General features: G+C 29.4%; 2 protein-coding genes across 2 annotated transcripts; both read left to right on the top strand.

Moving 5' to 3' along the window:
• Window positions 1–29,786: 29,786 nt before the first annotated feature.
• Window positions 29,787–56,269, top strand: LOC113557903 (metalloendopeptidase OMA1, mitochondrial-like). Its single transcript, XM_026963445.1, has 2 exons — window positions 29,787–30,702; window positions 56,196–56,269. Exons 1-2 carry the CDS (start codon window positions 29,787–29,789, stop codon window positions 56,267–56,269), a joined length of 990 nt encoding a protein of 329 aa, XP_026819246.1.
• Window positions 56,270–57,061: 792 nt separating this feature from the next.
• Window positions 57,062–66,544, top strand: LOC113557902 (dynein intermediate chain 3, ciliary-like). The gene is made up of 10 exons (XM_026963444.1): window positions 57,062–57,235; window positions 57,294–57,455; window positions 57,781–58,045; window positions 61,763–62,016; window positions 63,859–64,020; window positions 64,810–65,018; window positions 65,114–65,249; window positions 65,333–65,479; window positions 66,105–66,275; window positions 66,464–66,544. Exons 1-10 carry the CDS (start codon window positions 57,062–57,064, stop codon window positions 66,542–66,544), a joined length of 1,761 nt encoding a protein of 586 aa, XP_026819245.1.
• Window positions 66,545–72,089: the final 5,545 nt, after the last annotated feature.

The raw sequence follows: 72,089 nt of genomic DNA, 5'->3' as shown, positions 1-72,089 counted from the left end.
TTATTCTGCTGTAAGTTTAAACAATAGAAATATAAAGAATACAATTTTTAATTTTTATTTGTTTTATCTGAAAATTAAATACAACATTAACTATACTTTATTCAGCATTTTATGACTAAAACTATTCAAAAATAATAAATCAAATGACTTTTACAAATATATTTGTAAAATACTTTGTTATAATAACAATGCTATGTTAAATACCTTCTTTCATTAGTAACGAAAATACGACTTTTAATGCTTACCTGCGGAACCTCAAGATAATTTTTGTGGTCTTTATACTTTCATGTGATATAAAGTCAAGTTTTATGTTAACCATAATAATTATTAAATACTTTGATACATGTCTAACTATAAAATCGTTTTCCTAAAAAAAATATCAATTATTAATAAATGCAATGCTTTCCACATAAATCAATTCAAATTATTAAAAAAATATATATATTATTGTTTTAATAGCAATATAAATGTATGATACAATATACTTGGTAACAATATTTGACGGTCTGTCGTTTCTGCCCACAATCGTTTTAATTTAAACTGATCATTTTTTATTAATTAAAACTTAAAAGTATTTCTATTTATTACTTCATGACATCAATGAATACATGTAATATATACTTTTATGTTTTTTGTATTGACAATTTAACATATTTATATTGTTTATTATCAATTTTTTGTTTGCTATAAAGTCCGCTATAGACCTTGTGTAGTAGTGCTTCAATTTAAGCAATCCAATTTATTTTCATCAAAAGGCCGCTTTTTTACCATAGGTAGTAAATACATGTTATATGTCTGTATGGAGTTGAAGGCTTACATAATTATGTACTCAATTTTTAATAAATTAAATAACCTAGAAAGTTGGAAGTTAAAAATATATGCAAAAGCGTCGTACCAATAATATAAATAATTTCTATAATTAAAAAAAAAAAATATACATTTCCCCCATATAATATATTAAATTATACAAATTATGGTTGACAAAACATATTTTAATCTTTATGCAACCGCCATCGATGCATTTAATCGATGCATGGCCAAAAATACATGGAAACAAATAGGAATACTGAAGTACATCCTCCTATGTTCCGAAAAAGTACCTCTCTGATCTTGAGTGACAAAATAAACGTGTACGCAAATAATAATGCACATTTATAGATTTTGCGTCACTATAAGAGCACAGCGTTATTCGAAAACACGGCCGTATATTAAGTACCTACCAACTCTTAAACAAACATTTATACTCGTGTTAATGTTATGGTCATCGAATTAGACGATGTCGGTTGCACCCTCCTCCAATCGATTAATTTAAATTGAGACGAGCACGCACCACGGCTGTTGCTGAAGCGTTGACGTGCGAGATACGATATGTCACATTTCGAAAATTTGCAGATAATATATTATTATGACTATAATAAACGAGAGTTGTAGTTCAATAACAATATAATTGATTATAATTGTTAGACGCGACGCGAAACACCTCGAAAAGTATCAGTCTGTCATTTAAATTATACTAGTGAGCGCAATTGCGTCCTCGTGATCCCCCAAATCCTGCCTAAATGTGTCCATGTGTCCATTATATATACATAGGCTGTGTGTAAATATTTTTGGAACATATTAACGATAAAGAAAGTATTTGTTTAATAGTATTGTATATATATATATATATAAATATTAAACATCGAGAAAAAAGAATTTGCGTAATTAAAAAAAAAAAAACTACAGTGAGGATGACGTTCACCCGCAATAAAATAATGATGTTGAAGAAAGCAAAGCATCCTGAAAACTTTATATATTGAGTATAATTACAAATAGCGTGACTGTCGTTAACGCAAAATATTTTTAATTTTCTAAATGTGTATGACAATTTTTACTTAAATAGACTGAAATCCCGTTTGTGGAGAGAATAGGATAAGATTCGATCAATTTCCCTGGCATAGTAAGTTGTTGTTTTGACAAAAAACTAAAGACTTGAATTTTTTTTTTTTGAATGGGGGTAGGGGTTCATTTTTAAATAAACAATTTGGATGAAAAAAAATATACATCTCATAAGAAATCAATTCTGCCTGAAAATTTTGGGGATGAGGGTTTGGGGATAACCCCTCCCTGTTAAGTGTAAATTTGGTTCCGTTATTAGACAATTTATGGATAATTTGCCCACAGTACTGCTCGCGAATTCACCGAAGACGATATTTTCGTGAATATTTTTGATTTTTTGTTCCCCGTGAAAATATATTTAGGTAATAGTTAATTATCCTGATGATCTAATATATATATAATATATCGTATGATTTCATATGTTAAGTAAAAAACAAACCGTTAGTCGTGCAAAGCTAATAAGAGGCATCCGTCAAGCATTTGTACATTTTCATTAATTTATTAATATACCCGACTATCGAGTATATAATTATATTATACTAATATGGCCATAAACTATAATCCATCGGTTTTAATATAGTGCTATTGGCTGTTTAAATATTTACGTTTTGTAATATTACCATTATTACCATTATGTAGAGTGTCTGTAGGTAGGTAGATAATATACAATATCACGTGAATTATATGATTTTATTGATATAGTATAATTTATCTACTTATACGCACAAGTCATAATACATAATAAAAATGTCGATTTTCTTATTATTTTCAAACATAGTATACGTTCTTTCACTGCGTATCATGGTGGTATGGAGAAAAATGTATACTTTGATCTTTTTACATCGGCTAGCCATAAATACGGAACGCGAAGGTTGTTGTAAAACCCACTAACAAAAATATTGTATTAAAAGTTAAACGGTCTGTATGAATGGAACCAAGATTAAAAAAAAAGCCTATGGATTAACATCGATGATCGAATCGATTTAAATAATAGATATACCTGCGTAATCGCATCAAATACCACCTACTGGCGATCAAATAATGAAAGTGTACGCGCATCAGATAATAAATGAGTTGTATGCATAATTTATTTACATTATTGTACCATATGGACGTAATGTCCGGCTCCACGAAATTAACTTGAAATAAATTATTATTATTTTTTTTTCATTCCCCATAAAATAATAATAATAATAATAATAATAATAAAAAAAAATAATACATTTTATGAATAATGCGTTATAAAATCTACGAATTAATATCGATCTGGCTATTTGCTACCAGATTTTTCTGGTAATAAAGTTTTATAGAATATGTTTTCAAATCATTTTACAAGTAGGTATATTTTAAACAAAGGAGTTTCCATCATTATGGTCGTAAAATTATGTCGAAGAAAGTCTTAAACACTCAAGTTTATATTCTATTCACTTAATACTATCTAATATACATATATTATAAGATACCTTCAGAGACTGAAATATTAATTTGAATTTTTTTTCACTATTATTATTCATATTTAGAATTTATACTATTGTTTAAAATTTTTTATTTGTAATACAGCAACGATGTAATAATTTACATTAATGATAATTTAATTTTAATTTACCAATTGCTCCATGTTTATTCCATAACTAAACACAAGGATTTAAAATAATTGGAATATGATTAAATTTCGTTTGATAATCAAGCTATTTCTATTGTTATTGATTAAATACATTTATATTGATTAAATGTACACATTTGATTAAACTAATTTTCCCGAAATCCAAAATCATTTTTTTTCTGAATCCTATTGCATATATTTAATGTTTTGACGTTTTCTTTGCAAAAAACAATAATATTTTCATTGCAGTATATTAAAGATTATTTTTGATATATTTAACGCTATACAAATTGGTTTTTTAGTTTGTTGTGGTGTTTAAAAACGTGTGATGAGCAATTTATTTCTAATTTTAAAATATTGATATAACTATATATTTTGAAATTTGGAGTTAAAATTATTGGTAAGTATCTATTGTAAATGTTTTTTGGCAGATAACAGCGTGTAGGGCTGCTGAATAAATAAATATAAATGTATACCTAAGAAAAAAGCGTCTTATGTCTTATTACCCAATAGGTATATTTCGTTACTTCGTTAGGCACTCAGCAAAAAATGGTTTACTTTTTAATTATTTTTTATTAAATAAGTATATTTTAAGTTGCTTAAATATTACTCATGTGTAATAGTCTAATGTATGTTTGAAATTTCATATCACAATTAAGGTTTTCTGTCATGATTTTTTTTTAATAAATTATAGTTAAAACATTATTTCAAGTTGATGACTCACTATCGAGGATACATTTTTCTGATTTCTATTATTATTACAGTTATTATTTAACAAATCTAAATATTTTCACAGAAGTCAATAATGCAGACATTATTACATTATTCTTATTATAAATATTAAAAAAAAATTGGATGGCTGAGCAAAAACGACACTTTTTTCACGTATGAAATAACTTCCATAGTTCTCAATTAATATTCACATATCAAGTTAGAATTGTAAATTCCATGGTATTTGGTGGTGTTAGCGTGACTTCCTTATATTTAATTTTAATTTTTATCTTTTTAAAATAGTCGGAAATAAATCTTTTACTCGTTAGTGTTTTGCTTCCCATCGACATCGTAAACACATAAATTATAATAATATAAGATATCTTATGTATAGTATACATAATATTAAGATTGTAGCATGTTTAAAGAAATAATAAGACATGCTTAAACATCGTCATCGGTGTTCAGGGTCAGTGCTACAGGCCACGGGCGCCTTACCTAAGATTTATGGTCGGTCGGTGTTGTAGGTTAGCCACTAGTGTGCGGTATATACGTCTATATATACCTGACGCCTTTAGCCTTTGACTAGCTGGAGAGAAAATTAAGCGGGATTCGCCGGACTGGAAAATCGTTTTTGAGAATGTATAGGGCAAAATTGTGGCATTATACGTGTACGGCGAAACCAAAAAGCATGTACTTTTTATCCGCGTGCGGGACGGTGGAATATCAGTTGCGCGATGAGGCGAGCGCAAAATAGTGTATAGAATAGTATCCCCTTTACGTACGTGAAATCAATCCAAACGAACATAAAAGATACGACGAGAAATAATAATAATAAAAATTCAAAAAAAAAGGAATAAAAACAACGATTTTGTTTTGAAAGGCTCGTCGAATATAATACAGTTTGAGAAAAAAGAAAAAAATAGTGCAAGCGAATGATAGATAAAAGGACTTGTATATATTGCAAGGAAATCGGAGTTCGACCTGCTCTTTCTATTAAATTTATGTATACATATATTCCATACAAATTCAAAAAAGCCATACACAGACCATTTAAAAAATGTATTAAAAGACTGTATGAACAACAATTTTTGTATATTTTTATGTAAATTATACATACAAATGCAAACTTAGAAAACACGTAAAGAAACATTAGCAAATTTAAAATTTTGTTCAATCGATAATTTATCTAAGATACGTTAATAAATACTCTTATAGCAGTTATACACATATCTATATATCACTGAATTGAATACAATATGTATTATAAACTTCATTGATATTATATTATTCAAAACATCTGTTCAATAATGTTCATATTTGTATGATTTTAGGTATCAAATTTCTTAGGTAATAATAGGTAGAAGATTTTATTTAGGATTTAATTATTAATCGATAAAATAAAGCTAAATTTGTAATTTATTATAATTAAAACTCATTTGTTAGCAATTAGGGTATGAAAAATTATGTTTAAAAATTAGAAACAAAACAGATAACAAATAAGTTAATTTAGTATTATAATAAAATAATTATTACAAAGCTTAAAATTTTCATCGGCTTCAAGATACGAGTATTTTGTTGTTTGCTTTAATAATAATTTCAGATGACGCTAAATTTGTTACATTACACAAGGTGATCGATAAGTTTTAAAATGGCCATTAGACTAATTTTGGGACTGATGAACGATAAAATAATATAATTAATGAGATTATTAAATATTTTGCATTATAAATATACAAGATACAACAGTGTTATCCGTTATAGCTCTATGTAGTACGCGGGTATTAAAATATGCATACAGTATAATTAAGAGTTACCAAACGCATTGAACACCTGCGGTATATCCCTATCGTATACGTTAACCGCCTATGAAAAAAAGACTACACATTTGTATAGCAAAAGCATAAGTAAAAGTTTTAAATTTTAGCTTTTGTCCGTATTATTACATATTTTTTCTTCACGTTCGTGTAAAATTACTGAAAAAGGTCCGTTAACAACAAATAATAAATAGTTACAAAATTAATTCATTTTCTGTTTAATAATTTATTTTTTCTACATCGTACCGTTGTAATTTCGAAGAATTGGTTGCAATATGAAAATAAAGTTTATTCGGGAAATAAGTGCAAGCGAGTATAATGAATACAATCGTTTTGAAAATTTGTACTAACGTAAACAAAAATCTCAAGCATACCCGATGACGAGATAATTAACTTTCAACGTGTATTTAATATTTAAATTTTTAAGTACCTTACTATATATTGTAGTTTGAAAGTCCGATATGTCCAAAATAATTATTATTAAAATAATGAAAATATTTAAAAAAAAATACTTTAATTTATTAATGTAATTAAACCTATTATTTATTATCAAATCAATATTAAATCCAATATTAACTGTTGAAAACAATTATTATCCATTAATCTAAAACGAGTTTCAAGATCACAATAATATGTTTTTACGTGATACACAATCATTGCAATCGATACACAGAGTCTATAATAACGGTTAAGATAAGTAAAATATAGGAAGCCACGTGTATAACCGTTCACGAGTAAAGTTTTTTTTCGAGAAAAATAATTGAATGTTAAAACTTTTAAAATAACACTTGTAGATAATGTTTAATAAACACAGAATGTTTCATTCCTGGTATAAAACTACCTATCTACATAATATCTGTAATATTTTCCACGAAATGTTTTCGATTTTCAAAAAGCGACACTAGATTTTTACAAAACACAATAATAATTGGTATACAACACATAAATGCAGAAGTACCTATATAAGTTTTTTTACAATAGTAAAATCCGTATACGCAATGTAGTGAAAACAGTTGGGATCTTATGATATTTGTACAACAGCAGTTTTTACTTTTCGTTGTTTTTTAGTATTTCTTTATTAGTATTACTGTATTAGTTGAACATTGTGCGTCTATATTTTTTAAGTGTTTAATATTGTTCAATATTTTTCAAATTATAGTTGGCAAACGCGAAAATATCACCTTATGACAGTTATTAATTTTAAATAGTAATTATTAAATTGTAACCAAAAAATAAAATAATATAATACCTATCATATTTAATCAATGTTATTACTTATTAAACTAGCTAATATAATTTGTATTCTTTTATTTTAATTAAAAAAGTGCTAAAATAAAAACTAAAATAAAAATCGTTTTGAAATCTGTTTAAAGACAACGGACCAGAAAAATCGAAACTAATTAGTCAGTTAAACGACAATTAAGCGGAAAAAGTATAAACAAACATTTGTCTCATAGATATAACAGTTTAACAAAAGTATCTAAAAAACATAACGAAAAAATAATGCTGTACAAATATTTTTATAACTGTCACCTGTGGAGACGAATAAGGGAAATTACGTGGTTTCACATCTTGTCAATCGATCATATACATTATTTTTATTCGATCTAACCTGGAGTTACTTTGGATAAACTTTAGAAAGATGACAGATATTATTTTTACTGTCGAGTTATAACGTCTGCTTACGACTCAATTTTATGTTTTACTCATTTAAAACTCGATTGACGTTTTAAACACATATTTTTATTTAATCTACATCAGCATTTTTTTAAAAATCTTCTTTTAATCGGTTCAGTAATTAGGACTATTTTTGATTCATTGAAACGACTGACGAATTGCACACATACATACATAATACTGTGTGTATTGTAAATTTAAATACCTAAATGATATAAATACGGTCTGATAACGATCATCCGACTAGTATACAAAGATCAGAAGTAAAAAAAAATCACAGAGTACAATAATTTCGGAGATTTTATTCCAACGAGTGTGGTTATATTTAAATCGAGTGGCGAATAAGGTATACGGTAATTCATTGCCGTCAATAGCTTCGCGTATAACTTACGGTGTTCAGTTTTTATGTAATGAACGTATTTAGGACACCAATCGTTACGTTTATGGCGACCGCGCGGAACGGGAAGACAATACGTAACATTGGAAAATTACTTAATATTAAAATAGATATGAATAACGTAGGTACACCTAACTTTTTACAGTGTAAAAAGCCTGTTTTGTATCGATCAGAATTATTACGATTCGCGGGGTAAGTATAGTGTGTACAAACGTCGTCAAAGGGATCCGAAGTGTTTGTGGTATTCCCGTCCGACAGATAAGCATTCGTAGGTAATCAAATCGGTTCAAAGCCTTTTCAAAATACCAAAACTATATCTGTATTATAAAATGTGATATCGACCTAACGCGAATTTCAGCTTTGCGTTTCAATGGCGTCTTATTTGGTTACCAACTCAATTTTACGAAAACTCAAAGTGTGCGGTAGACAATTTTTCCGACCCGAAATGCCATTATACAATCGTATTATAAAACTGATGACTTTTCAATATTATGATCTTTTTTTCGCGTTCGTTCTTTGACGTCGAGATCAGTATAGTCACGGCGGAATAACTGCAGCGTTCCTATATCGATACGAAATAATATATTAACCATTATCGCATTTCACATTTACGAGGTTCACTACTCGATACTCTATTATTAGCTCTCGATGTCATCGAAAATCATTCGTCGGGTACACGCTCGTACTCGATTCCGGTAGTCGTTTCACGCGCATAAACAACTCATCACTGCTAAGTGTGTTATAAAAATATTATAGCCGTGCCCCTCCCCTCCAACGCCATCGCCCGATAAAGCGCACCCACCGCTTTTACGGTTGGGCACTTTTCCGCCTTTAATTATACACGTCCACTAATGTATTGTATTTTATAAATTATATTCTTATGACTTTTTTCATTAGGGCTATTATCCTCTTGTTATCAGCTGTATCTGCAGTGTACTCGGGCAACGCGACGTAATGATATAATAGATTTACCCGAGTGTACCTATTATATATACCTACCCGTTTATTATAACGCGGTATTATACCTAATGCGGTGTGCGTATAATAATAAATAAATAAAAAATTTAATACCATGCACTACGCCGTTAACATACTTCACAGTTTTATTACCTTGTTATGTCGTTCATATATTATGAGAAATATTATTATGTATATTGTGCTGCAGTGTATATTGGCATATGAAACTCGAAAAAATGTATATTAATTAAATCAATCATATATATTATTATAAGCTATATCTGTATATGTTGTTAAATCCTCGAACGTCCTTTAAAAGCGTACGTTTTGCTTTACATATGTAAAGCACACACACACACACACACACACACACATATATATATATATATATATATATATATATATATATTATTAAAGAAACGAGCTGCGTAAGAAAAAAAAGCGGGAGAGAAATACGATTTACGGCCATGTTAAGTGTTCATTAATAATCTATAATTAATGGTGTATGAATAATAATACGTACGTTAAATTAAATTCTTGTTTGATTAAAATTCAATATACAACAGCTATGTACGAAAATATAGGGACTGGTATTGGACAATTTCGGAAAATAGGGTATGTCGAGCTCATTAAAGTTATATCGATTTATACGACCATCCCGTTGCGCGTAACTATATATATGCATATATATAATGTAATAATACTATTGTTACTATAACTCGTTTTAAAAGACCGGTGTGCAGTTGTTATTCTTTATACATTAAACATGTAACTGCTATAGAGCAAACACCTAGACAATACGCCCAATTATAACGTTACGTTCGTTAGAAATTCCAATTTGGCGTGTACAAAATATTCGATTTAATGACTTGGAAATAATATAAAAAAAAAAAAAACGCGAAAATGAAACGATTGCGTTCAACGCTATAGTGTGATATTTATTTATTATTTATATGTTTTGGTATAATGTTTTAGTTGTATTCAGGTTCATAGCTATGGTAATTTATATTGACCATGCATTTAATAAATTTGTATATTATATTGAGAATGTGTTTAATGATAATATTAATGTGCACGACAATATACGTATACTGCAGCAAGCTATGTGTTATAATAACCGACTTTGTCCGGGAAAAAATGAACTATTCATTCATTTTTTTCATATGTTTTCATTCAATGATTATAAAATTTGGCGTTTGCGTTTGTGTTCCGGTCCGAATGTACCTAGCTCGGTTTACGATCATGTTGGTGTCGGTGTACCTCACAACAAAACGGATTTTTAACGCGAGATTGCAGCTATTAAACCGTGCCCGTATGGTTATTATATTGTGTAGAAGTTTTTGTAAATCATATTGTACACACGATTTCTCTATTGTCGAAGAGGACAGGATGTGTATACGTATATATCACAGCCGTGTTTAGATATTTTATGGGATAACTCATGCGTACCGCAAACCTTTAAGTATAAACATTAACGTATCAACCGATTGAACTGATGAAAACGAACAATGTATACATTTTATGTTTCATAATATAATATTTTATTTGATTGGTTTTGTATCTATTAAGATCTGAGGACTTGTACAGTGTCCGGCAAAAAAATTTCCCTTGTTTAGAAATAGCACTGTGTGAGTTATGGTGGTGGTACAGCAGTGGAGAGGGTATCGATGGATAGTGGTATACGTGCCATTTTTAGTACATGTAATGGCAAGGAATAAAAGCAAAACAAAAAAAAAAGTGAAATAAAAACCAACAAAAAATAGTAACGAAAATAAAACGTGACTTTAAAAAAAAATTTCTAAATTTAAATTTTTAACGTGATCACCCTGTGATCGCGTTCTTTGGAGATAATTAAAGGCATAGTATACGATCATCGCCCCGCATCCCTAAAAGCACTTAAGGAGCCAATCACCAGGCATTGGCCTCCATCACACCAGCAATGATACAAAGAGTTATGGAAAACTATTAGGAAAGGCTTCGTGAATGTGTTAACAGTGGAGGGCACTACTTAACCGATATAATGTTTAAAATAAATTATTAAAAATGGAGCAATATTTATTAGTAAAAAATAAAAAAAAATTTTTCTATTTCTTTATCTGTTTATTTACAACTGCCTCTTGAACTATGGGAGATTTTTTTGCCGGACCGACCGTGTATTTTAACAATGAGATAATGATCGATTTAAACTCGACTACTTCTATAAGAACTCAATAAATAAATATTATATTATTATACATCAATATTACATGTAAGCGTATGCATATATTATTGCCGCATTATATTTGATTGTTAGGAAAATAATGCGGTGTAGTATTGTTATGTCAATTACTGTCAATCAAGTACGCCTAGTATACTTAAGTATACTTATCTTTCGATGTGACTTCTCTCTTTTTACCTTATTTCAATTTATCAGACATTTGACATTTATCAAGTCGGGTTTTCCACGATATCTTTTAGTATTTTAATATTTTTGTAATGTATTTAAATAATACAATTACGATCAGACGGCGGTTTGTATAGGCATTTTAGATACACTATTGCTGTGCGTTGTTTTTCGTGTCATCGGGTTTTTTATGCCGTAGGGTAATAATAATATTTTTTTTATTTGTATTTCAGGTCTTGTCTTTTGTTCATTCATTGTGCTTATAATTGTAATAATTATTTTTTGACCGATTGTGTTTACTTTAGATTGTTTTTTTTCGATAAAATTTCGACATAGTATGGTAAAAATGTATGATTTTACTGTCATTCGCAAAAAATATTTTAATAAATTAATAGGTTTGATAATCGTTTGAACTAATATTTGGCACAATCATTAGATGTAGATAAAAAAATTCGGGATTTAAGTAAAAACAACAATCATAAAAATGAATTATTTTACTCGGAAACTCGTGGAAACTAGAAACTATTAAAGAAGGTTAAAGTATCATGAAACACAAAACTTTCATACAACAGTTATTGCAGTAATATCGTTGTCTTTTTGATGGACGTTCCAATTAACAGTTTAAATTCCATATTTCTCAACAAACCGTTTCAGTTCTTGTACCTTCTTTCGTCCGTTAATTTTCTAAAAAGTTTTTTGTTCTTAAATACTTCATCATAACGTTACATAAACACACACACACACACACACGGTTATCATTTAATTACACGAGTCTGATTCTTTTATAATTATTATTTCGTTCATAACAATATGTTAATATCGATGGAGTTAAATATATTGTTATTGAATCCAAGGCCTTTGAGATATTCATGATATATATTAATACACGGCACGATTTATGGAACGCGATAATAATATATCATATTGTTGGCCAATGGCAACAAGACGTTTACACTATCAATCAATCCAGACCGGTACACGCGTCGTTTAGACATGGTAATACGAGAGAGAAAAATACAATCGTTATTATCGTTGTAATACTACTGCAGGGCGAGGGGACCCGCCAAACTAGAATTCCGCGTGGACTCGACACCCGCGACAAAAATATTGACAGATTCGCGTGGGTTTGGCGAAACGAAAATAACTACATAATGTCATTGTAAATGTAACGATAACGTGTGGTCGATGTCGTGGACGCGTAGACCTTCCGGTCGGAAGACGCGCGGTCGACGAACGTTGTACTTAACCGCACGCACGCACGCACGCGTAGGTACAATAATAGGTAGACGCACTAACGACGGATTGTGCGACACAAAAGTGTTTAGCATAACGGACGGCCGTGACGGCGACGGGACAACGGGGCCCGGTCGGACGACCGAGTTAAATTCTGTGCGGCGACCAGGACGACGGTCGCCGCGGGATCGGGTCCGAACGGCGGTAACGAAATCCTTCGGTGCCGCCGCCGCCGAAACGGCGCGCGCAAAGAGTGTATGCGCGGTGCCGGTGGGGTATTAAAATTCTCTGAGCTCATCATCGGCGGAATGTTGCGAGCTGGCCGGGGCGCGCCTAACGATTATTATTCGGGTCGATGCAAAAGTGAAACGTTTTATGCTCGCCGCCGAAAAGGGATTTAATGAAATTCCGGCCGTCGACGCGTCCCCCGGCTAGGTATTTACTCCAATCAGAGTGGAAGACGGTATAGGAAACGTACATATTATAATATACGTATACACCATATTATTATTATTATTATATACATTATGAGGCCGAGTCGCAAAGTTGGCCGCGAGTCTCCTCGCCGTATTACTCGTGAATAGTTCGTCGAGCGCCTGTGTATATATTATGGTATAGCTATATTATTACGACGAGTGTTTGCGCTATATATAAATGTACGAGGTATTATAAAATAACAGAATTAACTGACAGACGTAATATTGACCAAATATTATGCGCAGTACCTTTTAATATTATGGTTATTTCGGTAGGGTTTTTTTTTTTTTTTTTTTAAATTAAAATATTATTATATGCGATAACTTAGGTTGATATTACGTATATATATTTGAAGAAAAACACATATAATATTAATAAAAACAAAAGTCATTATACCGCAGTTAGATAATTTTACGCTGGTTGTTTTTAACAGTAACACTCTGCAATAACTTTTGCATTAACTGTTTAAACTTTTTTAATTAAAAAAACAGAAAAAATAAATAAAAAAGTTGCAATTTTCAAATTCCTATTTTTATCACATGAAAAGATACAATTTTTGTTTAAAAGTGTCTAGAATCTATAGAAATTAATTTCGATTACAATAAAAAAACCAAAATCGTTTTGGTCGAAAACTGGTTTTGCACAAAACTTTCTGTTTTGTTTTATTTTTTTTCCTTTCTTGACTATTTTGGTAAATATGTAATTCACTCGTAGTTCTGATAAGAGTATTTTTTTTTAAAAATTCCTCTAAGTACCACGATTTTTAATCAAAAATCAAGAACCAACCTCAATTTTGAAAATTGTAAAATTTTTTCTGCTCAACAATGTGATTTAAAAAATTATACATAATTACAAAGCTGATAAATTTTCACTTCGCTCAGAATCGAAAATTTAACTAATATTTAGAACATAATTTCAATTTTTTTATTTATTCATATTATTAATAATGAACTATAGGTAAATATTAATACCGATATGTAAATAAAATATTATAGTTACGTTCTAAAATTCATTATCGTATCAAATTCGTCAAAGATTATTCTTGATTTTAAGCCTTTTATATTTAATTTAAAAATATTTAAACAATATAAATAGTAATTGAGAACATACGTCATTCACATGATGGTATATATACACTTCCTATACACATAACATACCAATTAATCGTGTGGTTCGTGTAGTACATAAAATGTAGCATACACACATACGTCATATACAATTACGTTACCTACCTAGTGATAGTTATTCTATTCATTTATAAAATCTATGTTTAGATATATTTTTCTTTGAGCTCTCGTTTATTGACGTGTTTTTTTTTTTAAATTTCAACACTTTGTGTATTATTTTTACACTTTGTTTTGTGATTGTAACTGTTTTGAGAACATGTTAAGTATGTATAAGACTAGGTATTTAATTAAGAGTATGTTTCAGTATAATAATACTTAATAAATATAGTTTTTGTATGATAGAACATTTAACCAAATTTAAAGAATAAAAGTTTTAAGTACAATTTATTGGTGGCAACTAATGTAAGCTGCTTCTAATCATCAATATGAGGATAATGACACATAAAAAGATTACATAATTTCATAACCTATTGTGGTGATATTACTAAGAACATAATATCAACGCGATTAGTCTCCAACAATTAAGTCTACTAGATTTTCAAGAATCTTTAAGTCCGGCATAGGTAACATAAACATACAGTAGATACGAGTCTTACCCACAAGTAGGCTTGTTGTCCGTTTACTCCAGAAATTATCCCTCGCCACAGTTGTAACAGCAAGCTGTATATACTCTAGTCTGTAATTTTGTAAAGTCAAAGAACCTACATACTAATAATCAGTCTGTAGGCTCTTTAAGCGTGTAGATTATACACACACACACACACACACACACACACACACACACACAAATAAATTCATATATTTGTATACATACAACTCATAGTCGGGAAATGAGCACGTAGCTTTTGAAAAGCATAGCAGCAGCAGCAGCATAATATTTACTTACTACTTTGACTATACTTGCCTTTACGCAATGTATGCGCTCCGTGAGTTGTTGTTACAGCAGATACCTTTTAAACTCGAAAGACAATCACATTCGTGATTCGTGATACTGCGAAGTCTATAATATACCTAACTATACGAAGTAAGTGTATACCTACATATACACACACACATATATATAATAAGTATGGAGTGTATATTTGTTCGAATTCTAGGTGTTTGAATAATATATTGAGTTCGAAAACATTTTTTCTTTAAAATAAATATAAAAAACAATTTTATGAAAAAAAAAAAATGGTGTAAGTGAGTGTCATTAATACTATGGTTAAAAACTTAAAAATGTAATTAGCTATATAGCTAATAGATAATGATTTCAATTTAAAATAAACAAATTGATAACATTAATTAAATCAAAATGCGTAATTAGGTACTATTAAAAACTTTAATTTAACAATTTTTAATAATTAGTATACGATACAAAAGACTATTTAGATTGTATTTTAATAAAATGTTTAATTATTATTTAAAAAAAAATTAAAAATCAAATTTATGACCCAGAACATAATTAAAAAAAAAAAAAATATGAACTTATTTTTAACTGAGCTAAGTTAATACTTTATCCATATCATTAAACTTTTTGATTGAAACAATATCAACTTAACGTTTTCAATATTGACTTACTTTACTAGCTCAAGTAATTTATTTTTTGATTAAATTATCCAATTTTGAAACATAGCAGGTTTGAATGGTTTTATGCTTACATTATATTATACGTTTGGGTGTTTAGCATAATTTTATTAAATTATTATTTTATGATAGTTTCCAAACTCATAACTATTCGAATAATTTATTCTTGGAACATTGTTTATTTAAATAGAAGGTCTTCGAACATATGATATTTGGATGTGTGTGAAACTTGATGGATTTAAGATTTGAGGACATAAAAATATAGTAAAGTAAAACACAATTAGGTAGACAATTGGATATGTATCTTTGAATTTTTCTGCACGGAGTCAAATGTTTTTAAATACAATTTTTATTTTTATTTTTTTATATGGTTGAAATACAAAACTTTTTATTTTTAATTTTTAAATTTCGATGGGAAAACCATTCCTCTGGATACGTGCTTGGGTATAATGATCATTTTATCCCAAATTTATTTTTGAATGAATTAGAAATTTCTTTTTAATACTATTAGCAATATAATGACCAGCGATGTGGACGTTGTAACATTATTAGTTTATAAAACTAATCATAACTTTTTAAAAATGCATAATATTTGTTTGTTTAAAACATTATTGAACGTTGATAGAATTTAAAAAAAAATGTCTACAGTTTAAAGTGTCTGTTGTATTAAGTGTTATTTATCCATATAGAAAATTAAATAAATAAATCTTACGAATTTTCTATATAGTATTTTATCTATATTGTATTACAGTATTTTAACCAAACAATTAATTAAAATCCCTAACACGTATTCGGACTAGAAAATATATTAACAAACGTATTAATCAAAAACTTATAACATATTATTATTATCGTATAAAATATTCATACTTTATAAACCACAGAGTTAAGAGCTAAATTTTCAGAAGTTTTGTGTAAAGTATTTTATACAGTACCAGGGGCAACTTAAAAGTGAAATATTTTAAATCTCAAGAGAAACGATAATACAAATAAGTGATGTATACATATTACATAGGGTTTAATTTGGTTGGTATTTCACAAAAGTAATTTTTGATTTTACGTTTTGTTTTACGAAGCCTAAAATTCGTGTTAAATTCAAGCATATTATATAAAATAGCAAAATGGCGTGTTACTATATATAAAGCTGTTGTTTTCCAGTTTGGGCCTGCATTAAGAGATTAAACGTCTTCTTAACTCAAACGGGGTCGTCCCAAATATCTTTTGCCTTCTAAATTCTCTGTCATTACAATATGCAGTAGTAATTTCTTACTGTGCTAGTCAGGACCAGCCCACTGCAATCCCTTACTTTTAATTAATTTGTAACCAATATCAAATTGTAATTTCAATGTCAAATTATATTTAAAATATACTAAATTAATAGGGCTATTTTTTTTTTTATGAATTTTAACACGCAAATTATTATTTTTTGTTAATTATTAGCGAGACATGCTTTTTTAAAGTTGCATAGTTTTCCGTTTGTATAATAAAGAATAATTTTTGTTTCTGAAGACCAGTAATCACATGTGTAATAGAAAATAAGAGGTACATATTTTCATATGTTATAAGCTCGTTATCGACTATCAACGCAGTGATGAATTTTATCAACAAAGTAAACACTTTTTGAAATAATGAGTGTTTAATGATAAAATAATCACCTTATATATAACTGCCTCTTCCTTTCGCTCGATATAGATCGTGACCCCGGTAACTCTGTGAGTCCATATAGGCATTTTTTTCCCCAAATAATTCTTGTCGCCACTTCAGTTTTATTTTTTTTTTTCGGTTAATATCGAACCTAGGTATTTGGATTGTTTGACTCTATTGCATTTGTGGATATCCACTAGAAGGATAGATTCTCGTACTATCTCTTGTACCCATCATAACTTACTCTGTTTTTCCTTCATTTATTTGTTAGCCAACTTTTTCTTTGCTGTTTTCTTCAATCGGCCAAATAGTGTTCTTAAACCATCTTGTGATTTATGTGTGAGAACCAAATCGTCTGCATAAACCAATAATGTCAGAGAGTGTGATACACTGTTTTGGGGTGCGATATTACTTTTCTTATTACTTTTTCTAATACTAAATTAAATAGAACAGGTAACATACGAGTCCCGGAATCCTCTGACTTAGGCCTAAATTCACTATTATAGAGTTGGTTTCAGACAAAAATTCAGATATTCGTGTCTTTTTTAAATTAAAAATACATTATATGAAATAATGTGATTTTTGGAAAAAATCTTCAAAACATTATAATATTTTATAGTTTTTATAACAAACTGTTTTTGGAATAAAATAAAACCCTGAAAACCTTGTCATTAAAAAAATGTTCTCTATACATTTCGTATTAAGTATTTTGATTTTAAATACATTGGAATATATTTAGTAAACATATTTACGTCGTTACATTTAATTTTTATTTCCGTAATGTGATAAATCCACACGATGATGATGGTAAAACGTCATATGTAGTTAGAATCGTGACAAATAATATGATATAGTTAAGTTAGTCAATATACTGCATAACATATACTTATTGTACAGACATATTAGGGGCTTAAAGTTTGGAGACTGAGGTTTACTTAAAATTATTTTTCATACACTTCTATACACTTACTTCTATAATTGTCTTATTTTTATTTTATACTTATTTGTTGAACAAAGGTAAGGTTTTTTCCAATTAATTCCTCTTCCTCTATATTTATACAAGAGTCGTATATATGCCACTATCTGTAGGTATCTATAAAACACTCCATATTATGTGCTAGACGGACATACTGACGACTGATCTCTGGTCTCACTGGGCTCAGTTAAAACGAATCCATTCCACCGGTCTAATCAACTAATTCGTATATACGGCGGCGACGATAAATCGTTACTGACCGGACACTTTGGCATCGAATCAAATCGAGGTTGGGTATAGGCGTGCAGTCCAATGACCCACACAGCATCCCCCTATCGCCCCTCTTCATATACTTATATTATATGTATACATATATTTTGTATCATGTATGTAATGTGTATACATATGTGGAAAGTAACACGCACGAGATAGTTTAATTTATCGTGGCACCCGAATATATTATTCGGACAATACCCACGTCGACGGACGTTCGCGAGAGACTGCCGGACGGGTATTATATAATAATATGTATACGCGTATAAATGTACCTGCGACAGTACTCGAGAGATTGGAGCCCGAAGATCCGGGTAGAGAAAGAATGGATTTGAGTGCCAAAAACCTATCCTAGATTTTGCAGGATGCGATCTGTTTTCGGAATTTTCCGAATGCTACACCATTCGGACCTATCGGTGTGATTTTGTGCACGGACGAAAGAATAAAAAATAAAACAAAAATTGACATTAGACCCGAAAGAGTCGATTCGACTATGTAGTTTTACCATCACGCGTGAGAATGTCCACTAACTTTCCGGTCGTAGTTCGCGAGCTGTAATTCTATTGCACGAGTACCTAACCTATACTAAACACTGCATAGATGGCCCTGATCTAGTGATTCAATTATCGACGGAAAAATTTATCGCCGATTATGATAACTCTCGTTGACCAATGACGACGGGGACGAGTATTATTAGATATATCATAGCAACGTATACGAGTAATATATATTACATAATAGTCGGTTAGGTACGGCAGTTGGGTACGCGAACGAGTTACAATAAACGACTCTTTTTTACACAGGCAAGGATAACATATAATTATATTTAGTGCTTTCGACTACCCAACTAGATTTCCAACATATGTAATATTTAACTTAAAAATGCATGATTGAGTAATGAAAATTGAGGTTTGTATACATAAGCTTAATACATACACACGCTTAATAAATTATTTATACTATAGTCTTTCACGAGTAAATTATGCACAAACGGCAGTTAACCGGCATAATAGCCTAATACTGTTGTTTTTTAAAATAATTTTACTCGGTCATAAACAGTATAGTTTTGAAATTGTAGTGAAAATGGAGAGGAAAGAATTTATTTGTTAAATTTATATTATGAATATAAAGTTAACACAAGTCAATGGGATTAAGCTGTATTATTTCAAAAATTATAAATTATAAACTGTGAGTAGATCGTTAGTAGAGTTTTTAAATTAATACTTGACTAACGAATATTCCTAATACTATATATTTGTAATATGCGTTATAATAATAGGTATTAGGTATCTGGTATTTTAATTGTACTTACAATGTTCCCAAATATTTTTGTTCTACTGTTTTTAACATTATTCATAATGCATTAGTTTCATGTTTATCTTTTAGTCTAGCGATGCACTAGGGGCACCGCGGTCTACGGCTCATAATAAATAATTGATCGTTATCGATGAGTATTCTTTTGTTCTGTCTTTCGAGGAATTTATCGACAAACGATTGCGTCTATACAAGAAATATTATTTGGCGTAGGTAAAATTTAAAGTTTAACGTATTAAATTTCAGAATTTCAGAATAATATATTTTATTTAAATAGCTTAATAATTACATTGATCGTACATAAATTATAAATGCATTTCATTTTTGTTTTTAAAAACCATAAGTTGTATAGTATAGTTAAAGTAACATGAAATTTTTCCCTTACTTTGAAAAGAATAATGTGATATTGTTGTGTCTAAGGTTTTCAATTATAAAACTGATCAGGGAAGATTTTATGTTTTTTTTTTTTTTTGATAATTTTGTACTGTATTTCATATATTACGCTTCCTAACTGAACATAAAAATGGTTGTGCGATTGTTAAAAAAGGTACTTGGTAATCTTGGAATTTACAAAAGCAATAAAAGTCATAACCACATACTAGGTTCAGTTGGTGCTCCCATTAGTTTTTATTTTGGTCTTAACCAATGCAAAAAAAAAAATTGATTGCGAGCAATTCAACGTTTGTGTGGTTAGCTAGAATAACATATTATAATTAAATTACCAAACCGAAATGAAAGTTTTTCTTTTGACGTGAACGCTGCAATTATATGCTGTCCTTTATAATTTATATTTGTCTTTAATTTATTTTCTACGTACAATTATTTTACTTATTTTATATGTACCTACTAACAGTTTACTGAATTAAAATATTTTCATACAGTGTTGCGTAGTTCATTCGCGTAATTTACTAAAGATTCAATACTTTTACCGATATATATATATATATACACAAATAAATTGATATTAACTATATAGCGTATACCTAACAGATATTATGTTCTATAATATTGAATTGTAATGCGTTGCATGCCATGTCCGGTTTTCGCTATGAATAGTTGTAGTAATAATAATAATGATAATAATAATAATAATAATAAGAAGAAGAAGAAGAAGAAGAAAAAGAATAATAATGATGATAAAAAAACACACTCACAGATCTAGTATTCAATGGGAAACTATACATTATAATATACATTGAATAGATATCGCTTGAGATCAATCACTTTTGGTTATTATCGATATACTTGTATATTGTGAATTATGAATTTGTAGAAAAAAAATCTAACCAGCTCGATTTTCCGCTCTATCGGCATTCAAAAGAGGTGGTGAATAAAATTTTCTACTCCATAATTGTCCGATACGGTTGGTCAGGTTTCAAACGAAAATCGCTGTATTATTCGGAATAGTGCGCGGGACGAGGAGGCGGGAAGGTCGTACGAGTTATTCAGAAGTAAACATCTACTCGCATAAAACGCCGCTATCCTTGTCATGTACTGATATGAATATATTATTATATAATATACCGACCATAATATATTATGGTTATTGATGGTTGTTTATGTACGAATACGTACACTACGCAGATCCGCGATAGAAGCAGAGACACCGTTGAATACACGCGCGGTCGGCCAAGTTCGGTCGGATCAGAAACCAAACGCGCGTAAAAGTCATAGTAGTAATATTGCAGTAATACGATACTTCCTTCCGAGGTGTCTAGCCATATGGAGAGGGACAAAAGACGAAACCGACACGAAGATCATGCGTTAATAAACGATTGAATTTATAACTGCATAATATTATTTTACCTATATATATATATATATATATATTAATCGCTATTGTTATTATAGCAGTAGCACTTTTACAGGATTTTAAGCGTAGTACACGTAGGTGGGTAAGTATACTCAAATATACTTATGATGTCAGAGATTAACCTGCGACGTTATACACTACTCGTATACAGCGGTGGGTATCTGCACGATATACCGATAGTCACTATAATACACCATTAGGTTTTGATATTTTTTGTAATTGGGTTTTAATTAATTTATCCGTTATTGTGTTCAAAAATAATATTTAAGTGTTGAGCGTGCAGTCTCAATCGTAATACATTATACTACTGTTGTGCAGTTTTGTTTTGTTTTTATACACACACGTCAAGGAAACGCGCCATAATATTATGACTTCGCTTATCACGTCCAGTTCTAACTGCTTACGCGATATGATAACGGTCAATTAAAAATGTTTTGATTCATAAACACACGTTAAAAAAAAAAACAAAAAAAAAACGCTCGTTATGATCTATCGGTCGCAATAGCTAAATAATAATAATGCATTAGTACCATTATAATTCTGGTTCCTCCGAGGTCATATAAAACGATTTTTTAAAAGCATTGTTTCATTTGTGTTATCAGATCACAGATTACAAAACACATGCGCGTTAAATGAAAATGTGTGAACTCGAAAACTGTAGTCCGAAAGCGATGTTTCCGTGCATTCGAATAACCGTTTGCATTCCAATGAATATAACGACATTATATTGACTTTATACAATTTTAATTAAAAAATAACCGAAGAAGTATGCATATAAAATACGTTCGCCGACAAAAAAAAAAACAACGTATATTGTGTTTTTGTTTTTTTTTTATCAATAAAAAAGTTGCGCACGTCCATAACGTACCCAATAATAATTAATACACCAAACCGTTTTTAAAAGTGATTTCACTCAAACTATTTGTGTCCGACCAGAATAACCATTATTGTTTATATAACGAACAAATAAGATTTATTAAAATTCAATGGAATAAATATATTTTTTTTTTTTTTTTTAAAGACGGTATAAATCTAAGTTATTATATATAATATATATATTATGGTATTATAGGTACCTATATAATACGTATTTATTTATTGTTTACACTTTACATAGATCATTCTTAAATTGGCAAACAATTGAAAAATCCACATAAAAAAAGTTATTTATTGATGTTTTTTTTTTTAAAAAATATGTCTTCAACACATTTTTTTGAAAATTGAAAATCACATTTTTTTTCCTCATACGTAATATATATATATACAATGTATAGGTATTATTGGAATCATAGGATTTTCCAAAATTAAAACGTTTTATCGTTAACGAGAGTTTTCACTGTTGTCGATAATATGTTAATGTACACACTGTCACTGTGCCTACCTAAATATTATACGGTTATGTACACAAACATTGTGTATATTATACTGTATACCGTATAGTCGTTTTTACGGCGTCACCACGCACCAGTGCGGATCAACAGACGAAATTTATGGCCGAAACGCATTCGGGCTGGTAAATGTTTGATTTCATTATTATTATTTTCAAATGGGTACGGCCCCCATATGGGTGAGTTTTGTCCACATAATTTGCCGGAAATCAACGCATGGCTGAACGTTCAAGACACATAATCCCCGGCGATTTGTGAACCATCTTGTATAATGCACAATATGATTTTATAATTTTGAAAACTTTATTTGTTTGCACAAAAGGCGTATTGTTTATGTTGAGAAAAATATGCGAAAAACATTTCGTAGAATAATTTAATTAATTATAACTGGAAAGAGATGAATATTAATTTTATTGAAAAGTTTTTCTAGTGTTTAGAAGTGTCTATACATAATAATATGACTTTTTAGTCTTTAGATATTATATTTTAGAATAATTGTAAATAATATTGATATTCGGAGACTACACTAGTTGGGCACCAATTAAAATATAAATATGATTTTTTTTTTCTTTAAAACTGTTATAATTCTATGGTAACTTTGTTCATTTGAAACAGATCAAATTTAAACAGCGAAATTTCGTAAAAATTAACATAATTTTGTTTTTTAATAGGTTAAATTCGAATATAATATATTTAATCTAAGTTTTAAGAAGAAATACCTAAAGGTACAATATAAATAAATAATTTTAAAAGTTTTTATAACATAGCTTGGATAACTTTACACAAAATTAACTTTTAATTAACACGTTAGAGTATAAAAACAGTAACTTTTAAATATAAAAGTTAATAAGAAATACAAGTAACTCGTTATTAAAATTAGTTTTACTTTTAAACTTATTATAATTTGTAACTTTTCAATGTACAGCCTAAATAATAAATAGTCAATCTTGAACTATCATATAATTATTTAAGATATAATTAAACAAAAAATAATACTGAATTTATTAGTTAAATTATTGTTTGTTTTCGTTATTTATTTTTAAATTATTACATTGTCTGGTTTGTCACAATTCGAAGACTTATAAAACTAAAAACAGTATTGAAGGCATTTACTTTGAATTACTTGTTTGTTTTGAATCATTACTGAAGTCAATCAGCTAAAACAAAATACATGAAATAACATTTGATTACTTAAAATACTGATGAATGATTTGTTTCTAGAATAATGTAAAATCCGTTTAGATCTTAAATTTTAAATTTATTTACGTAAGTATTTGTAAAAGAAATTGATTTATTCGGAATTTTGTCCCGGTAAATGTATTTATCTAGCTATTCTAGCTATTATAACATTATATTTATCATTGCGTATATAATATCGTATCGATACAATATTGATTACTTCACTAAAAGCAAGTGTTATTATGAGTCGTATTCATACACTATACCTAACGAAAGCCTACATCAGTGTTTTATTGTAATCAAAGTCGAACGACTATTCTTTTTCCGTTTTTATAAAATATAAATATATAATTAATATGCAATCTAAAATATCTATACGCATAAAAGTTTTATTATAACAACTAATGCGCAGATATAATGTATCGCATATTATATCAATATGTAACTAATTAATTTTTATAATAAGTACAAGATACATAAATATAGGTGAGTGGTGAAAATCTGACTTCTAATGAAACTTCCAAAGTTGATTGATACAATTTAATTTTAAAATAAGTGTCTAAATGAAAACTAAGGTTTTCCTTAATAATTATAATGTAACGATTTGTATTATTTTTAATGCAGTATCGTTGTTTATTATATATATATATATATATCTATAGCTGGATTTGTGAAGTTATAGAAACTGAATCCTGAAACCAAACGTAATCATTGAATTATGAGAAACACATGTGAAAATCTATATATAATATAGTTTAAAATGAAATTCGATGGAAATTATTTTCTAAATCTACTTTTTCTAAATGTAGTCTTATGAAATTAGTGTTAAGAGTATATAGATATATAAATAGTGTATATTTAGTTTATAAAATATTTTATATTGAAACCAAGTTATCATAGTTTATATTTTATTAACTATTTTTGACGTTTAAAGTTTTTGTGTAAAAAAAAAAATGAAATTTCTAACAAATTATAGAATGTTTATACGTAGGTAGATAATGGTTTTAACAGTAAAAATAATTTGCAATAAGTTTGATATATTTAGTCGAAAGTTTAAATTTATAGTTAATATCATTTGCTTGTATTTGTTTTTACAAAGGATATGTATAATTAACGCCAATTTAATTCAATAAAAATAAATCAATTGATTTTTGGCATTTTAAATGAATAATTTATAATTTTTGTTTTAAAAATTTAATTAAAAGTAAACAAAATAGATACTCAAACAATGAAACGAAGAGACATTTATAATTATTCTCTCTACAGTTGATGATAATTTAGTAATATTTCAATATTTTGTATAGACAATAATAATGGTTCGTAGTGAGTAATTAATATAATATTCTATATTAATGAAAAGCAATAACCGATCGCTCTGTAGTGTCTTATTCTGCCCGTTATACCGTATAAAAGATGTTTGTACGTATTTTATTTTTTCTGATAATATTAGTGTTCGAGTATTGTAAAATGTTTATTATATACGCCTTAAATGATTACTGGTAATACTTTAAGCTAACTGTTTCGATCGAACGGTACTATAATATTTTACTTTTTATTTGATTTTCGAAAAATTTACTAGGTAATAATGTTTTATTTATGCGTTATCCGTTTTCCTAACGATACGTTCTACACACAGATTTCTATAAATTGCACAGAGGAAAAATTGTTCTATAGATAACATCGTTATGCCATTAAACTTCTTCTCCGGTATATATACCGTGTTACAGACGAACCGTATGAACGGCATTTACTTTTTGTGTTACAAGAATATTATATTATTTTCATTAAATGTATTTTGACAAGTCGATATTTCGTTAAAAAACATTAATTAAATTGTATAGTGTTACATTATATTAAAATATGTTTAGTAAATTGTTGTAAGATATTTAATTTAGTGCCATCATCCTAGTACAAATGCACCGATTGAAAAAAGAAAAACTATTTTTCATAACATTAAATTTCTTATTTATACTCTTTTTTATAATTAGATAAAAATGAATGCTTACTTATGTTGTTTTGTATTCATAATTAGCGGATAACGTACTTTTTGTATTAAAATAAGTGTAGAACTTTGACGAATATAATATTATAATAATACTATGAACACCCGCTTAGCACTTACCTAATCACTTATATGATATATCAAACAGTTATATGTACATGTCTACGGCAAATGTAAACACGTTTCAAGAGTTATAGCTGCTTAATAGCATTTATAACTAACCGATTTTAACGTTTATTTACATTGAGTTTTTAATTACGTAGTGAAAAGTGTAATTATTTTATTATACAATATGTTTTACTATACCTAGTTTATTTGAAAGGCGAGATTAGGTTATTTTCAAGTTGTCCATACTAAGTCAGCCTAAATAGGTACCTGTACAAATAAAATTATTCAGGAAATTAAAATGCCAGCTTGTGTAGTGTGTATAGAATAAAGTATAATATGACTGGGATTAACTTGCGTCAAACAGTGTTAAAACTAAAAACTAAAAACTTTATATCGATCAAGCAAAGTATAAGTTTACTATATCAGTATATATATATATATATATATTTATCTTACACGGTTTTTTGTTATTGTGACGTAATTCGAGAAGGTAATGATTAAAAACGAAAATATAGCCCTGTGGTGCGATATTGGAGTGGTTAAATATATAAACAGAAATAAAAAATACTACGAATACATGCGTAGTATTATAAACGTTTTAAGCTTAATCCAACTAGTTTATGGCGTATATATGATAAAAAAAAAACCTTTTACGGAAATACGATCTTCTGAGATGTTATTGTTTCGGCAGCGCCGTATATTTTAACAGCTACTCAAAAACCTATACATATCTATAATATATTTCAAGGGATTATAAAGGATTTAGGTTTTTTTCTACGGTAAAATAATAATATCATGTGAATAGCTTAGAAATAATTTTTTCCGCGTGGTTTATGTGTTGTTATTATGAAAACTAATATTTCAACTAAGTTATGCGGCGTTGAAATGGTCGGAAATATATTACTAAAACGACATTTTATTAATTGTATCATTCGTTCCGCAAATCTTTTCATAAATCAACAATTAAAAATATCAAAAATACATATTCAGCGATTTTCCATAAGCGTTTAAAGTTAACATGTTAATGAAATCTGTAAATTATTTCATGCTTAAGAATCCATTCAATATTTAGTTTTATTATTTATAACTTAAAAATATACCCACACAATGAAATTTTCAAACAAATCTAGACAAAGAATTATTATGAGTAATTAATAAACATTTTATTTAGTTAAATTTTCTATAAACAATCTTGAATCATTTTTTTTCTTGGTCAAAAAGGTTAAAAATATACAAAGTATAATAGAAGATTCCACGTAGAATGTACTTTTAATAACTATGATTATTTAAATGAATTACATGTATTACGCTATAACAATTTTATCTCCAAAATGTATGACAGATAAAAACGTTTCCTTCGATACGAAAATAATTGTTTAATTAATGTTTTTTTGTTTATTACAATACAGTGTTATATTTGCTACCGTTAAAGTTTATCGTATGAGTTTATTTTCTTATTAAACGTCACATTAAATCTGAATATTATTTCTATTATGTTTTTAAAATTTTTTGAATTATTTTTTTTCATAATTTCAAGTTTAAAGTTCTTAATAAAATCATCTTATAGACGGATAAATGGTATTGCGTTAAATTCATCGAATTTCGTGTTGAAAATAGTCAGAAATACTGAACTTCAGTTGAAAAATCATGTTTGGTAATTTAATATATAATTAATGACTTTAATATTTTGTATTACCTATATACGAGTACTTGAATTTCGAAACAGTTACCGAATAAAAACGATTCATGTTACCGAAACTTTTGACTTGTATAAAGCCTTAATACACTCAATTAGAGTGGTCTTAGTTTTTGCACTTTTATTAAAATCACAAACCTTTTTGCGCACAGACTATATTTTTATAACTTCTCGTCAGAGCACAGATTATATACAGTATTCAATCTTAATATTATAATGCCTACGGAAAGCTTTGGATCTGTTGGTTGTTCATCAATTGATTTTCCAGCCTATTTTGATAGGATAAAGTTTTAATTAAGTAAAGTATATTATGCAAAAACATAATTAGATAAGTCTTAAACTACAGCGGATGGAGAAATTTTCAAAATATATTATCTCTACTTCTTCTGGTAGCAAATATACAAGAAACCAAAACAATGTTTAAACCATTTCCGACATAGAAATTATTATTTTTATACTCTCGTAGATAATTAATTACTAATCTGTATTCGACGAGACCAAAGTTCGCTAAATACAATGTTCAACATACAGGACAGATGATTTTTAAAATTGAGTTATAGGCATGTTTTTCGAAATCGACATTGATTTATTTTATAACAATGATAAGTTGTCGATATTGAGGTTGAGAGTACATTACACAGGTATTATACATTTCGAAGTATGTTTTCCACGTAGTTGTATACGTAATAGTATATTTATCTTTTAAAAAATAAAATTCTACCGGCCGGTAAAAATAACCTTTTACATTTTAGTACGGCTAAATAATTTCCGGGAATAGGTCAATAATATTTTGTATGATAAAAAATAGTATATATTCGTATGAACGAAATGGGGTTTATTGTACGAACAATGATTCTGTATAACATTTTGTGCTCAAAGGAGTACCTACAACTGATTTTAAACGGGGAATTTGTTTAAGATGTTCACAAATCTATATAGTAGTTGTAGACCTTATTATACATACCGTAAGTCTATAAACTAATTACTGTATACTATTATCGATTTTAAGTGCATTACATGCCAAATAGGATAATATCGATTTAAGACTTTGCGGATGACCGTAAAACGCGCGGAACGTGATTCAAAATTTGAACCGGGATAATTTCTCTCCCCCTCCCGTCTTAACGCACAAAAAAAAAAATGAAAGTATACAGGTATTGCACGAAATGTTTTTAAAACTCATGTTTCAACTATTATATACACGGGGTGGCCAACCTTTTTGTGGTCAAATGCCAAATCTTCCCAATCAAGGTTTTTAAAATTTTTCACGTGCCCAGAGGAAGTGAAATTCTTTAAAGATAAACATAAATTTACCGATTTATTATTATTTTATTAAGTAAGCACACCGCCTTATTTGTAATTAAAATTTTTAAATAGTATAATTTTTGATAATTTCAATTTACCGTTGATATTTGATCAACGTGTCACGTTTGGCACGCGTGCCGTAGGTTAGCCACCCCCGAATTATATACCGTACAGACGAACCGCGACAATAATAATCGGCGCGTTGCTTTGGCGGTGATTAAACAGCGGTACGTGCGTGTTCATGTCGTTCTACTGCGGCATGCATTTGCCGTCGCTGGTCGGCGCGGCCGTGGGCCTGATCGCGCGGTACTGGTGGGCCGGGCAAACGGACGCGACGGTAGAGCGGTACACGGCTGCGGTCCGGGCGAACGTGCCGCTCATCGGGCTTGCCGCGGCCGCCGCGCTGGGCCTGTTCGCGGTGTACCTGTGGCGGCACACGGAACCGGAACCGTGGACGGGCGGCCGGCGGCTGTTCCTGTTCAACGACCGGACGCTAGAGCGAGTGGCCGAGTGCGTGGCCCAGGCTACGTTGGACTCGACGCGCCCCCTCCATCTGGACGCCGCGGACCCCGTTTACAAGCGCGTGGCCGGCGTGACGTCCCGGATGTTGGCCGCCAACTCGTCGGTGGACGCGATCCGACGGCGTCGGTGGACGTTGGTGGTGGTGGACAGCCCGAACATCAACGCCACCGCCATGCCCAGCGGGCTGGTGATGGTGTACACCGGTCTGGCGGCCGTGGCCAACGACGACCAGCTGTCGATATTCGTCGGCCACGAGCTGGCGCACTGCCTGCTCCGGCACGTCAACCAGATCAACAGCGTCGCGGTCGTGGTCAACGCGCTGTGCCTGGCGCCGGTGACCGCGGTCGTCTGCGCCGCGCTGCCGTTGGGCTGGAACGTGTTGGCGTACCTGTTGTCGGTGGCCGCGTTGAAGGTGTGCTTTGTGCTGCCGTTCGTCCGGTTGTACGAGTCCGAGGCCGACCGCGTAGGCCTGCGGCTGGCCGCCAACGCGTGCGTGGACGTCGCCCAGGGCTACCTGTTCTTTGACGCCAGGTCGGAAAGGGACGGCTGTGCGTCCAAACTGTTCTGGTGGCTGTACATGCATCCGACCAACAGACGTCGGGCCAGACACTTGTACAGCTTGATTCCCCGCGGTCACGGAGCACACGAGAACGGTCAGTTGCTAGTCGGAGACGGGTGGGACACTGCAACACCCGTACCCATTCCCCGACGGACGCTCGGCATACAGAAGGGAATTTGTTTAAACACGTTTACCCCATTTTTACGCTTAAATTGTGTGTAGGTATATTCAAGTTCTGTTTTTTACACAGTTTCAAGTTGTTAAAGAACAACGTTTTAATTAAAAAAAAAATATATCTTTTTAAGTTTTTACTTTTTTGACTGACAAACGTAGAGTTTTTATTTCATATTCCAAAAGCAGTATATTTTTCTGAGTATATTTTGATACGTAAAAATCAAATTTAGGGCGAGTAGTTTATGAGTTATACGTATTTAAAGTTTAGTCAGGCGGAGTAGTGGACAAACATTATGCGGGGTAACACCGTACCATACCACTCCGTGTATTTAAAACTCTTTGTTGTCATTCAAAAAAGTAAAAAATTTAAAATCATTATTTTTTAACAACTTGAAACTATGTAAAAATCAAAATTTGAATATGTATTTAATTTAAGCATAATAATGGGATGAGCATACTTAAAAAATCACCCTGTATAGTGAGTTCACCGATTTTCGATATGATTATCTTAAAAAAACACACACACGCGCCATTTTCACAATATTCAAAACGTTTGAAAGATTATTTATTTATTTCATTTTTATTCAAAATAATAACTAAAAAAGATAACTCGACCGAAAATAAAAATAAATTAATTAATCAACGTCTATGATAGCCAGAGATTTGAAATGTTCGTGGTACGTCCGTACCGCGACGTAAAGGTGTAAGGTTAGGTACTAAGTTACAGGAGTCTAAAATGTGCGTTTTAAAAAGGGGCTAACTGTAGGGATTTGTTGGATATCAAAAGTGTATGAATATTTGTTTGATTGTACTCCTTGTTGCCATTGCTAGTTACAGCAAATAAAATAGTTATTAAGATTGGATTTAACATTTTGTTTTAGATGTTTCAAAACCGCCCGATTTATTGTGTTTAAACTATGTGTAGCATACGTTTAACGGGATCAAACACAATATTTTATCCTATGTAAATCATCTGGCATTATTTGGTTTGTCTCGGGCAACGCCATGCAGAACTGGATAGTTAATAATACGAAACATTGAAACGAGATGAATGGAATAGTAAATAATAATTAGTAAATCATATTAATCAAAACTCAACAAAAGGCTTTCGGGATAATATATTTCAAACGATAGGTTAAATTATAAAACTGCTAAACTAATAACTGAAATGTTTTCACGTGGCATCTCTTTATATTATTTTATGTGTCATAATTAAATCAAAGATGTACTTATAAAATAAAAATATAATATAAGCTGTGATATTTTAATCAAACAGAAAAAAATGACTAATTAGTATAATATATATATATATTGTTTTATATAGATATATTTGTGTACTTTGAAATAATAATTATTACGTTAAATTAGCACCGTGTTTATTTAATAAACTGAAAAAAAGACGACATGAAACAGAAACAACATTTTAAAAACATTTATCAAACGAAAAAAAAAAACGTCAAAAACTACATAATTATTATTGTAGTTAAATTGTCTTACACTTTATTATTTTAATAATATTGATGAGAATGATTAGGAGAAATATTTATATTAATGTAAATTGAACTGATAATTATAAAGGAAAATATTGTACTTATCGAAGAATTCTGTTTCATACCATTTGTCGGTGTTTTATTGTCACGTCATGTTGATACTGATAAGAACAAAGGGAAAATCAATAATTATAATAGGGCTGCATACTAGTTGCGGTCACTGCAATTGTAGGTAATATCTAAGTTGCGGTTACAGGAAAGATTGAGCTTTTACAGTGATAATAAAACGAGTTAAACAATTTAGAATTGAAATTATATATTAGCATTAATTAATATAATATTATAATGAGTCCTAAAAAACCTAAAAAAATTAATTTGAAATTTGAAGCCCACGGTTTTTAAGTAGTCCAATCTGGTGATTGTTTTTGTTTTTGTATGTACAAGTTCCATGCTTTTATATTGGAGTTGACTTTAGAGCTATTAAATACCATATTGTGTAAGTTTATACTGTATAGTAATCTTAAATGGTTATCAACTGTCAAAGTAGTTTGTTTCATAAAAGACGATAATTATAAATTTATAATATTAAACTTAAACTGAAGTCGATTACTGTTGTTTTTGAAATATAAAAATACAATATATTTAAGAAATTTTTATTTATTTTTGTACTTTTATCCGATTATTGAGTTATAAAAGCGCAAACAGTGACCGCAATTAGTAAGTAACCTTTTAGTTGGTTGAACGCAATTAGTACGTAATTTTTGATTTTGACCGCAACTAGTAAACACCGTATAATAGTGTGAGAATACTGTATTTTTATTTTTGTGTATTAGGGTTTGGGTATTATACAGAAGGATAGAACATAACGACGGATGTACAGATTTTGACAATACAGAGGTATCCGGTACACTTATAATTTATATAATCAATATTGTGTTGTCACGAAACTATTCATCCGGTTATCTCGATTTTTTTTCAATTGGTAAAGTACATCATAGTTAGATGTCTAAGCCTATTTTTTATTCTATGAATAATTAAAAAATAGAGTTATCAATTTTTTTTAATAATCAGCAATACTCATATAAAGATATATTATTTTCATCCGTGAACTAAATTTATTTATTTTGATAATACACTTAATACTTATAGTGATGTAAGTTGATAAATAATTTGATAAATTATCAGAATGGTCAGATTTGTATTGGCAATTACAAATATTGTTTGTAGGAGATCAGGCGATGAATCATGTTCTATGGTGATAAATCAAAAGTGTAAATGAAATTTATATTTCTAGGATCAGTGGATATTAATAAATTATGGTATGGGCATAATAGAGGTTTAAATTATAAAAAAACTTAGATTACTAATCATTTTAAAATTTTTAGGAGATACAATTGATTTGAATTTGGAAAACCAAAATATTATTATAACAAATATATGTATAGTTAGTACCTGTTTATTCTATGTAATACATTTAATATATATATTATAATGGTTGTAAGGGTTCAAGGTGCAAATCTGCAACAGTTATAAGTTTCGAGTGAGAATAGTCAAGTTTTTAACAATAATTAAAAATATATACAGTCTTCAAAATCTTGCATCACAAAAATGACAAGGATTGTGTGTGCCAATATACTCTTTATCATTCTTGTTACACAAAGTTGTTAAGATCCTGTATAGTATAATATTTTAATATTTTGTTAAGAACTGTTTATCGCGGACAACTTAAAAATCATAAGGTACCATTGTCCTGTATTGCGCACATTTATATCAGCAGCAGGCAGGAATGAGTTCTTATAAACGCGTTAATTTGAACGAATTGTTTTTAGGAAGGCATAGTAAATTATGAACAGATAATGAGCTAGTGTCTTTGCCAAGACTAGTTCCAAATTTAAAACTAGATTAGATAAGCCAAGTTGAAGAATAACATATACAATAAGGAAATAATTATGACGTGAGTACAGAAAACATACAAAGTTTTTTTTTTTTTAAATAACTGCACCATACAACATTGAAAATGATCTTAGTTTGATGAATAATTAAGTGAATAACAAAAATGTAAAAGAGAGTGCATAACTGTTTATTAGTGTCCCTAACCGTATTTAAAAAAATGTTTACGCCACAGCACGTGTTTCACGTCCAGTGCATCAGTTTCGTGAATGTTTGATTTATAAGCGTTAATGTAATGCTTCAAGAGAAAAAAAACCATAAGAGTTTCGATAATATACTTAGTCATTAATTGAGTATAATTAAAACAAATGAAAAATGTATTTAAATAAATCATTTTCTTCAATAATAATAATAATAATAATAATAATAAAATGTTTTTCTAAGTATTTAGTACAAAAAGAAAAACCTTACTATGATTTTCATTTTTTTTTTCATCTTCAAAAGCATATGACGTTAAAAATAAAATTTTAGATTTGATACTTTATTAATGCATATTTAATATTTCAAATTCGTTTCATTACCGTTATTTATTTGAAAATATATTAATATCTATTTTGGGTTTTAAATATTAGAACTTGTGAGAACATATTAGTTTTTCGATTAATAAAGGTCATGAACGTCGACAAATTGGTATTTTAAAAAATTTGAACGTAAAAACGATTTGATTCGTTTATGAACTGAACAAAATCCAACTATCCATCAGACGAACGAAGTAGTCGTCAATCGATAAAATGGCCAATACATTTATTGAAATTAATTTTATTTTCTGTATTTTGTTTGTAACCATCCCTCCCTCTTATTTAGCCGTATTAAGTGTGGTCTGGGCTTACCCACTTATAACACAACGGTATTAATTGCAGTGTGATGGACACTCGACCCGAAAAGCGAATATGACGGTATGACATTCCGCGCCGAATGAAGCACTATACAGCTATTGTAGTATTTAAGCCTATTATCATAAATTCATAATCATTGTCATGTTTCTCGTTCCGTTTGAAAGCCGATCGCTGGAAACGTCTGACGGGACGGTCATCGTCGGCCATTTCGCGGCGTACCCTATGTCATATCATACACGATATTACGATATTATTATAATACAGATGATTGTACGGTAGTGCTTTTCAAATTGGGGGCCGCGGCTATATCACTAAGTGGGTCGTGAAATGTACAATATAATATATCTAACCTAATTATACTGGTAGGCCATAAAACAATTAACGATTTTGATTAAATGGGCCTTGACGATTTCACATTAAATTTAGGTGGGCCCCCGCGACAAAAATGTTTGAAAAGCACTGTCGTATATACGGTATCCGCGTACGCGATAAATAACTGTATGCGTACCTACGGTGACCGTAGAGCTACCTAACTCGACCATTTCGTATTGACATTGCCGTTATTCGCGTATGAAAATAATATATATGTGACAAGGAGGGTTGTTCGCTTACGTCGTCGTGTAAGGTGCCTGGATATACGGGTTGTTTTTTTTTTATTTTTTAGAGCGTTTGGGATACACGAAACTGTCGGGAAGAGATAAATTGGCAATTTTACCCGAGTGGCGCACGCCTATACATATAGGAACATTTACACGCCGAACACAATCAGAACGCAGTCAGATAATTTTCATCGGGAAAGTCAGTACGTGACATATCGTCACGCATCATAGGACGGACTTTATTAAATCGTTTTCGAACGGTACAACATAATATATTATATTATATACGATGACAAACACAGTATTCGACGTGGACATTGGCATATCGTTTGTATTATATTATATTACATATAAGATGAGGCATCGTAGAAAGTCCATTAACCACCGTAATATACAGAATTCAGGGGAATTGGGAATTGGAGCTTTGAGTTTCTTCGTAGTTATTGGTCTTATAAATGTCCAAGTTAGATTTGAGAAGAAAAAATAACAGGAAATAATTAATTAAGAATTAATAAAAAATTAATTTTAAAAAAAAATGCGAAAATTTAATACAAATGTTAATAGTAATAAATAAATAAAAATTAATAATTCATAATAAGTTATCCATGATATATCAATTTTAAAATATCAATTATTCATTTTATTATTACTTATTTAATATTTTGAATTATTCTTTGATACACATATATATATGTGTGTGTGTGTGTGTGTGTGTGTGTATGTTAATTTGAAGTTCGAGTGTTTACAAAATTTTATATTTAAATAATAAAATAATAATTAGGAAAAAATGAGAATAGTTCACCTTTACGTAATAATATATAATTACCTATTATTTTCAGTACGTATTGGAATTTCAAAAATATTTAGATAAATATTATCATAAATATATTTTATATTTCAATAATAAATAATCAAATTTAGCACATCCATTACAGTGACTTTTTAACGAGAACGTACATATTTATTCAAAACCTACTATATATACAACATTTCCTATGTATTTCTTCCATTCGCTTTTTACACACCGTTATTCTAGTTATTGTACAATTATCGTTGGTAATAATATTATCAATTATATTATAAAAGTTGGTCAATACCAACCAAAGCATTTTCCTAAATCTCTCACGCCTATAAATCATGTTAACGATTACTGATCATGTACCGACTTTGCACCGTGTACGAAGTTTCGAATTTTTTTAATGCAAAACTTATTTCGACATGGAACATACCCGAAAAATTGATTCTGTGTTGGTATAAAGATTTTATACACTATGAAAACACATAAGTCAATACGCAAGATACTTTTAAATTCACGTTATGTGAAAGTTTTAAAATACTTGAATAAAAACGAGTAAAGTATATTCGATTATTATGTATTACAACAACAGCCAATAGTTTTCAAAATTATACAAATATATAAACGTATTAAAATATATCAAATACTTTCGAACGCTCACTAATTATTGTCTGAAATGGCTATGTTTTCAACATCGAGTCGAGTAATAAATCACAATAGAACTACAAATATAAAAGTTTTGAGTATTCGTGCAATGTTTGGTATTTCGAATTTTTGAATTATAAAATTGCACGATAAATTACTTAAAATAAATGTCAAATACTCATTTCCTGAAATGTGTATAAAACGTATATACAAAACACAATAATAAAAATGTATATTTTAATAGTCGACAAGTATAATGCTCGTACGATATATACTATATTATAGGTAGCGTGTTTACGGCGTCGACGTCGTTTCCTCTTATAACCAAGTTTGCGTCACGCCTGACGATCTCGGGTCGAGATTTGACGGCGGCGCGGTGGGGCGGTGTACTCGCGGGTAAATTTCTGCGGTTCCTTCGCGGAGCTGGGCTGACGTCTCCGGGGGGCCACCCCGAGCGTCGTCGTCGCCGCACTTCGCCAGTTATAATCTTATTACCGTAATATATTAATACCGTGTAAGTGCGTAGTGTGATACCGATGGTATGCGTTTCCGGTTCCTATTAATACAATCCCCGCGACCGGGGGGGCTCTTCACCAAGTACATCCAAGTTTATAATATAGATGCGGCGAGGGGGTGGAAGAAGGATTAGATGTTTGCGCTTGCAGTGTGTGTGATCAACCATGTCAAATCCTTTCCATCCATACGCGTACGTACGCGTAAACACAATATACTAATATATAATGATATAGTGTGTATAATAATATTGTCTAGAGTTTTATTTTTATCTTCAATTCTACGTTAAGACGACTCGACACTACACCCGTTATTTGATGATCGATCTTCGAATTTCAGGCGAAAAATAACGTAGTGTACCGCTACGGAACGGCCGGCCGGTTGTCTGAACGCGTTATCCGAGTAAAGTATGCATATAATAGCGACCAAATAATATAATGTATGAATGATGCGATCTGGGCGGAAGTGAAAGTATCTCGCCAATAACTGTTTAAAGCCATCAATAAAACCATCGGAAAAATGTTGTAGAAAATACAACGATTGGTCATCACAAATATTATATTACAACGACGATATTATCTATTGTAAAACTGATGATTGTTACAATACGATCAACACGGGGATGGGCAACTGACGGCCCGCGCATCTTTTTTGTCTGCATTGTTTTTTTTTTTTTTTTTAATGTTATTGGCATTTTTTTTTTTTGCTTAATATACTCGCTGACCCGCTACACCTTAAAGTTCTACAAATTGGTCATCCGGTAACTCTGAGTCGAGTTTCCCTGAACCATATCATTTATTAACATCTCGAAAACTTTAATTTCTCTCGGCCAGCCCGCAATAAAACGTGGCCATTGCACGTCATATATACAATCGCGGATGAACGTTGCAAGTATCACCGTAATAGTAGTTTATCGGTACCTACACGTAACGATCACTATCGATTCGTTTGCCGTGTCCATACGCGCTTACGCATTGTGTGTGCTTACATCACGAGTGGAAATGAGATGAAAATGCAATAGTCGTGTCTTTCGCATCGGCCAGACGTTTTGTGTTCGCCCGATAACTGTTAGGTGCGCTCACCTATTTATTTTTTTTATGTAATCTGTATCTGGTTTTTAAATTCGGTTATTAAAACATATCATATGATCAGCTGCACTCGCGCGTTATTTATAGTTTGTATTAAATAATAACTAATATCCCGAAAATGTATAATAAATTCATTGTGAAAATACAAAGTTTTGTAAAAATATAACAGTGCAGTATATAATAGGTAATTGATGTTTTGTAAATAGTTTGGATACGGACGTTTTTTGGTTGATGTTCTATAGAGTTCATCTGCGACGACCTTCCGAAAATGATGATTTACAAAAATAATTTTTTTTATCATTATTATTTTAACAGCGATGACATCACGACGGCTGAACGTCGGAATCAAAAGTTGGCCAGCTATTAAAAATTATCGATAGTGTTGAACTTTATAAAGTTAATCTTAGTTAATCGTTCACGCTGAGCAGTGAAAGTGAAAGATGAGTGCTGAAATATGTAGGCAAATTTTAAAATGTTTTGGTGTCGGTGACGTTATTTATCTAAATCGCACTGTTCAATAAAACAGTCGACGGTAAAACTGTGATTCATTTTTGTAGTTCTATCAAGTTATTGACGAATTAACATATTATCAATGAATCGTTTATACATAATGCTTTAAGTACACACACAGTACATTATTATTTATGGTTTTATCTGTCTTATTAGCATCGTCCATTAAGCGTTATTTACCCGAATTATTTGAGCGCAACTTACGCATGTTATTCAGACAATGATGTCGACCTCACACGCGATACATTAAGTTACTAACGCCCTACTATACTACCCATACATGTATCGTATTCGCATAATTTGTTACGCTCCCGTATGCGATAAATCGCGAGCGCACGTCTCAGAACTTTTCGAATTATTTGACACTCGTCCGACAGACGCGCAGAGTCCCGTCAATGGGGGTAGCGCGCGTGTATATGGGTTTTGCAGCCCCGTCGGGCGTGATTCGCACGTTCTAATACAACTGCGAAATCCGTTTTTGCCACGCTTCACACCTAGTGTAATGCCACGTTTCGAATCGATACCGACATATACGCATGTCGTATATCTATATTGTATATTTAATAGTTTTTGTGCAGAACGGATTAACCGGAAGTCGACCGGGTCCCAGAAAATCACTGTACGGGGTCTTAAGTCTTATGCAAATTCGTCACCGGCGAAATTAAAATCTGATCGTTTTTGATTCCGCGAACCAATTAAAATCGCTCACCAACTGATGTATAATATAATGGAAGTAATTTAAAAAACCAGAAATGGTTATGTTTGCGTTACGATGTATAGTTTAAATATAATATACTGTTTTTCATTTCACGTCACGGTTCTAGATCAAAGTGTATACTTTGAGTAAATAAATCAAATACGAAATATCGAAACGTTTACTGTCCACCCGCTGTTATAACGTGCACATGTCCGACGCGAGATAATTTTTTATTCAAACACAAACGGCGCATCTTATATACCTGCTAGTGATATGCCGTAGTTACACAGTTATACAGTGTGCTATAAAATAAAGAGAAAAAAAAGAAGAGTAGTATCGAGTATTTGCCAAAGTCATCGAGTAACATAATATTAAATAAGGATCTATTTGATTTTCAAAATAAATTCTTTAAAAACTTTAAATTAATGTAAACACATAAAAACAAAAAACACAATTATCTAATGTTTAGAATATTTTTTATAAAAACGTATAATTAGACGACTTGTATAGGTACAAAATTTATAGATATTATTACTATTGTTTCTTATAACTATAACGAAAAAAACTCCGGAATTCTATTGGTTTTACAATTGTTTTTTGGTATTTTTTTATGATTACTCCTTTTGGTAAACAATTTGTATTAATATTTTCTAATAAAATTGAATTATTTTAATGATGAAACCAAAATAATAAAATATAATTTTTTTAATTATTATAGAGTATATCAAACGATTTTTTCGTTGTCAATGTCTATTTTGGATCGAGGGAAAGAATTTTGTCAAATAATCGATATTAAAATATAAATATATACTTGCATTCGTTAAATTTACATATTGTTTTTTTCTGTTTTTCATGTTTCAATGTATATTTGTGTAAAGCATCGACTTCACCAGCACAAAAACTACAACAACTACTACTAAAGTATATTGATCACCGAATGGTGATAACTCCGAAGACGGTTCTGCTGCTTCGACAAGCAGAACGAAAACTTCGTCGTTGGGAATTTTACGGAAGTGTTCTGTCACAATAAGAGTTATTACGGTATTCGTCGGACGCAAAACCACGCCGAAGGAGATTCGTTTTCAAAACAAACTGCGGTTCACTGTAGTCGATGTATATTTGCTTATTTATTTTTATGATTATGTATTTTATATTTTTGTTTTCGATGTAGAACTTCTACACAGCTGTTACGGTCGTGTGAATCGATATTTTGTATTAATGACGCTATTGTGAAAAATAATTGCAAAAATTTACATTGAAAATCTTATTAATTCATATAGCATTTTTTTTTTTTTTTTGAAAATCCTCTCCTGTAACATGAAACTACAAATGGTACACCTTTTAAATTGTGATCCATATACAAAGATTATATTAATATTATAACGTTATGCACGTAAAAAAAGCTCAATATACTACCATTGTATACGCGCTTTTAACCATTACTACTGCAATTTAACTACGTGATTACGTATCACAGTCAGAGAGAATATTATATGGCAGTGTTATGGTTTAATTTAATTATCTGTTAAAAACTCAAAATGTAGTTGACTACTCAGCACCAACCATATTATAAAGTATCTGCGAGACTCACAAAATCGCTCTTACCTTTACGACGCTACTAAATTATTGTTCCTCAAGCTTTCGAGGTAACTCATTAAGTCATCTCCGTTTGAGCAAATTTGCGTAAAATACTACGTATGATAATATTTTGGTAACACGGCGTTTTGGTCAGGCGATTTAGGTACACGAACGAACACGATCGTAGGAAATCGTGTTTGCTGTATCAGGTGTGATACATTTTTTTCAATGTATTTAGGTATTATAAATATGATCACTTCGCTGTTTGATGGTCTATTCGCGTACACAGCTGTCATAGTAAGAATTGTAAATATATAAAATAACGATTCAAACGAGTAAGTATAACAGTAATATCAATTCGCATTGCACGTCGGTTATACGTTCTATAATGTCTGAATAATTATATTTCAGGTATCTCAGAATAAATAAAATAATAATTTTTATATGTTTTATTGTTTTGTTCATAGAGCGATAAATTTTAATTTGAAATAATATGCAAAATTATATTATATTATTATATTGAATTGTTCGTAAAATTTCTAAAAGATAAAAATTTTCCAAATAACCGGGGTTTTCAGAAAAAATCGTAAACATTGTTGAAAAAAGTGTAATTTTTATTCGATTTTGTGTGTCACTGGGAAAAAAGTGTTTATTTCCTTAATTTTCTTTAAATATTTTGGAAATTTTACAATATATCGATCCCTACTATAGATAATAATAAGATACATCTTGAATGTACAGAAATATGCATTTAATTTTATCTTCATATTTTTTATGATTGTATTTTTTCATATTAGAATTACTAACTAGCATGGAATTTACATAATATGTTACCATAGGCGCAAGGTTTTAGAAAATTAAATAAGTGCACTTGATCTCATTAAGTTTTATACGTTCTTCCTTCGTATAAAAAAGTGTGTCTAATGAAAATATATATTATATGGTATAGTATAAATCAATAATCTACTAAAATCACAAATATGCATTCATGTATACAAATTTTCTTTCCTAATAAAAAAAAATTATCTTACATAATTGAATAGTGATGTTTTAAAACATTTACTAATTTCGTTATATATTTCGCTTTATACTTTTTTTTCAGGAATAACAATTTTCTTTTCTGAATTACTTTAAAATTATAGAAATATTTTATAAATATAATACAATTAATAGAAGGTTTAAGATGTAATTTCAATATATCATAATGTCTAATTTAAATTACTAAATTCCATCATAACGTTCCATTTTCAAAAAAATAGTGGGTACCTTTTGGTATGTTAAGTGGATATGGTCAATTTTTTATTCTATATTTCTATATTCTGTAAATAAATTATTTTAACTGAATGACGTTATTTATAAGTTATACCAGGATGATGGATAACACTATCATAATAATTATACTTGAATTACAATTTTAAAACTCTTTTTTCATGCAGTTTGAATATTTTAGAATATTAATTTAGTCACGAGCCTCATTATCATGTATTAGTTTTATTATTTTTAATTATAATCATATCGCACTTAAAGACTTTATAGAATATAAAGATATACCAAATAACAATTAAGTAGTAAGTATTTGTATGTCCACAGCAATTTTTAGCAGGGAGATTTCAAAAGTTTAAGGTGGTATACACCGCTCAACATCATTTATTTTTTGTGTAACATAAATGATAACATAAAATAAATAATTATATCCTTACATAAACCCTTTTTCAATTTTTTTTTTTTTTGAATAATTGTTTAAAAAAATGCAGTTTGATTAAAATAAAAAAATTTATTAATATCTGTTGTTTCATATTATAAATTAATTCATAATCATTTATGCTAGTGTTGGTCTTACTTTTTTAGTGAAAGCTGTATATTAAGATATTCTTTTTAACGATCATGAATTAATAAACAATAAACAGTACAAGTAATAGAAATTCGTATGATTCAATTTTTAATTGAAAATATAGCGATGAAGCTGTAGCTGAGTCATTCTGTTTTGAAGTATCGAAAATTATAATTGAAGTATTTTATAGACAGGTAAGACTTAATATCAAATTCCGAATATTTTTTTCATAGTATGGTTCTCGAAACGATGTATACTTATTATTTTAATAAGGTAAAATTATTTTTAGAAAAATGTAAATTCAAATTCAAATTATCATATGGATACGCTATTAGGTTTAAAAAAAAACTTTTACATTTGTTAGATTACAATGATTGAATACACTACAATCTTTTTCTATCGAATATTTACGTCCCTTTTGTAATCCAATTATAATGAATCGAGGTTTTTCTAATTTTGAAGCAGTTTTCAGGTTTTATACAACTTTTTTACTAACCATGATTTGTATGTTCGTGGTACTTTTCAGCAGGGAGATTTTAAAAGTTCAAGGAAGAATATCCCTCTCAACACCATTTATTTTTTTCTGTGTAACACAATATCATTGTAATTCTGAAATTAAATCCTTACACAAACCTTTTTTTCAAAATTATTATGATTTTGTGTTACACGGAAAAATAAATTATGTTGAGCGAAATATTCGTTCCTAAACTTTAAAAATCTGGTTGCTAGAAAGTGTTGTGAATATACATTATGGTTTTTAAAAATCAGTGATTTTCGTGTTACACCGGAAAAATTAATTTGAACTTTTAAAATCTCCCTACAGAAAAGTGCCGTGAGAATTATGCAAATACATATTACTTGTTTATACTGTAGTAAGATTTCGGTTATACCTATACAAGTATAACTACAACAAAAAATCATTATAAGTATTTAAATATATATTTAAACCTGCTCAAACACCATTCTTAGATATCTACACATTTGTTATAAATGTTCGTGTGTAATATGTATATATATATATATAGGATTCAGACTTGTTTTTTTTCTTTTTTCTATTCAATATAATTAATTTTGTTGCTGTACGCGTGCAAAAGATTTACGGCGATAATGTATGTTTGCGAGTGTGAGTGTCTTTGGCCCTGTAAGTGAAATTACACTGAGACTGCGGGAAATTATTATAGCTTTAATACTTTATCAAAAAATAGTTTTTGGTTACAATGTTTCATATAAATATATGATCGATTAAAATTTAAAAACTGTATTTCAAATTGAAAATAAAAATTAATAAACTTGATCAATACTATAATTATTATTAATACATAATTTAAAAAATTATTCAATATTTATTGAATTGTGATAATATTTTTTAAATATTACAATTTTAAAACGGTTTAATTTCAATAATTAATTGTACAAATAAAAAATTTATATTTCAGGGTGCTTTCAGTGGTACGCTAGAGCAACGCATTATAATGATTTCATCAAGAGCAAAGAATATAATAGATATAGGTATTAAACGAATGGAAGTTAAAAGAAAATTCTAAAAATGTATATATGTTGACTAAGCCCTATTGTCCATTATTACAGTTAACTTACACTTTGAAGTAACTTTATACGGTTTGGTAATATTGCAATAGAGTTGAAATTTAATTATTTTACACGAGATTGGTATAATATCAAATTTATAAGCAACCGGCTTAAATATAGAAATAAATTCTAGAATATTGTGTTATTTATGTAACAGTGTATAGTGCACAGTAATATTAATACCATGCTTTATCGTAGTTATTATACGACGAGTAATATAAAATGTAGTCCTTATAGATTAAATTCATCATGCATGATAGTGTCAAGCTATTTATATAACATAATATGTATATAAGTTAAATTTTACTTAAATTATTAATTAAATAAAACACGAACGCAAGGCAAACATTTAAATTTAATTTATTCGACGCGTTTATTTTATTAACAAAATTAGGAAATTTCAAAATATAAATAAATTTGTATTGATTCATTCGTATAATATAATATATTAATTCATCCGATGAATGTACTTGTATGTATTAAAGTTACAATGTCTTACAATTATAAATAATTTTAATATTTTGAAACAGATGTATTGATTTTGTTGATTTTATAATGTTTGGATATTGCAATATAAATCATGATATTAACATAGGTATTCTGAAAATAACCCGTGTGGATTCGGTAGCCTAATAAATAATAACTTATACCATAATACAAATAAATAATGCAAGGCTATGTATCCGAATCATTTATTCGGGTTTTGGTTTTCGGGTTATTATTTACCGGTAATACGGGAGTGTATTCGAGTGTTCAAACTCCAGAATGAAAAATTTAAACGTTCGGATGCTCGTGACTTTTGTTGCTGGAGCACTGGAGCTCATGTGAATGTTAAGTACTGCAGGAATCAATTAATCTGAAAACCTTGTACTTAACAAGTTTTTGAGATTAAAAGATGTTTCCTAGAATATTATTTTAATTCGAAAAATATTTCTGATATCCGACATTACTGAATGCGTGTGTAAATGGAGCACTGCAGTGATTAAAATATGTTAATTTATTATGTTGATATAACGTTAAATATTTATGTAATTAATATACCTATTGGTTTTAAAATAATTCCTATAAATAATTATTATTGAACAATTAATTAGAAATTCAAACTATATAGATATACAAAATAACACGTAGAATAACGATTATTTAGATTTCGTGTTGGCAAAGACGTTTTAATCGGGTTTTGTTTAATTCCGATGTTTTAAATAAAGCGTTTGCGTTATATGGTTTTCGAGTGTTTCGGGTTACCTACGAGTTAATTTGGGACAATAGCCTAAAATATGTCTACTTTTGAAACAATTAGCATGTTTAATGATGGTATATTAAAACGGTTTAAAATCGATGGGTATCGCTTTCTTACTGTTGATTTGAGTAAACCAGTAAAAATACAAATATTCGCGCGTGGATTTAAAGCTATTTAACGACATAATATAATATAAACATACTAAATTAAATAAAAGCAACTGCCAGATTAATAAACAGAATTTTTATCGAATCTGGATCTTAGCACTTTGCCTAGATAAAAATAATAAAACGAAGAATAAACAAGGATTTCGCTTAATATTGACCGATGAATGTATTAACATTTTAGCAATTATTAGTTGTTTACGCGTTTTTTAGTGGATAAGTGACTGGTTTAAGTTAAATTCCCCGAAAACTGGCAAATATTACTAAACTGTTTCCTTCACTTCTCAACGCAACCAATACGCTGCAGTGTAATACTCTGTATTAGAGATTCAATTTGCTACCAGAAATCATATTTAAATTAAACTATTTGCCTAGTCGCAGTGAGTGTAGATAAAGACTTATCTATTCTTCGGGCAGTTGATAGGTACTTAACCTAGTACCTGTTTATACCTAACCATATATGTATTGACATTTTGCGTTAAATTTATTTTAATAAAAGGTTTCTGTATAGGTACACGTACTGTTTACAGTTTAATTTAGAGTACTTAAAGTGCTTAATAACGACTAATTATTGGTTGCATAGAATTGAAGGAAACCGTTTAGTAAAATTTGCCAGTTTTCGGGGAATTTAACTTAAACCAGTCACTCGTCCACTAAAAAATGCGTAAACAGCTAATAATTGCTAAAATGTTAATACATTCATCGGTCAATATTAAGCGAAATCCTTGTTTATTCTTCGTTTTATTATTTTTGTCTAGGTAAAGTGCTAAGATCCAGATTCAATAAAAAAGTTGTTATTAGCCATTTTAAGTACTCTAAATTAAACTGTAAACAGTACGTGTACAGTACTATACATAAAAATTTTATTAAAATAAATTTAACGCAAAATGTCAACACATATATGGTTAGGTATGAACAGGTACTAGGTTAGATACATATCAACAGCCCAAAGAAGAGACTTATCTACACACGCCGCGATTAGGCAAATAGTTGAATTTAAATATAATTTCTGGTAGCAAATTGAATCTCTAATACAGAGTATTACACTGCAGCGTCTTGACGCGGAGGCTAAATGCGACAACATCACTCTGTATCTAAACACAGACCTATCCTTTCCCGTCCACAGCGGTCCTGTTGGTCCTGATAACGTAGTTTACGTCAGCGTTTTCCAATTTCTTTTACTCGCGAAACCTTTGCAAGAGCTTGGACGTTTTATGGAACCACCACATATTTATTGGAGCTATATTCTATGTTACAAGCATAATTCAAATCAAATATATTATTAATTAATTTATAATTTCCCAAATTTCTCACGGAACCTGGGACATTTGGCACCGGCTGACGGAATCCTTAGGTTCCGCGGAACACCGGTTGGGAAACACTGATCTACATTACACGCCATGAATTAAAGTACCTAAGCATTAAATACCTACCTACATATTATTAATAGTATACTCGTACTATCTCATAAAATATTAATTAATCACTCACAAGTATATGGTAATCAAAATGGATTCTATCAACTATACAGCGCTGTAGTACTTAGAACATGTTTAGTAACGTTCGCATTGTCCTCGTTATGAATACGAAATAAAAAGAAAACCATTATCATTGTGTAGTTTCAAAAGTTATTTAAGTAATTAAATATATTATTAAATTTTGAATATTATAAGACTGTTTTTTTTATATATCAACAGAAACAAAAACAATTAATTAAGTATAACCACAATAATAATGTGCAGTTACTAACACTGTATAAAGTTTAAAGATTTCATATAATTTATAAGTAGACTATTATTGTGATATAGGTAAAATATTATTAAAACTTTTGTTTTGTCTAATAACTTTCACGTTACAGCTACGATTATAGTCATTCCATGCGGATGGCCGTCGAATACTAACCGTTAAAGGTTTTATGTTACGCAAAAATTGTATATAACATGATATTAAAATTTGGAACCAAAGCGATAAATCTTAAACGTGCTGATTGGTTTTACTATAATGTTTTAAAAAATATATATATTTATAAACTATAGTATATAATAACCTTTTAATTAATTATGACACTCCGTTGTTTCCAATCAGAATCGTTTCATATACATATATGTACGATAATTTATTTATCGTTAAAATGAAACTGAGCACACCGGTTATTACTATAATATATGACCTGCTCGATAACGAGGTAAACTCAAATCTACTTTAAATAGCTCTAAGAGAGTTCTCCGTTTTTTTTTTATATTTACGTTCAAATTATTAAGGTATCGATATAGTATTATAAAAAACAGTCATCACCAGCCACGAAAAAAAAAAATCATAATATTATATTTATTATAAATACCAAATGAGTCGTTAAAACAATACGATAACGTTATTTATTATCAGTGATGATTCATCGCGTTACAAGTATGACGTGTAAGTAATTTTTGACATTGTTATACGCATCGTTACATCGTAGCATCGTTACGCTATAGTAGCACCCTACCACTGTCACTTGAATAATTAGGATAATTAGGTCCATTTCATTACACTTGTCCGAGGTCAAACGTTGATTACTTTTAGACAATAGCGGTTAAATCTCACACAGGAACTTTGGACCATAGGCGTGCGCGCGGTGGGTTCCGGGTATGCCTGGGCACCCCCCGACATATAATTGGAGCCCTAAAATTTAAGTCCTATAGCATATAATACATGAGCCCATATTTTAAATAATGTTACTAGAATAAAAGTAGTATTTTTTTTTTCTAAAATATGTCGTAAAAAAAAATTATGTTTCGGGATAAAAAATAATAATACAACGTAAAATATTTTAAATTTGCGTGATAAAACTTATTATGATTATAACAGCTAGATGTTATTGACTACAAAAGTAAAAATAATAAATAAATATTGCAATTATCTTGAAAATAGATTTTAGATCCAACTATCTAATGAAATATTGTATTACTCGGTACTAGTAATACCACTGATTAATATGTGATATAATGTACCTAAGTAATATTTATTCGTGCGTTATAATTTATTAAAATATGTATATGTCTGTTAAGAGAGGACCCGAATTAAGAAAAGGACCCGAAAAAATTGTAGGTACCCCCCGAAATTCAGGTCTGCGCACGCTTATGCTTTGGACATATTGTATATGGTTAATATCGGGAAGTACGCCTTTCGATAAACCACGATTGTAAAACATGTCGTCAATTTACACGCGTTGGTTGTCGAGACCAGTAGTGCGAGACGGGCGGTCAACTTAAAGTAAATCCGTACCGTGAAACAGCCACTAGAATTATCGACGCATTGCTGAAGTCTATAATTGGTACTTAAAAGAGACTGTGGGTCCATACCATTAGTATTATCAAACGAGTACGGGTTGACGGCGGTCGATCGGATCGGATCGTCAACGGACGGCGATGTTGGGTGTATACAATTTCGACTATATTGTTTCATGTCAAAAATCGATTGCTGAATAAAAATATTCGCGAAATTGTGTTGAACGCCGAATTTATAGAATGAAAAAAAAAAAACACTAATATCTACGTGTATTATTATAAATTATAATATTACCTGTGATGATTATGTGCATAACGTGCAAGTTATTTTACACGCGTACGAAACGGACATAATTAACGAATGACGAGTAACAACCGGTCTACGAAAAGTCTACAAAAAATATTACTTACACTATCCTTACTATTATCCTTATTCGGTTATACCTATCCTCGATGCGATAATTTGGCTATAATAATATAATAGATGATTTAATATATAACAATTAAAATCGCGTTGGCTTATTATCAGGAAATAAATAACATTATATAGCGAGTAATATGCGTATTATAATGTAAGATTATTATTGTGATCACTGACAATCCGTCAAGATAAATTTACTTTCTAGGTTTTTTTTTTTTTTTTTTTAAATAATTTCTCTTTATGATTGATCCAACCTAAACCGTCCGCGTCTGCAGTACTCGCTTCGTGGTAATGAATTGTACCTACACTATATAGGAATACCGACCCACAAAATGGTCGTCATCAATTTAATAATTCCGGGCTAAAAAAAAAAAAAATGCAACTATGATTATACTGTAGTATGACGGTCGATGAAATATATCCGCAAAGTGAATTTTTTCGGTCCGTTTTTCGCGCGTTCCACCAGCTGTACCAAGCACAAAACAAAAGTTCAGCCAGTGTCTGATGATCGGGTGATCGGGGAAATCCCTTCCTCCGTTTACTAGGTAAATATTTAATTTGGCACTCAGCATGTAGTGCTTTGTCAATTATAAATTATGTACGAGTGCACGTTTAATAACTTACAAAAAATAAAAATAACTATAAATCACCGCCCATTGACTTTTGAAGATGGATCATCTCCTAAGCTTAATATTAGTGTTTACTGCAAGTATAATACCCAGTCGGAACTATACTAATATTTCTATCAAAGTAATATTTTATTTATTACGTTAGAACTATGAATAAAAATCGAGAATTTCGCCAGTCGGTTTGAATGTATATGGGGGGAAAAAAACACGAAAGTGAAAAAATATAAAAGCAGCTTTTGAAAACAAAACAAATGATTTTTGTTTGTTTTGCACGTCATGTTTTTAATTGCTCGAAACGAATATACTTAAAACGAGATTAAAATATTGCTGTTTTTGTTTTAATATTTTAAATGGTATTCAGCATGAAATGTTTAAAACAATTCACAATCCGTGTAAAAATGTGGTCACGTGCTTGTATAATTACGACGGGGCCCACTCTATTTACGGACACAAACCCAATAATGGATATGTTTTTATATATATATATATTAGTCTCATATCGTTATTTCCGATATGCAAAGGTTTTGCCGTAACAATAAAACAATTAACTTAACTATTATGATTTTTTAACCTTAGGCTGAGCTGACGTCATTTTTCACCAACAATATGCTCGTATGACTGTGATCAATATTCTACGAAACTACGTGTACAATAAATTATAGTTATATGCATATTAAGTGCGTTTTATGAAATAAAATATAACTTTCTTATCGACACTCGACAGATACATTTACATAAAATAGCTTTCCGTATTTCACCCGATTGTATTTTCTCTATGTAACAATATAACTAGAGTGCGATTTAAATTCTCTGAAAAAACAAGAAAAATGGATCACAAAAATACAATTTAACGCATAAATATTTTTACAAAATCTAAAAAAATCGTCACCGTTTATTTTTCTTAGGTGATTTATATAAAATTGTTTAAAAAGTCTAATGAAGATAATTGAAATTTTATAAAATGTATAGTAATTTGTTTTAAGCAGATTAAAAGTTTCGTTTATAAGTTTTATGGCACGTATTATGTTAATGTATAAGACAAGTTTTGTTTGAAAAAATGTTTTAGGATGTAAACAAAAAAAAACATAAAATAAAAATACATTTGTGTCCTGGACGAATAACTATAATATTGTGACGTATACTACCAACGTGTTCTTACAAAATAAATGTTGTTCGATCGATAAAAATGCCTACTACTCGTATATGTCAATATCCCTTATATTTTCAATATAATATAGATTTTGAGCAGATGCAGACTTTCGTTTTGAAGATCATCTTCTCTGTAGAAATAATTTTTTTATGCTAAACACATTAGGGTATTATTATATCAATTATACGAAAATGATTTGAAAACATTACCCGCAGAAATCAAAACGGTCACGTGAAAATATACCTAAGTGCTTACGGCGTAAAATTCGAGTGTACGAGCGAATATTATAGGTCTGTGTAAAATACGCGGTTTTAGATATGCCGCTGCGTGGGCAGGATATAATATCGCAGGTATACCTGTTATTAATATTGTGTATTGTTTATTTATCCGCTGGTCGGACCGAAAAAAAATGCATGTCCTTGAGGAATGCGACTATATGTGCCCGGGTTTTCGACGGTTATTATTTTTTTTTTTCCATTCCTCCGCGTTCCACCTGTAATTATAGCAGTATTGTTACAGCGCGTCGACGGGATACGATTGAGTAAAACATTATACCTACACATCACTATACACTCGCACCGCACACGTTTTTACGTATCGTACACGGATTTGGGAACAAACGGAGAATTAGTTCGTTCAACATCGCTGCCACTTAACGAAAAATCCACGATACGGAATTTTTTTAGCCTCTCGTTTTTTAATTATAGTTTTTTCCTTTTATTTTCCATGACAAGGGAGAGACCGGCCCGGTCTGTACTAAAATACGATAGGCAGTACCTATACCACGATACCTACCTATACCTAATAAAAAAATATTGTCCCTCAAGGCGCGCGCGTACGACCGCACATGACACATAACGCGGCGTGTTGTGTGATAATGTATGTAATTACGGGCGGGGACGGATCGACGAGCTACTCCTTCTCAACATTCATTTAACAATGTTTATACAACATTCTTCGGAACGCCTACGAGACGTAGTTAAGTGCGAGTGCGCGTCGTAACCCGTATAATTTGGTCTTTTTTTTATTACAGTAGGTAGGTAGGTGGTAGGTATATATGGGCAGTGTTACTATTATTATCATGATACGTGATTTTCCACGGACGTCTGAACAGAGTATAAATGGTACGCGTCGACTAGACGAAGAAAAACGTCTATAAAATAAAAAACATTTCGGGGGGGGGTCCAAAATTTTTTTTATATATAAACGTTGAAAATGTATATAGTCAATAAACTATATTCATCACTAAAATATTTCTACTTTTAAAAATTTCGGGGAAGGGGGGGTCCGGACCCCTGGACCCTCCCCCCAGTTACGGCCTTGGTGCGTAATATCATTTAAATATTTGTGTTGTTCGACGCTGCCGAGGTGTTGAACACGTCTGTTACTCGCCGTGTACCGCGGACACGCCCATGCGTTTTAGTAGGTACATGTTAATACACACGATATTTGTGCACACGACAACAACAACAACAATAATAATAATAATAATAATAATGGGTAATTATTTAATAACATACGACTTTTGGCGGTATAGGGACGGTCGTGATTAAAGAACGAGTTAAACGATAACATTATATATTCGTATACTCGGCGGAGCGACGACGAATTCGCCTGCGCCGTCGTGTAACACGCGCGCGAAAACGAATCTTCCTACACCTATGACCGTCCAGCGCCCCGGAAAACTTAAAGCGGTTAAAACTATAATATTTTATCGTACAATGTATACGAACCTAATCCGCCGATTATGGACTTTGAAGTTTTTCATGCGCGCACGAGAGAGGTTCCTTTGCGAAACGTTTCATCCCACTTTATGTTATTTACATACATAATATAATATTACGGTGGTTAATATTCACGGGACGCGCCGGCCCCGTAAAAAGTTACACGAGTTATTTCCGTGTTTTAATACGATCGATGTTTTAATAATTTCGCAATAATTACAACACAACCGCTTTGAGTGCGGATAAATAAATTACGTAGTTAATTTTCGAATTTTTCCCTTTGACTGGATATATAATATTTTACATATATGTATGTATTATTATGTACGGCGCGCAACGCGTCGTGTTATAATGCAAAAATCAAAAAACGCTTCTTCTCCGTTTTACGTTCAATATGAATTTTCGATTTTTACCATATAAGTATCTATCTACTTACATTATAATAAAACGTTTCGTCTTCAACAAATACTTATAACGCTTCCGCGCGTTTTGAAAACGCACACTATAATTATAATATTGTATGGGTACCATCGTCCTGCTCATTATACGGCGGTAGGGACTATGGATCATGATTGGTTCGGTTTTCGGTGTAATAAAAATTTTACAACGATCGTGGCAATTGTTGCCCCGAAATATACCACGAACACATATTATTATTTATTACATATTACGTTGTAGGGAAAACGTACGAGTTTACACGAACGTTCCACTCGCAGTGCGATGATACATACGAGAATAACGTATTTTTAGCGCGGCATTTAATTTTGGTGTACACTGTAAGTAGAAGTTATAAATATTTTTCACATTGACTTTGATCAAATAAGAATTCTTTTATTATATCGTACGATTTTATATTATAACACACTTTAGGAAATGCTGCGTATGTTGATTGTGTGTGACCACGTATTTTGATGACGTCGGGCCCTTGTGTGTTCAACTCCAGACTAGGTGAATTGTGAAATGCATCTGGTTTAAAAAAGTGTATTCTTCTTTGGCGTTGTCAAAATTCTTCAATCCTTGAGTCTTAAGGAGGTTTGTGCTAGAAAGTTAGATCGAGCTTGAAAATGTGATGAGTGAAAGGGGGAGAGAGAAATTTTTTTTTTTAAATAATCGAGAAAAATAGAAAAAAAACGGCTATATTCGTTCTGCTGTATCGAGTGTACCTTATAATTGAGTAGATGATGTATTAAATTAAAATTCAATGATAAATCGTTACATACAAAATCGATTCTGAGTAGAGACGGTATATCAATCAAAATATATTATTATAATATATTTATATACTAATTATATATTAAATGAGGTAATTTGTTTTTCAATTAGTAACGTGGTAAATTAAATTAATTTTTACAAAAAACACATAATGTATTATGTTTTATAAAATGTATTTGTTTTGAGAAACTAGTTATTAGACGTAGAATTTTTAATTTTTTTAAATTATTTTAATTTATTTTATTCTATATAATGTCATAATATACATCATAAATTATTTGTATATTAATTTTTAAGTCTATATACTGACGTAGGTACCGTAAAAGATCACGAATAGGTTTTTGGCATGATAATATTTTAAAATTAATTATAAAATTTTGAAAATATCTTTGTGGATAGTAAATATAAATATATGTGATGCCGAAAAAAACCAATAGTTAAAATCGTTTTTTTTTTTTTTTTAATTAAAATATCCAAAAATTGTATACTTCTAATTTTATATTGATTTAGATAGTCCAATAATCAATTCCTTGTACATTGAATAAATTAATTCCTCACCGAGTGGTATAGGAATTAATTATTTAATAACTCGTATAAGTATTCATGAGTATTGACCGTCGTCATATCTGATAAACAGTGACTGGTGTACAGTAGTTGTAATATTGTTGATTGTTATGATGAAAATTTTATTGACAATTTATTATAGTATTAAATGTTTCCATACAATACATACATATTTTTGGAAAATCTGTGTTTAATTTTTACTTCTGCGCGCCTTCTCGACATTACTTAGACTTAGAGTATCACGATTAGAGACATAATTTATAGTACAAAAATGTATTAAACTAGATAATAGATTATAATATTTAATTATGTACATAAAACCTATCTACGAAGTATCTAAACAAATTAAATATTAATATCAAAAAAGATGCGAAGAGATAATAATACAGAAAAACGAATAATTATATTTTAAAAATAAACATATAGTTTATGGTTTATAATCAGAAAACAGGCGAGTGTAAGTAATGCTTTTTATTCTTTCAAGTAATAATACGATTATTATAATAGTTATGCGTATTATTATAGAGCGCATGCCGTACGTAATAATTTATATATCTACGTAATATTATAGTGTATATATAAGTACTCGTTCAAGTGATAAATGCCCGATATGGGATGCGTATATGTTATTATTATATCAACGTAATGATGTATTACGTTAACTAATCTAAATGATACATTAGCTGAAAACCTAGGCAATTAATAAGTTCAAGCCCCTCGGCACGCACCACGCGTGCCGAATCAGCCCACCCAAGTCAAACGACATTTTAAGAGTGATTCCGTTTAAACGTGAGGTTAAATAGTGGCAATAATGTCTGAGTATAAATGATGAAAAATAATAACCAGAGGTTAAATTTAGTAAAGTTATTATAAATAAATATTCTGTATCTGCTATAATTGCACTATATATTTTTCTGTTTCAGTAATAAGCGCCAGAAGTATGTGCTCATTTGATATTGGTCTTATAGTGTTCGTTAATACGATTATGGTAGAATGAGATTTTATATTTATTTTGTACTTGAATTTTTTGATTTGTGTATAGTTGTAATTATATAATAATAACGTAGTGAAATCATATAAAACATATTTTTAAATAAATAACAGTATTTTTAATAAAAAAATAATAATAATGTTTACATATTTATTTTTGACAAATGTGTGTTTAATTTAAACCAAATGAAAGTATCTGTTAATTACATATAATTATATTATATATACTAAGAAAATTATTTTTATCTTACTCTCTGTTTGTTTACACATTAGTTTGCATTTTACTGACTTAAGTGGTTAGAAATACAGACGTTCTTAAAATTATACTATATATATATTAATTTGTGAGTATTTTTTTGTGTAAAAACTTCTAAATTGTTTTCAAAATCGTTATATTATCAAAATTAGAATACATCATATTTGGTGCACACGTGAAGTACGGAAAATATAATCTTAGAGTACTTCTTGGGTTACTAATATAAATGAAAAATATCAGTTTATTTCAGCGCGAATGGACACATTGAGTGAAACTGTCTAGGTAATACGATGATATATCAAGAAAACATATTGTATGTAAAACAATATACAAAATACTTTTAGTAGGTACTTTCTGTATTTATAATTAATAAACTGTGACTATGACGACCATTAGTACGTATAGAAAAATATTCAACGAGTTATTGCTAAAAATACGAGTAGTTGAGTCTGTTTAATAATATATAATTTTTTCCTTTTATTTATTTATTTATTTTTTGTCAAAAACGACAACTATTGCGTGCTCTACTAGAAACCGTAAAAAATGTATACGTACGAAAAAAAAAGGAGTGATTACGGCAGACAATGCCGATTTCACAACACGGGGCCAACAATAATGATTGATATGATGACGGACCTCAGCTTGGAGGATAATTGGATACAGAGAAATCCTGTTGACAAGACCACTAACGAAACCACCAAATGGTCAGAACACGAGGTATAATATGTTTTTCACGAGTAAAAAACTGCGACTTTTTTACACTGTGTGTGTATAGGCCAATACGATACGCGTGAAGTATGTGAATCGCGGAATTTCACACAGGGAAGGCGGCTGGCCGGTTGACGTAAACCTGGACGATCCGGAACAAGTATCTAGATTCAAGCGGAAAGCGGAAAAGGATAAACTGTATTTAGAATCGGTTAAGACAGTGTCAGTTGTATGTAAATATATTCGCAAAAATATTATCGTCAAATACTGGTAGTATTAAAATAACGTGAATATTATATAATAATACTACAATTCCCGCGTCCCATTCGTTTCAACAAAAATCAAATATATATGCTTTATTCGTATAATAAATAGTCAATATACGACGTATCGCACAGTACGATACTATAATAATCCCCACTATTGAACCATACCATACCATACCATACCATACCATACGTTTTTAACCTATTAAATAAAATAATATGAGGGAACTTTTATATATATATATACCCACGTATATTAATGTTCAATAACCACATGGCTAATTTCAGCTCACCGAGCACTTCATAAGACAAAACAATGCAATAAATATATTCCAACCATACTTTACCGATCCAAAAACTAAAGAATTTCGAACGCAAGTTCCGTCTCATCGGACGGTGGCGATATTGTTAGACCCGTGCGATTCAGCGAGACCGGTACGTAACATATCTTGGTCATCGGAAAACAGCACGCACCTTGCGATCAGTTACTCCGAAATGAGATTCCAAATGGACGATCCAAATAACAGTCCTAACTCCTATGTATTTGACACGGGTAAGAAAGTAAATATTTAAAAATCATACGATAATATTATTATGTTATACATCTACCATAAGGTTACAACAGTAATATTAGTTTACTAATTATTACTGAGAAAAAAAATCGCCACGAAGACATTTTCAGTATGTGTCGGAATAGCAGTAGTATTAGCCGTGTTAATAAAAATAAGAAAAAGTTTAAGATGACTTTTGTCTTACAAAATAATAGTTTAACGAATGGGAAATTTCTCCATCTATATTTGTCTATGGCTAACGATAATTTTATTTTTATTTTTTTTACCACATCACTAGAAGGGTTACAATACGTACTACATGTTCAACACGAAATAACGAGTTAAAACGCATTTTATATTTTCGAAATTTAAAGCGACGGCGCAAGACGTGTTAAAGGGAATCAACACACCTCTATATTAATAAGGTACCCCAAAATACGCAGATAATTGGTTTTTGAAAGTCATTTCGTAGCTAAATTTATACGAGTTAAATTTAATTAATTAGATTAAAAATAATGGCGGACCCTATTTGTATTTATTGACTATGATATAGTAGTAGTACGTTGTATTTATCGGTGACCGTTTTAACCACACGCTTCTAAATGTCTATATGAAAAATAAATTTCATATGTTGCTGATTATGTTTTGGAAACTTTAAAACGTTAATAATATGCTTTGTAGGAATCAATCAACTCTTACTAAATATAAATATATTATATTATATTAGGTATATTATATATTGTATGTTATAAAATAAATATTTCATAATTCTTACAGGGTGCAACAAATAACTATCAAATATGATTTATTTAATTACGATTATAGTATTTAATTTTTAACTATCAATAAAATCTCAATGGGTCTTAAAATTTTAAATTTCCAAAATGTCTTTACGAATAATTCTTATACATAGGTCAATCATTCCCATTATAGATATTTGAAAGGAGAAACATAAATAAAAATAGCTTGCCGTAATACTCTTATGTCTGTATTAAAGTATTACTAATACATTGGCATAATATTTTTTATATATTATTATACATCGTTAGTTCCAATTTGAACGAAACTACTTATTTAAACGATGAATAATAATATTTTAATTAATTTACTATAATTTAAAAACAGTATTCGAGTGAACTTGAACTTGTATGTATTTCTATTATTAAGAACATTTTTTATTTATTTTAAAACATCACATAATTTTAAGTATGAATCTATTTTTACTGTTTTAAAAAATATTTACAAAACGATTTTATTAAATTGTGAGTTATATTAATTATTAATTGACATAAAATGTTATACACCTAAGAAGTAGTGTATTGTGTGTTCTATCCAAGTTTTTTCTCGAGGACAAGGTGCGAAATCTACATAAATTGGTATTATTTACCGCGTGAACACAAATGATAGGCCCACAGTGAACATTTTGATTTGACCACACACATAAAGTAAAAAGATTTTTTTCTGTTCCACATTTAATAGTTTAACTTTTTAATGTTTACAATAATGCATATAGTTCAGCCAATTCATTATCACAAACATGTGAAGGTAGAATTATTTCTCATTTCATTAATAACACTCAATTTATTTTAATAAGCCCATGGTAAATAACAATACCCAATTCAACTGTTTGTAATAAAGTTAAACAGATTAAGTAGTGCATTATTATAATATTCCAGCATGCGTTGATACAAAAAACTTAATTACACAAAAATTGGTACATAATTAATAATAAAAAATGTATATTTAAGTTTATGAACAAAAACAGAGGAAAAAATGTAGACTATGACACTGAGTGTAGAATTAACATACTTACATACCCTAAATTTACAAACTCTAAACCCATCGCCTTAGCTCACTAGGCCATGAGTCTACGAATAATTTAATTACTATTAAATAAGTTGAAATAAATAAAATACCGAATCGAGAATTTGTAAAACGGTACACGATTTTATAAAAAATTTACAAGGAAAAAATAAACTAAGTGCACTAATAGAACTATCAAACAGTTGGAGTGTAGTGTGTAATGTTCGAAGCTAAAATTTACATCTGTTTAATCTATTCCAGAGTTATTGTTGAGTGTGCTCTCGTGTGTTACCATATTCTATTTTTTATTACCTTACAAAACTAAGAGTTATAAAATGTATTATTTGTGTTCACGTGGATAAAATGTGTTATTTGTGTTCACGCGGATAAAATGTACAATTTATGTCCATACAGTAAACAAAACCAATTTATGTATAATTCGCCCCTTGTCCCCGTGTAAAAACTTGGATAGAACGCACAATATACTACTACTCACCTACATTTATATTATATAACTATTAATATAATAACTTTCTTTTTTTTTCTATTAAGAACTATAAAAATTGAAAAATATATACATTCTGTAATAATTTATACGATAAATAATAGAGATAATTGATTACAGAACTGGGCGGCTTGATCAAAGGAGGTGTCCAACAACACTACTTCACATATCGCATTATAATAACTATAAATGCTAATAATATAATAAATGCATTATTTTTGGAAAAAATGTATATCAATCCACTGGTTACTATAATACTTAAAGTAAAAAATATGACTTTAATAATCACATCAAAAATCATGATCACCTTGGTGACATAGGCTGATAAACTATTTCCGCTCAGAATCGTATACGATGATCAATGAATTAAAATTTAACAGATCTATAAACGTGAACCACTCAATGCCTAATGTAATACAGCTGAGTGGTACTCACTTACCTACTTTTTTAGAATATTTATACTATTTTTTCTTAAAAGATTACAAGCGTCCACAACGAGAACAGCAATAATAATAATAATTGTAATTGTATTGATATTATGATTATGTGTGTTTTTTTCCATTTTTGTGTCTTTCGTACTTTTTTTTAGAAATATAAACGCATCGTTTTCATCTTATATTTCTTTCTAGAAATTATATCAGGTGTGTGGGTCAAAAGTAAAAAATTCTCGGTACTTTTAAAAATAACCGAGAGGATCTAAAACAAAATTAAAAAAAGAGAGAATTTTTAAGCAAAACCAGTTGATTTTTGTCATAATTAAAAAACGAATAACTTTAGATACTTGACATTTCCAAAAAATCTTTGTATTATATCTTTATTTATAGTATTTTATATATTTGAAATATTTTTAAGTTATTTGTAAAGATTTGAAATTTTGAATCTATTTTGAAATGTTATTATAAGATAGTATAATTTTTTATACATTTTATATTACTTTAAGTGTCTAAACCAAAAAAGTCCCTCAGTCGAGCATAGAGGGGAATATATGGAAAGCATGAATAATTATCAATTTGTTTTAATTATAAATACAAAAATTATATTATGTTTTTGAAAAATCGATTTTGTAATATTATAAATATTTTAAGAATATTAAATGATAATAAATAAAACTCTTAGTAATTAAGGCATTAATCGAAGGGTGGGGCAATGAATGACTTAAGTATAGAACTATAATAAATGTATACTATAATTGACATACTTAGCTTAATTATAAATTATTACTATCAAAAAGATGTGAACGCTAGCATCAAATTCTGGACTTATTACTAATAATAATATATTATTATATTATTATTACTTATTTATATTTTATAAATAATAAATTCGATTAGTAAATATTTTTACAAATTTTTATTTTCGATAAACTTTCTGAACATACATTGAATGATGTACGAATGTTTTGAATTTATAGAGATGTTTACCTTTCCATATTTTACGATGGAGTCACCATGCCCGATCACTAATATTAAGTTCCACCACAGAGACGGACAACTACTCGCTGGTGGATTGATGAATGGTCAGGTCGCGTTGTGGGACATGCGAAACAGTTACAAAAATATTGGCATCAGTGAAATAAGAAATGGCCATAACGATTCAGTACTTAGTCTCCAATGGATTCAATCCAAGACTAACTCAGAATTTATGACAGCTTCCAGAGATGGTCAGGTAAGTAAATATTAATGAATGATTGGGTCAAATTTATCTATTATCAATATAAAAATATATTGTCCACATATTTGGTTATTTCAAAAGATAAAAGAGACGTCTAAACGAAGTAATGGAATACATTTGCACTTAGTAATTTATGTCTAGTTAAGTAAAAAATCGTCAGAAGCGTGAAAAATAAAAAATTGTTCCAAAATCGTATCAGTTTTTAATTCAAATTCAAGCTAAAAAATGGATTCACCAAAACTATTTTTTTTTTTTGTTGAAATGTTTACTTGCCAGAATGTAATGAAAAAAATAATAATTTGTGAATTTATATTTTACAACTAACGTCTGGGCACAACTAGGGTGTGGACATATCTTTAATAGTGTGATGTATTTGGGTAAGGCCGAATTGCACTTATTTTAGTTGAATTGCACTTGGGTTAAAAAAAAAGTATTTCCATAAAATTATCATACATTTTAAAGGGTAAATAATTTTCCGAGGTAAATTATGTGGTTTTCGTGGTAACTGTAGAACATTCATCTACATATAGTTTTGAAAGATAACCACGATGGGTACAACGCCATTTAACACCGTTACTTACACGTTTTTCGTTGTAAAATTTACAACTTTAATACACAATTAGGTCACAGCCCTCATTCACTTTTAATAATTTTTAAATTGTTCATATTTACACAGCGACGTAAAAATGTGTACTAACTGTAGTTTACACAGGTCTAAATAAATGGTTCCCAACGTGGGCGCTACCGCCCTTTGTGGGCATTTTTCAATTTGAAGGAGGCGTTTTATGGGAGGTGGCGCTAAAGGGGTGCTCATCTTTCATTTGCATTTTTATTGTTCATAACTGATTGCAATGAAATGTATAACTGCATAGAGTAAAAACTAATTTAAAATACCAAATGTAATACACAGAGTTATGTAGGTAGATAGTAGATATAATGTTTATGGATACTTAAATAATATAAAAATTATTATCTTATCAAACTATAGAATCTAGATACTAGGTAGGTACTTGACGTTATTATTATCTTATCGTCCTATCGTACTAATGCTTACATCCATTGAGCCAGATATCATTTCGTTAGCAGAAAACCACCAACCTCAGGGCAGTCACTAGTCACATAAGTATTTTTTGTGTTATTATGTTATATTAGTAAATTCGAAATCAAATTATATAATTCATATTAATATTATATTATTATTTTAATTTTTAATTTTTTTAATTTATATTTTCTTATTCCTAGTATTCCTACTAAGTAGGTATTTTAATTAAAAATTCACCAAATTGTAGCGTTAAAATGTAAAATTATACTTTTTCTTTAATTGAATAGCTTATTAAAAAATAAAAAAATAATCTTTTGAAAAAATTAATTTTTTTTTTGAGGTATGAGATTTTAAAAATCTAAAAGGGGCGTTGAGTAAAAAAAGGTTGGGAATCACTGGTCTAAATAGTAACACGGTGTAAAATATAAGTATTAATCTTGTATTTAATCTTGATTTTTTTGTCGATTTTTGGCGACAGTAATTTTCTGCGTGACTGCGTTATCTAATGAACTAATACAATGTATCACTGTGCCATAATGCTCTTAAATAGGTAGTCCGTAACGTTTGTAAACATTCGTAATAGTTTTAACGGGTTTTCACTGTACACGTTCGACTCGTAACAAGTTTCCACGGTTTTTCCATTTTAACTCTTTTTTTTGAACGAGTGCAGTTCAACCACTACCTGATATTTACCCGAGTGCAGTTCGGTCATTACCTTTTTTCAATCCAAGTGCAATTCGACCATTTCTTTGTAGGTAATAAGTGCAATTCGACTATCCCGATGTTTTTTACAGATCATATGGTGGGATACCAGAAACCTCAAAGAACCTACGGACAAATTGGTCTTAGATTTATTGAGAAATGAAGCCCATGGCGAACCGGAATGGATTCAATCGGGCCGGACTGATGGAGCCACTTGCTTGGAATACAATTTTTCGATTCCAATACGCTTCGTGGTACGTACAAGTGTTTACACGAGATAGACATTCTACAATTATATTAAAATACTTTGTTTTTTGATAATTAGTATTATCCGTCACAAATGATCGTAAAAACAACTGATAACTAAAATAATGATTATTTTTAATTACACAAAATAAAACATATGATAATTGATATAGGTACATGGGCATACGTTTTACATAATTTGATTATTATATTTAAAAATTAAAATTAGGAACTCAACTGAAAGTAAGCGGGAATAAAATGTCATGAAAACCACGGAAACTTTAAATTTAATTTTTGGTCGCGTTTGTTATGACTTTATAAGTGTATAATATATGGTTAATAGTTTTAGATAGAAAAATAAAAATTGTTACATGTATAATAGTGCAAAATATTAGCACATTGGTCAGTATAATGATAAGTACATAATATTGTTATTGCTTGCGCGACTTGATATAAAAAGTTTCCTCTAAATGTTTTTATACGAAAATCCATCTGTTATTTTCACATTGATGAAACAGCATTTGAAATTGACATTTATATTATTATGTCTTATGGCTGAGATCGTTCTATAAATGTGTTTGACATGGAGAGCATTACTATGACATCACGAACCATCTGCAGATAATCTAATAAATCATATAGATAAAATCAATATTGCATGTATTCGTATGCAGTAGAGATAACAATTTAGTATTTTTATTTTTTAAAAATATAATATTATACTTATAATTTCAAAAATTATTTATTTTTATCTGAAAACGAAAAATAAAACATTGTTTTTTATTATTTAAAAGTAGATTGGCACAAGCCACGGAAAGGTGTTTGATGGAAACCGTAAGGGCAAAACAGTGACTGAAAAAATAACATATACATATAAATGCCATCCGGGCTCCATACGTTCATTGAGACGTAATCCGGGGTATTTAAAAAACTTTTTAACCGTCTGCAATTGGCAGGCAACCATATGGTCAGAAGACGTAAAGGAATCATTCATAATGTGCACTAAGTACCTACATTAAATACCAATATTAAAACAGTAGAAACGAAAAAAAACTAAGTATTTTATTATATACATCATATTATTATATTTTAATATTATAGACATCACAATGTAAGATTAACCGACGGCCAATGGAGTAATTCAAAGAATTCAGTTTTTTATTTGACTAGATACGATGGGTTCATGGAATGTTGGGATATCTTACAGAACCAACAACATCCGATACTTTCAATTAAGGTGCCCAAGAATCGTAAAATAGACATAACGAGACAACGAATAGAAATTAAATTTATATTAGTTTTTTTTTTTTTTTTATTTAGTTGACTGACAAAAAATTAAATTGTATTACTTGCCATGAAGACGGAGCACTGTTAGCCGTCGGTGATGACTGTGGTAAAACACGCGTGGTTGAAATGAACGATTGGTTTGTGACTCCCGGACCATATGATAGAGTTCGGTTGACAACTGTGAGTCGCGTAGTATAGGTTATATTTTCAACAAACTAAAGAACACATTGTTTTTGTGACCCCCTCCCCCCCAAAAAAAGACAGTTATTTGAAGTTTAGAGTTTTAAGCTTTAGAACTATGATAGTAAAAAAATCTTGATTGGTTATAGGGCTCTCTTAAATTTATTTTTAAACGATTTTTTTTTTAAAAATCAAGTCACCAACGTTATAAAACTTATAATCTTACAATTACATTTTTTTTCTTGGTAGCAAATTAAATTTAAAAAAAATAAATTGTTTAACTGAATTTTCGTAATATTTATAAATTTGTTAATAGTATTTTCATATTGTGTACTTACTACTAGTACTAGTAAGGAAATTATTATTATTTTATTATTTTTCATAATATATATTATCTACTATTTATTTATTATTTTTTTTTTGTTATTATACTATTAGCTGAATTTAATTTTAATTGAACCTAATTATTATATTCTTATATCTTGAATGAAAATTTGTAGAAAAATGTTTGATATCTGAAAATAGTTTAATGATTCATGTAGAAACTAATATAAGCCATGGATATAAATAATTGTCGGAAATACAGTAAACGACAAATTTTAATTTTTTTATTATTGATCAATAGATGTTTGAGAGGCAAAGTAGACTAGAAAAGATCAGGGAAGGTAAACTCCGTGAACAGAAAACTAAAATAAATTTCAAGTCAACTGATAATAACGACGATTCTTTGAAAAAATCTGAATTATTTAGAACTGCAGCTGTGGATGGAGATATATCCGAACTCATTGAAAAAGCGGTGAGTTATTGTAATTTTATGTTTTTCAATAATCAGCTGCGAGCATTGCGTATTTACGTACTTTACGGTTAATTTATTGGTATAGATGAAATAAATTAGTATAATTAGTATTTCATAGAATAAATTGTTTATATACATATAACCACCAAAAAACGGATGTAATTTATGAAATGAAAATTCAGTTTCAGTGCCACGGTTCGCTTAATGAAATGACTGAAGATGATGTTACGGAAGAAGTTAAATCGGAAGAATTTACAACTGAAGAATAAAAAAACTGGATATTTTTTTTTCATTTAATTATCGGGCTATTAGATATTGATTTATATTAGATACTTACCAATATATAATATAATGACCATATTCTCAAAACAATCAAATTTTAGATTAAATACCTAATTAGATTCATAAAAATTATCAGTAGATAACTGTGACCAATCTGTAAATTCTTCAAACTGTTTAATATTTATAATAATAATAATCATATTGTTCTTTTGTTGAGTTTTTTACTTATATGACTTGGGAGTACTTTTTTTAGAGCTACTCGAACTACCGTGCTCTAATAACTTTATCAAATAAAATACTTACATCCTCCTACAATTTCGTGTACCATATGACGAAATGATGGATCGCATGCAAAATAACAAGCATTGTCTATGGTAAAATTGTGTTGACAAATATTTCATGAAAATCTTTTATCACATTAAACATCTTTCAAATTTTATTTGCAAACGAGTTTACCTGTCCATGCAATGTATACTATACACAAAGCGCACGTAAACAGTAAATTATCTATTTATATTAAATATTGCAACACATACACGTCCACACGCGTCCTGTATAATAATATTATTATTAATACCACTAGGATTGTATATTTTCGTTGTTATATCCGCGCATTTTTTTTTTTTTATTTTAACCAAAAATAATATTATAATATAATAACAGAGCGCTTGACGCGCATTCGTAGCGGCATCAGCCGGCGTTGCTGCCTCGGGTGAGTTTCTTTTAAGTTTCAGAGTTTGCTGTGTATGTTATGGATAATATAATTAGGAAACACGTGAGACCACCAAAACGCATCGACTACGGTATACATGACGACCCGGCACACTGGACACATTAAAATATTATATACAGGGCGATTCACCAACCATTCTCGCCTCGAATCCACGCACAACACACTAACGATGCTATACAGTTATTATAATATTATTTATTATACACTCGGCGTGTGCGTCCCCTTCGGCCCCGGATCCGGGAAAGTGGTCCTGTTTAAAATCATATTTTTCACGTTCTTTCAGATCGACTTCAACGTCCAATTACGCTAGTTAATACTACTTGAAATAGGTTGTACACGTCGTGGCATCATTAGTCAATGCAATAATTCGACGAATCATAAATATCCGATGACGGATTCTTTACTTGTACACAACAGTTTTAAAAATAAAATATAAAAACAACATTTAGGGTGAAGTGGACATTTTTGAACTCGCGACGTATGTATGTCACGTTAAACTATGTTAATCTTATAGTTTGTTATCGATTCGATTGTAATGCTAATAAATTAAATAAAAATTATAATATTTAAACAATCAATCTGAAACCGTAAAGCAATATCACAGTATAATCATTCTTAAACATTTGAACAAAAAAAGCTTAAAAAAAAATTTCAATTATTAATTTTAAATATTTTTGAATTTCAATAGAAATCCATTAAAGAAACACAGTTTTGTATTTTCGAGATCTTTAATAAGTAAAAACAGAGTGATAATAATGAGTAATAATCAAGTATAGCCAATAAAAAAGTGTTCCTAAAACTAATATTTCTAACTTTTTAGAAATTATTAACTCAGTTTTATTCTCAAAACAGTATGACAACTTGATTCATCTATAATAGAATATGTGCTTAAAAATGAATCCTAAAGAGTACTGATAATAAATTAAAACAAAAACCTAATGACATTTCCACGTTGTACAACGCTCTGTTTATGTTTAATAAAAAAAATTATAACATGAAAAAATAAAAATTGAAAAAAGTCCTGTCACTGAGAACTGTTTTAATAACTTATAATATATTATTATACATTTTTCGCTTCACTTAAAACATATTCTAATGTATGTATATATATATATTATAACCTATTTACATAATATTATTATTTGAATGATACCTAGAGTATGGTAATTGTAGAGAATAAAATCTTCTTTAACTTCTTCTTTTTAGTATCTTCTGCACATTATAATATATGTAAAGTAGCTATAAAAACCATAAAATAATAAAACCAGACAAATAGTATTATAGGACGGAAGGTTTTGCTAAGTATTAAATACATTTTATTATTGTTGTACTCGTACCTCTATCGTAAAATAATATATTAATTAATCACAAATATAATATCATTAAAACTGATTCATATGTATAGTTGGTACTTTAACATAATAAAATCATCACATAGTTTGTAAAGTTATTTAACTAATTAATTATATGACTCTTTGTTGTAATATTGTTGGGTTTTTTTACAGTAACTGAAACAAAAACAATTAATTATAACTACAATAATAATGTGTAGTTACTAATGCTGTATTAAGATAAAAGCTTTTACATATATTATAATTATAGGTATCCCATTATAATACACATAAAATATTAATTGTAAATTATTGTGTTTTCTACTAAAAGATTTTGACTAAGATAAAAAAAAATCAATAATTTATGTCTATTTTCACATAAGTTGTTCTTAAAGCGGTATAAAATACCAAAAACACAGTATTCGTTTATAAGTGTTATTAGTTCAGTTTTTTACTAGATTCGTAGGTGAAGATATATACAATTTTAAATTTTAACACAAAATTAATACTGAACGTAGTTAAAACAATAACGTTGAATATTAAACAAAAAATCAATTTTAAATCTTAATGTAAGAATAATCATAATTAACTCTACAAATATATAAAATTCTTTATACGTTTTTCTTAAAGTAAATCAATAATATTGAAAATATATAGTCACAATTTCATTTTAAAAGCGTCTATTGTTCAGATGTTGATGACATTATATATTTAAAATTTAAATGAATAAAATAGCGATTAATCTTCAAAAATGGTTTATTATTATTCATAAAAACTTGAGGTATTCCATTATTGTATAAATTTTAGTTTTCTATAGACCATGGAATTTTCAATATATTTAGACTAATTTTTAGCTATTTATGGACAGTTTAATTTTATAAGATTTAATTTTAATGTTAATAAATAATGTTGACTTTGTTAAAAGCTTAAAAATATTAAACAATGTTTCTTATAATATGTTGTAACTATAGCATTAAAAAACATCAAAAATACACGTGATTAATTTCGTTTATGGGAATTCGTAATATCAGACTTTAATGAAATTGGGTGATAAAAAATAATAATAAAGAACTTAGTTACTTTGTTAGAATTCAAAAAATTTTTACCATAGGGACTTGAAACTTTTGGTCGTATATTATTATTTTCTATGTAGAGATAAAATTTAATTTACCAAATATTTTTACAACCTATTTTTAAGTTATTATCCCACACATTTATTCACATCGTTCTGCAGTACACTAAAATATTAGTATAAAAATATAATAAACTATATACTAAAATACAAATTAAAAAAAAAAAAACATATAACATGATGTAATATTATAATACAATGTATATAATGTATAGTTTTTATATAGTTAATAAATATAGTGTCGCTATTATAATACATTTTCACGATATAAAAAATAAGCTATAAAATTGTTTTGGAAATAGAGGCTAACGTCTCCGTTTAGAATCGCTTTTCGTATATAACGATCTATCATTGAGCTCAAATTTAACTCATCCGTTTACTCAATGACGAGGTGGTGAACACGAAACTTGCTATACGGGAATATTGCAAAGTGCAACGGGGGCGAACTCCATTTTATTTTTACATGTATATATATACATATTATATACATACAATTATTTATACCATTTAGAATTATTATGGTTTTTTACATTTTTTTATATGTCCGTTATTATTATGCATAATAGTGTCGAATGGCGCCTAAAATATAAAATGCTTTTTTGAAGACGTTGACGGGTTTCAATAGTTCCACAATAGAAAAGTATATACCCATCACCGCAAAAAAACCGTTACGGATATAATTATATATAAAAAAAAATTCTGCTAAACAAAGACCATTGATTTGTCTCGCAAAATCATCGAACACATTTTATTTTCAAATTGATAACGTGTTTTAGTGCACAGGTATTAGTGTCGGATAATACAATACAATATTGCTTTGCGTTGTGTTTCGGTATAGATTGTAAAGATATGCCTTATTATTCGCGACGTAGGCTACGTATACGAAATGTTTATTTTTCTCGCCGGAGACACGAGAAAAACAAAATATAATAATCTATAATATATAATACATAATAATACCCTGAAATCCATAATGGCCGATAACAAGCGCTTAATTTATAATATACCTATATTGTATTGCCATCGTATGCGTATCACATTTATTTTCTGTTAATTCGGGATTATGTAAAATGTAATGTTTGTTCCTTGAGGGTGACATAATGCAGGTATTAACTTATAATGTGTTTAATGTATTCGTATGTGAATCCCTGATTTTAATTTAGAATTCTGATATTAAAGTGTAATCTTTTTTTCTCTCTGGTTGTATCCTAAATCCAGCAATAAAAAAGTTGTAATTGATCTGTTGATCAGTGCCACAGTAAGCCCCAAAGCGATAAATGTCACTAACGATAGGGATAATATGTGTACCTACATCTATATGTTTATTTTTATTTTTTTTCCATCGCACCACTTATTTGATCTAAAAATAAACGCTCTTCTCTCTTTAACAATAAAATTAACAAATAATAATATGTGCTTTGTAATAATTTTTATTTAAATAGTCTAAGAATTGTTAATTTTAATGTAGATAACTAATACAATTGTTGAAATGATCAACCTTTTTTTTATCACAATCTAATTATTATACCTAATTATTATCAAGTTTAATGTGTTGTGTTACTTAATCTGTTAATCAGTTTAATAATTTATTGTTTTTAATAATTACAATAGCAAGAAACTACTTTTTTTTTTAGATTTAAAAATTAAATGCTTAATATGATATTAAAATAATAAAATGTATTATTATTTATAATGAATATCAAATATTTTTTTTTTAACTTTCATAAAATAAATATAATATAATATATTGATATATACACAAATGAAAATGTACTTAATAAGACATTTTTTGTTATCGATCGCATTATTAACTAACCTCTTCAATTTTTAAAGCGCTTTGACCACTGGTTATAATAATTATAGTACCTTAATTTTCTAACCGATAATAATTTTGATTTCTTATTTGATATAAATTATGATTATTAAGAACTTAATTATTCGTAGAATAATGACACGTACCTATATTAGGTATTCAGAATTAACTTGTTAAGCCACATAATAATATGGACGATAACGATACATTTTTTTTTCAATAAATTATATGTAATTACTAGGTTTATACGGTAGAGTCTCTAATTATACATGGCACACAATAATATAATGTGTAACTGCATAAACATGATGCCTATACGTAATAAAAAATATATTGTAATAATATTTAGGGTGGATAATGATACCTTGTGTATAAAAAAAAAAATTCTCATCCCCCATATTTCATTGATACGGAATATTGCCTTATAACAATGAATTAATTTATATTCTGATTTTTGGAATTTTTGAGTACCATATTTTAGAATACTTAAATTTTCTATGCTATTTAAAGAGTAACCTAGTGT

The sequence above is a fragment of the Rhopalosiphum maidis genome, chromosome 3 (genome assembly GCF_003676215.2).
Source record: "Rhopalosiphum maidis isolate BTI-1 chromosome 3, ASM367621v3, whole genome shotgun sequence".
Lineage (NCBI taxonomy): Eukaryota > Metazoa > Arthropoda > Insecta > Hemiptera > Aphididae > Rhopalosiphum > Rhopalosiphum maidis.
Note: the sequence above shows the minus strand (reverse complement) of the source record. Positions and strands in the feature narration are given on the sequence as shown.

Coding starts and splice junctions, on each gene's coding strand:
- LOC113557903 (XM_026963445.1), top strand. CDS start 29,787: ATGCATTTGCCGTCGCTGGTCGGCGCGGCCGTGGGCCTGATCGCGCGG. Junction 30,703..56,195: donor TCACGGAGCACACGAGAACG/GTCAGTTGCTAG, acceptor TTTCTGTTTCAG/TAATAAGCGCCAGAAGTATG.
- LOC113557902 (XM_026963444.1), top strand. CDS start 57,062: ATGTATACGTACGAAAAAAAAAGGAGTGATTACGGCAGACAATGCCGA. Junction 58,046..61,762: donor CTCCTATGTATTTGACACGG/GTAAGAAAGTAA, acceptor TTGAATTTATAG/AGATGTTTACCTTTCCATAT. Junction 64,021..64,809: donor CGATTCCAATACGCTTCGTG/GTACGTACAAGT, acceptor ATTTAAAAGTAG/ATTGGCACAAGCCACGGAAA.